Source organism: Leptopilina boulardi, unplaced genomic scaffold (genome assembly GCF_019393585.1).
Source record: "Leptopilina boulardi isolate dan_hultmark-lab unplaced genomic scaffold, ZJU_Lbou_2.1 LbouV2_64, whole genome shotgun sequence".
NCBI classification, from domain to species: Eukaryota; Metazoa; Arthropoda; class Insecta; order Hymenoptera; family Figitidae; genus Leptopilina; species Leptopilina boulardi.
This window is the reverse complement of record NW_026138010.1, coordinates 506708-560146: the sequence shown is the minus strand read 5'-3', so window position 1 is coordinate 560146 and position 53439 is coordinate 506708. Positions and strand designations below refer to the sequence as shown.

The following is a 53439-nucleotide window of genomic DNA, read 5'->3' as shown; positions in this document are numbered from 1 at the left end:
GGCGTCGAGAGGTGAGTAGAAAACAAATCGTAAAGATGTTTGTTGTGCCGCCGCCTCGTAAAGCTTCCATTTCGCTTGCACGGGTCGCGCTTTCTCGCAACGGAAATGAAAATTTATTAGAGAATAAGCCGGAGCGCGAAGAAATAATAATGAAACATATTATGAAGAGGGTAGAAGACGAAAAATATAGTTTTTAAAGAGCGTCCGAGTGAGAGGTATATAAGAGTCAAGAGAGCGAGGCAGTGAAATAAAAATATCAAGAGACAAAGCGTTGGAGTAAAAAATAAAGAGAGACAGGAAATTCTAATAAAAAAATAAAAAGAGATAGAAAAGACTAATAAAAAATGAAGAGACATAGGATCTAAATAAAAAATAAAAAGAAAAGTTATGTTCCATAGAGCACTTTTTACCTCTGACACTTTACGAGCGCCATTATGAAATCGCGTCGCATTATTCGGAGCGTTGCTCACATTGTCGGAAGCATTGTTGCCCTTTGGTTTACGAGGCAGGTTCGATTCGTTCCCGGCGGATCGTCGATTACTTCCGGATGCCTGATCGCATTTAACGTTTGTTTCTACTGTGCAGAACATTTCGTATAGTCTACAGCCAATTTCTCCCTAAACTCCTCGGGGGGGGGGTTTCGTATCGGAATCGTGAGCACGTCAGGTACCCTGGAGGAAAGTTTTCAATGCCCCCCTTTTTTATTTTATGATTTAATTTATTATAATTATTTATATATTTATTATAAATAATGTAAACTCTTGCTCATTCTATTCCTATACCCTAATCAATGTAGACGTCATACGTCTACAGTCATCAGCGCAATTTTCACAAGTTTCGAAAAGTTTAACTGCTTGAGTAAATCAGATATATGCACGGACGGATTCAAAAATTAAAATAATGAATTAAGACTGCACTTTTGAATGATAAGAGAGTTCACTAAGAAAAGTTTCTACTTTTGCAATAGAATAATTTAATTATTTTTCGACATTTAGATTGTGGTAAGAAAATTGTATAGCGCGAAAGTTTAATTACTGTTTCCCTCGATAGTTTGAACGTCAAGGAAGAAGGGTGTTGCTTCAGTTTTATTGAGTGACGTGTTAACAGACAACCTAGAATTATCTCACTCAACTCTCACTAATTACACACCGCGGCTTCATTTTGTCAGAAATTCAAAAGAATCATTCAGGAAACTCAGCCATGTTGATAATTCGCTACCTGTTCAACGTAACCGTAAAAATGACTTCGTATTCCTTGTATGTTTTATTTAACAAGTTACAATAGTGACATACGAAATATTTGCATCCGTTTTTTAATCTAGTTTCATTTTCTCCCACTTTCCATCGTATTAATAAGGTTGAGTCACAAATTTACAAAAACCACCTCGAAAACGTGACTGCCTTATTAATTAATAAGATTCTATATTTCTTCACAGCTTTCAAAATGTTGTATTTCAATGAGTTTGGATTATCCAAATATTTTACGCAGGTATAGAGATAAAATAAAACTTGGGAATTACACAACCAGGTGATAAAATAAATTAGAATTGTATAAATGTGAACTCTGTTCCTGAAGTCATCACATATTAAAAGAGGAATTATACAAGTTTCTCTAAAGATTCATTAAAATTAAAAGGTAAAAAAGTGAAAAGATGTTTTAATTAAAAAGGACAACATATTTGAATCATTATGGAAACTCGTGCTCCTTCAATTGGACTCAGTCTTGTCATTAATATCAACATTTGTCACGCACGTGGGTGGTCAGATTCGATTGTCTTCATCACTTTTTTATGCCTTTTTGATATATTAATGTTTCCTTGACGCAGATTAGTCGCCAACAGGTTTCATAAAGAACTTTACGAGGAATTAAATATCCATTTATTATCTCTCAGTACTATAATGAAATCAAGTCATTTCAAATACAAAAATCATCTAATTTACTGTCTAACTTTCTAAAAATGTCCAAACTAATTTTTCTATCTTTTGGGAAAAAAATCATCATAGGTATATTCAAAGTTCTCAACGCTATATAATATTCATATCTATTATATATTGAAGCAGAAAGCTAAATTTTAAAATATTTCAGTAAAATAGAAACAGAAATTTTCAAATGATTCCAAGAAGGAAGGTTATACATAAAGAAAATGAGTTGAACCTTTTTTAAGAAAAAGGATAAAGTTTTGATTTCGATGTGACAATGAAAAAAAAAATTTACTTGGTCTCAATCATAAATTAATTGAGGCGATGAAGCCGAGGACGTAAATTCGGGAAATGTGTTTAAGGTGTACGTTTGATACCTGACGTCTCTAAGAGGATTAGATATTTAGCCTTTATCCAAAGCAAAAAACAAAATGGTTCGCCTCTCGAGCCTAAAACTTAAGAAGATTAAATGTTAACCCTGTCCGTTCTTGGTCGAAGGGCCAAAGTAGATTAGTGGCAGGAATGGTATAACATTACCCAGAGACACGCTGATCCTGTTACATCTTGCCCGGAATTAAAAATATTGTCATCCCGAGAGATTATGCACGCGGATAATATCTCCGCGCCTGTCAAACACAAAAAAATTCGAGTTTCGACGAATATTCTCTATTGCACATTTAGCGGCATTATAAGTCTTTGTGTGCGTTTCTAGTTCTTTATAAGAATTTTTCTCCTAAATATCTTAAAAAGAAATATATAACATTAACCTGCGCTATAGCTATACCGCTAATACATACAAAAGCTTTTTTCTATGTATTTAAAATATACATGATTTTAATTAGGGGAGGCCGGAGAGTGACGGAACACTAGTTCAATTTATTTAAAAGTGTGTTAATTAATTACATTTAAATAATTAAAATAATATTATTAATTGTACTTTCTGAAAGATTAGATATAAATTGTCAAGAAAACAATTTAAAACCTGCAAAATTTATTTGTTTACACAATTGGCATTGTATAAAATTTGTTTGTTATATCACCGTACTTCTACAGAATTTTGTAGAAATGATTCGATTTCAATGTACCTAATATGGATTATTTTCTTTAGGGAATTCTCTACAATTTCACCGTGGGGATTTTCAAACAAGCAAGCCGTTTGGAAAATATTCAAATTGTATAAACAAATAAATTTTGAAGGTTTTAAATTTTTTTCTTGAAAATTGATATCTCATCTTTCAGAAAGTACAATTAATAATAATATATGTTTTGTGCTATTTGGGTTAGTAGAAACTATGTAGTAAGTAATGTAATAGAAATCCATTATGTTAAATTTTGAAATAAAATGTCTTTCGCAGTGTATGTATGAAAAAATGGATTTTACATAAAGAATTTAGATTAAGACTGACGTACAAATAATTTTATAGAGAGAAGGCAATTTTCTAAAATAGTTATATCTATTGAGTTGGAATAAAAAAAATCACCTAGTCACGACCCGATACTTAATTAATAAGCATCAAGCTGATTCAACATGTCCTGGGTACTCATTACCATGCCACTGATCAAGAGACAGAATAATTGTTTTGATTTGTAAAGGTTTTCATTGTGAGACGAAATAATCAATCCTTCTGTCCGGTCATCCTCTACCTAAGTTAATCACAACCTGACTCATGTACTTTACTTTCTTCTCTTCTGTTACTTTATTCTATTTATAATCAATTTTTTTATTTAAAAAAATGCAAACTCTGATGCAGCAGTATTTATGAATTCAACATATATAATAAGGATGTCATATTATATTATTACCAATCATATAGCTTTTAGTAGAGATTTAATAGACTTTCTGTTGTATGATACTCTTATCTGTACAGCATATTTTGTTATCATTATATCTGCATAAAAATATATATGTGACGCGCTCTGAAGAAAAGGGACCTAAGCAAAAAATTATAAATTATATTTTGAAAGTTTGGCGTGAAAATACACAAAGAGGATCAACTCTGAATACAAACCACTGATGTTTAAGTCTATACATTACATCAAAAATATTCAATAAAACTGATTTTGATTTGACATAAGTCAAAAGGAACTTTTAATCAAGGTAAAACTATTGAACTTTCTAAATTTGAATTAGTGAAAATTGGTTCACTAATTTAAATTAGTAAACGAATTTCACTATTATATATGTTTGATTTTTTTCTGTTTCAAAAATGCGATTATAACACATGGACTAATTTTAAGTTATAGGCAAATGATTCTGATACTGAGATACTCGCGTAAACAATTTGGAATTTAAACTATCACCACGAAACACAAAATTTGCACATTACTATAAAAACTTAGATATTTTATTCTTTTTTCATAATATATTTTTTCTAACAAGATGCTCTTCAGTTTTCCATCATTTTCCATTGTTTTGCCGAAATACAAACCACCTCTTTTTTATAATTACTGCTAACTAATACTACTATATTAAACTTTAACTATACCGAATCAACACATAAGCTTGTGGAAAGTAACATAATGTCCTGTTGCTGCAAATTTTAATCAATCAACTTGCTGCAAACTTAGCGCGTAAGCTTGAAAAACCTTAAAACGCTGCGCAGTCGAATTCTATAGGACATACGGTTTATTGTGTAGTACATTTTTTTACCTCCCAGCTATAATGCTCAGCATATATTGAATAATATGTCGTATCTCAAACCAGAAAATTAAATTTGATCTTATTGAAAATTTTACTTATGCAGCTATAGGTTGCAACAAACTTACTGCGTTTCAAGCTTTATGTGACGCTCTCTGCGACCAATAAGGTATCTAAGCTTTTTTTAGGTTATATACTTAGTGATAGTTTTACCTCAATAAAAAGTTCTACTATAATTAGGCAAAATCAAAAATAGATTTTATTGAATATTTTAGATGTAATAAATACTTAAACATCAACAGTTTGTATAAAGAGTTGACCCTCTTTATGTATATTTTCACTTCAAAAATCAAAAATATAACCTAAAAAATTTGGGAGCTTATACGTATACCATTTGCCGCAGAGCGTTACATTTTAAAAAATATACATATAATATATGCTTTACCTTATTTCCCGGTTCAAAACTTGATAATAACTTTCAACAAACAATTCTTCCAAGGCGTCATGATTTATCATGTAAAAAAATAAAAATACTTTTCATTCAAACGAGAAATACAATGACGACTAATTATTTTTAATTGAAACACAAAGATATTACTATATTTTTTGACTTTTATTATTTAGTATGATTTTGCTGGAATTAAATATACCAGTATCAATAACGTCATTCAAAAAAATTATCTTCCTTTCGTTAAGATCCGAATTCCGAACCGCATGAGATCGATGGAGACATCTGTATATAAAAAGTTGATCCAATTCGTCAAAGCAATTTAACTCACCCTTGGTGTTCCAGACAAAATGACATATAATCTCCATGATCCTAGAAAATGTTTCTGTTGTTTTCAGCTCCCAGGGGCATATTTGGACTTGAGGATATACATAGCTAAAATCAGGATTAACGATCCATCAACTCAATGAAGAAGACATTGACTCCAGAAGACAGCTGTAAGGGTGTCTAAAATCTTAGCATCGAATGGGTTATTCCCAAGAAGGTAACGAAACTTTAGGATTGTCACACCTCCGATTCGCGAGTGCATTCACTTCCGCAATCCGCCCACGGTGCTCATGCCAAAACATCATTCAGCCAATGTCACGGAGAACAATTGGATGATGATCGATGGACTACCCCTATATTCGGACACGTGAGTTTCTCGTTAGGGGGAAGAACGTGTAAAAGGGATTCTGCAACTGTTATGAGATCCTAACGCATCACTGTTTCATTTTCTTTAGGAGATAATCCTCTAAGAGTAAACAAATAGTATTTATTCTGCCCTCACGCCCTTATCTCGTCGAACTAAAATTCTTTAAATAACTCCTCGAAAGTATGTAAACATATAAAATCGAAAAATTATTACTACTGTTAAATTATAATTAAAATAACGTAATAGTGTAATTAGTAAACTAATGGAAGGATTATAGTAAAGAAAATAAATGTACGAAGGAATAAATCGATTATAAATTTAATAGAAATAATCGTATAAGGCGCGAAAGAATTCTTAGATCGAAGCTGGTGGAAGCGAATGTAAACCACAAGTCAATAAATCGTGGTATCCCTAAAAAAATGGTCGCTTTATACTTAACAGAACCTTCGACTTTAATTTATAACCAGTAGGAGGCTCCAAGAAGTCAGAAAAGGAAGGGGATCATTGATGTTGCCTTTTTTTCTTACTCCTAGTCTCGATACATCACAATCGAGTAAAGGGCCACAGCGAATTTGCACGGGGAGTCTGTTAGACCGCGTGTGAAAACGAGAAAGCACTTTAATATTTTCCTGACGATAAATCTGAAGGCATTAAGGCGCATTGGCGAGGGGCGTTGCTTAAGATTAACACACCTTGCCTTCTTACGCAAAGAAGGTAACTAGCATCGCGCCAACAACACGAATCATAAATACGTGTGTGCCGTGAAATATTTACGACACGGCAGCAAATAACGTTTCACCATTTCATCGTCTCCACCTTTTTCCTCATAATTTAATTATTCACGTCCAACAATTTACAAAGTTGCAATCTATGAATGTATGTCACCAAATAAGTCTTCACTCATTTTCTTAGAGAAATTCAGAAAATAAAAGACCTTTTCGAGTACATCAGAGATAAAGAAGAATATTCTGCGACGATGGATGTGGCCCATGGGAACATTTGGTGTTTGCCAAGATCAGACAATTGATAGTCACTCTTCAGACGCGTCTGAAAAAGTTGCTAGAAATTCTCCAAGAATTGGAAATTTTCGAATTGTAGAAAATACTGGAACATTGCCAATTGACAATCGACCGTTTAGAAAGTGAATAAGAAGAGATATATTATAGAGACATGTAAGCGCGTGTCCTTATGAGGAATCGATACATCACGTTCAATCACTGCCACAAAAATTCTTCCTCTAAACAACGTTTTCACGCGAAAATTTTCCTACAATGAAAATCAGAGACTCTAAGCAAAATCCCAAGGGCCTGTCAACTTTACAACGATATATAAAAGTTTTAATTCCGAGCGCGGATTCAAACTGGGAATCTATAATTTTCCAATTAACAAACTGTAATTGACTAATTAGAAATTAAATTGTTTTGAACTTGATAACACTCCCATAAGGGAATTATTATTGAAACAAACTATCAAATTAATTTGATAGTTCCTTTATCCAGTTTCTACCGGTAAAAAATGTTTCAAACTCAGGTAGATTTGATCGACGAGCCATAACTTCCCTGTGAAGTTATTACAGACCAATAATAGCTCAACCCAAATATCAATCGGTTACAAAATCAGGGTTAAAAGCAGCTCATATTCTCGTGAAAAAAAGTTTTAATTTACCGGGAAACTTGACAAAAAATCCAGCTGCTTTACCGAAGGGGTCTCTGTTAAATACAAATAAAATGTAATGTAGAAGTGTCTAAAAGAGCAATTCGAGAATTTAACCGGTTACCCGCTTGATTACGCGTAATGATCGATTTGATTTAAGGTATCGTGTTACCACAATTTCATCGGTGAAATAAAAATCCGCTCTTGGAAAAGTTCCTGATTTGTTGGGATTTTTTACCTGAATTACCTGCATTTTTAAAAAATTTTAAGAGATTCTTAAATTGGGCAAAATTTTTCATAAAATATATAAAATACAGTTCAGGCAAAAAGAAAACCGTTACTTTTAGATTTTTGATTTATTAACAATATGTAATAACAAAGTTATTCGCAATACAAACTGCGCATATTTATATTAAACATCTAATATTACACTACTTATATGTTACAGATATATTTGTCTACCTATAAAATGTGTTATATTAATATTCATCGACCGGAAACATTCTCATTGAATATAATATAAGCGCTATAGTCTGATAGGATAGAGGCTGTGAAGTGAACAGAAAAAGTTGACCGACATTTTTGAAAATTCAGGAGCACCCCTGGATCTAACAATAAGGAACAATAACTGTTCTGATGATGACAAACGTCTTGTAACTCGATACGCACCCATATGCTTCCAAGCGACCCTCTAACGTGGCTACTGTAATACATACACAGTAGCGTAGTTGTATATTCGAACAACCTTGCAACCAATAACGAAGCGAAACAACATCATCAGACAACAAAAGAGGCCATGACCCGAACCCATGGCCTCTCTGATATAAACCTACAGATATGCACGGTTGAAGTTACAAACTGACATTGAAAGAAGACACTCTATATAGAAATATATAGAGCACCAAAGGAGAAGAGTACAAAATATTAGTCAAAAATAACCTCCTTCAAATATTTTACAACTTTCGGTATATATAAAATCTTATATATGTATACATACAAACAATTTTCAAAATTAAATATAAAAACCGAATTATCAGAACACCCTTTTTAGAAGATTTCTGACTTAACGTAAAAAATATAGAAACTAAAATTATTTCCTGAAAGTTATGAAGGTGGTTTTAAAAAATTACAGCTATAGAGCTGTGTTCAAGACAAATCTAAATTTGTTACGTGTTTTTCTTAATTCTTAAATTTCTTCCAAGATAATTGACGTTTTTTAACGTTTTTAAACTTTAACAGAAAAATTAATATAATTTTCGTTTATATTTATATTTTCAGGAAATAAAAGGAAAATAATTTTAGTTATCAACAGTTAATTTTTAGGACGTTTAAGAAAAATAGGTCGGCATGACGTTAGAGTTTTTAAAATTTGGGACTATATTGGAAGCTGACAGTTGATAAACAGATGTGGTCAATTTTGTGGAACGTGTGTCATTATCCAATCGCTACAGACACCTTGCTGACAAATGAATTAAATAACGAATTTGATAATTGATATATTTTTCCGGACGTTAAAAAAAAACATTTGTTTTAACTTGAATTTCATAACTTTAAATATCAATAATATTAAATTTAATATCATATATTATTTGTTCAAGAACACATTTTTGTTTACTATTTGAATACATAAAGAATAAATTATTCAATCTAATAAAGAAGCATTTAAAAATAATAGTGATAATGTATTCTCCATGATTCAAGTAAAAGCTTATAGTTTCTATTAAAATGAAGGTAAAGGGTATTTTTTCAACAGATGTTGAATTTTCCGTGAAATGCGGCACGTGAACAAACAGCTTGACCATCTTCAAAAATAGTGGAAAACCGATCATCTGCTTTGGATACAAAAACAAAAGCATCACTGAAAGCCAATTTCTCCACTTCGAAACCCTAAATCAACCACTCATATACGCATAACAGAGAGATGAGTTTTGTTCGAAAACAGAAGGTCAGTGATTCCATTTGGATTTTGAGATATTCTACTGCTTGAAAAACTCTCCACCCTTTATGGAGCTGTTTGAAACACAATATTTTACTATTAACTTGACTTAAAAAATAATATTTTAAATTTAATAATATCTTCTTGGGGCATATTTAAAAATATTTTCCATGTATTTTATTCTTTTATAGTTAGAATATAATATTCTTATTCTTAATATGTAAGAAACACTTTTTAAATTAAGAAATATTCTATAGTGTTTCTTATTTTAAGAATATCATATTCTAACTAAGAATCAAATGCATGGGAAATATTCTTAAATTGGCGCCAAGAAGATATTTTAAATTTAGAATATAATTTTTTCAGTGATATTAACATAAATAATTGGTATAAGAACAAAGAGCCTTTTTTCAGTACAATTTAATGCTCTTTAAGAAGGGAAAATTTTTTAATACGCGACTAATGAATATAGTTTGTAATAAAATGTACATGATTTACATTCCAGCTTTTCCTCAATAATATCTTGTAGAGTCAACAGCGGCAGCATTCGTCAGGATTAGTCCTTTTAGTCACGGTAACCATCCATTACACAAGTCAGACTTAATATATATATATATATATATATTAATGTTCCCAGTCTCACTATCACTAATAATATTATATTGAAAGACATTGATTAAACGCAATATTAGTGTATTCATTACTTATAGATAAAAGGTTACTCAAAACATCATTATATCAATTAAATACAAATAATAATTTGCCTTATCAGGTGAAAAATTGAGATTTGCAAATTTTGAATACTTAATTTCACCGAATGATATAACATGATTCTATTGTTACACCTGCCTGAGAATTTTTCTCTCTTAGTTTTCTTCAAGCGGAAAGAAACAAGCTCGCAGCGTGGCCTTTAAACTCGTTGGATGCGATGCCCGAAGGACTCAACTACCGTTTGCCGCTATTAAAATAAATAGTCCATTATCCGTAACGTCTGGCCTAATGTGTTGTACTTAGGATACAAAGACCTCGCGGATAATCCTGAACAACAACAACGGGGATGCATCATTGTTTGGTGATGCCGCGGGCTGTGCGCCAACTATATAAACAGAAAACCGCCACTGCTATCGTCCGTGCCACGACGATGAACCGCAATAATGACGCTTTGCATCAATTATCCTCAGGATCAAGACCAGAAACATAAGGTATTAGGACAATAAACTTATGTATATATGTTTGCAGTGCCATTTTCGTCATCTTATTCCATCTCATTACAATATAAAAAGTACAAAAATATTAGGAATAAATTCTGTAAGCGATTTATACATTTTTATTAATCGTGCGTTAAATTCGAATTCGGTTTGGTTAATTCGATGACTTGGATATTTTGAAATGTTTGGTTTATCTTTGGTCTGAAAGCATCTTCACTTTCATTCGAAATACTACGTGTGTAATCAGTCGGTAAATTGGAAAAAAACAAAATCAAAACGGAGGTGTTATTTTAGGTTCAGCTACAAAATGGTGTAACCAAGTGAATGAAAATGGATAAAGGACGCGGTGCGATACAAACAAAACTCCCTGAACAACGAAAAACGCCACTCATGGGTCTTGGAAATATGTCGACTGATTCGGAATCAATTTTTGGGCTTATGATATTTTTTTCACTACCTTGCGAATCCTCCTGGGTACGATGCGGATGATTTTTAAAGAAAACAGTAGTGGAATTGAATTCATCATCAAAGAAAAGTTTAACATTTCCCGACAAGAACAAATTTTCAGAATCTACAATTCATAATCTTCGTATTCATTCATTCTTTCTGTTCGTACTGAAGATTTTTCTTCAATTTTCATTGAAATAAGCATTTCAATAACTTATCTAATGTGTATATAAAAACATTTAAAAACTTTTTTTATCGTTTATTCGTGCGATATTATTATAATTATAATATTATATAATAAACATTTGTGACGTAAAACTAAAAACTTGAAAATTCACATTAGTGGATCTAATAATTTGTCGAATTGATAATTTTAAATATTTGATTTGTGAAAGCCGCTTAGTTTATAAATATATATATATATATATATATATGATCTCTCATCAGTTGTATGTAAGTGGATTTGAAGAAATGAATAATTTCAGAGTAATATGACACTCAAACTTTACTTACGCTTATTGTACATGTCAATTCACTCGCGACCTATTGTGTCCTCCATGTTTGCAACATCTCGCTACAAAAAGACGCCCTTCATTATGGAATTATGTAACTGTAAATTGAGCAAATACAACAAGAACCAGAAGCCAGGTTTATATTTTTCTTTCTATTCTTATACTGGCAAAAGGATATCAGATTTCGCAGAGAAACTATATATTATCTTCAACAAGACATCTATATCTAAAAAGAAAAAATGATCTGAATTGAATTCACATATTGATGAAAATTTAAAGCTGAAAAGAGATATAGCTACAAAGTTAAAAAACAAGGAATGGGAAAAAAACTAATGGAATATATGGGCTATTCAATCAAAAATGTTATATCTATATATATTTTTACCATTTTCTCATATATCCATATTTTAGAATAATAATTTTATTCAAAATTTTTATTTTTCATATTAATAAGTTTTGACCAATTATAGAAATTGAAAATTATAAAGTTGGTTTAATTCTACTTTTAGAGTATGACGAAAAGTGAATAGTGTATACATATATCATTTAAATGTATATATATATATATATGTATATTGAGGTTGTTTTCATGAATTAAATAAGTTCTGACACATTCGCGATTTGATTCACACAATTGCACAGGGGTGATTTTGATTACAAAAGGGAGGTTCGGCCAGACAGTATTAGATGCTAAATGGAGCATTCTCAATTGAAATTTGCACCGTTGCGCCATTCATTGTAGATTATCTCCATCCAGGATTACCGCGGTCGAGTGACTGAGGTGTCAGGATACTCTCGAGCTAATTCTCAGGACCTCTTGAATACAGTTTCGATTTTATAGAATCACAAAAGATACATTAGAAAAGTAATAGATGTATTCGTATCGTCTTTGGACACCTATGATGGTGGGCGCGTCGACTCAAATTACCTGCACTCGAGACTCAACAATGTATATATACATTTTAATTCCATTTTATTTCTCACGCAACGCGCGACAGTTATACATCCAAAGGAGGATCATGTCATCAAAACAGTAAATGGTTGTTAAAATACTTTTTCGTTTTCAACTTAACGAAAATTGAAATATTTCATTCTTACTATTTCGATTATTTCATTTTTTCAAAGTCGCACTATTTTAGTTTTATCTGATTTGAAGAAAAAAATTCAATTTTGATCCATGTTATTCGGAGATATTGAATTGTACTTTCGCGAGAGGTTTCTTCATAATAGAAGTGATGTTTCCCGAGTTTTTTAGGGAAAGCCACAAACAAGCAAACAATAAAGACATGCATCTCGATTTTCGTGTCACAATAAGCACAATGGGAGCAACAATGTATCCATCAATGTCGTCATCCAATGCTACAAGATAGAGTAGGCCTGGTAAATTAGTCCTGCAGGATCTCATGACGTATCCTGTAGGATGTCGTTCGCAGTTAGGAGTACAATAGCGTCACGTGATACCTCAATGTCGTTGGATACCATTGCCACCTTTTTTGAATAAACCTTGACGCCGTCGTCGTTCTAAGTAATCTAATACTTCCAACGCCCTAGTTATAAAACTAATCTTGTTTCAAAAGAGAAATATAAATTATAAATAAATATATAAAATTAGGAAAAATAAAACGATCTATGCCAAAACTATTTACGAACGAGATAACATCGCATCGGGCAGAAATAAATGAAAAAGAAATTGAAGAGGGTTGGCTTGCAAGGTATGTAAATATGAATACAAATTGATAACAGATTTGCTCTGAACGCACTTGTGCTTGCGCCTTGTTCAGGATCGGTAATAAAATGCGAACGCACGCCAACCGAAAGGAAGAAAGAGAAGGGAGATCTAGATTCTGCGATCTGATGGAGACATCTCGCGGAGTCAGCATCTGATTCGGTATACAGCTGCATAATGGCGTCTCGTTCTCGCCATCGAGGGAGGGAAAAACCGTATGGAGACAACAGGAAGAAACCGGCTTCGCCGACAATAGAATCGCATGGACTGCGCGTCACCCTGTTGTGTGTAAACTCGCAGGGCGCAGCGCGCGACAATTGGTGACAACACGTCGACAAAGCAATGTAATGGAACGAGCCGAGAAAGCGTTCTCTATTGGCGATGGCTTCAAACCTCGGAAGAACAAGTTACAAATCGAACAAGTGTCGTTCTATTGCGATGGTAACAAATGCAAGGGAAAAGTCATAACTGCCTTTGCATTACTAATAATCAGGCGTCAATTTTGTAAACTGTCTTTTTTAAAAATGATAACGGTTGCGAAAGAGAAAGCATGCGTTTATTTTGAACTAACTTTTAGGTGGCTCAAATCTTTTCCTAGCTGGACCAATTCGTGAACGAGTCATTAATCATGTGTCGGTCTCTATATGTCTCCATAGGTTTCAGTTGGTAATAAAGCCATATCCGTGCGGTCACAGCTAATAGTAATAATGTAGAACCTATCTGTGTATAAGAGGACACACCTATACACAGAGTTCTAACGAAAAGCGTGGTCCTGCGGCCATTGGGCACTGACAGATCACAGGGGATATTTGACCGTGCCGACGCGCCTCGCATTTGTCATTTGGGATGCGGCACTGACTCAAACACACACCATTTCGACTTTTACCGGACTCGAGAATAATAACTCTCTACTGATACTCATTCGCTCCTCCATTCGTTTGCTCGTCAGCTTCTTTTATCCCTTTTTATATGTATTTACTCTGAAAGGACGAACCAACACCGCGCGTGCTCAATGACAAACGTCTCACTCACATTCCACTGCATTTTATATGTCTGTGACAACACAATTTTTATAGACTGGATTAGAAAAATGATCAGCTGCTGTATTTTCCCGGTACATACTTATAGTGTAAAGTATAATTCCATATTTGGAGGACAAAACTCCTTTTACACGATTCTTTAAAAAATAATTCAGTTCCAAAATAAGTTACAGAAGATGAACACCTTGATAATTGAATATCTCTGATGAAATACATATGCAAAGATTAGTAGCCATTCAATTATATAACGAGAAACCAAAACTTGAACCGACAAATAAAGTTTGGTGCTCCGCACGCATCATACAATACAATAGATCGAGCGTAAGGGATGAGAGGTGGATCAGTGTCTCCCCTTCGTCGTTGCTCGGTCCGTTCTTCTATCAGATATATAGTGTGTGGTAAACACGTTGTGTTGGCGAAAATAATGATGGCCCATCGTTCCATTGATTTGTGGCTCCATTAGTTTTGGGCTCGTCGAATTCACACCTGGTCCCCACACACAAACGCTGGCGCTGCGATCAACTCGATAAATCCAAATTACTTCTCCTCGAGAAATCGTTTTGCGCACCAGATCCGACATTTTCATAGCCGAAAAAGGGATCAACTATATGTCAACTCACAAGGAACGATTCTTTACGCATGAAAACACGATCGAGATGCAAAATTTATGCCAATTACCCTATTGCAGCTTAATAAAATTTATGCTAAATCTTTCCCAAAAACTCTATCTATTTGTTTCACCTGTCCTAAAATTCGTAAGGAAAATGTATTAGAAAAAAGCTCGAAGAACGGAATAAGAAATTCGCTTCAGAGAAAGAGTGTCTTTTCTCTACATTATAAATAATGATATTTATTTATACACAATATATAGTCATAATAGATGATTTCTGGGAATGTTTAGAAAACAGGCCGTTAAGAAAGGGATTTTGAAATGGCATTAGAATAATCTTTGACTTTCAGCTAAACAGAGTCGTTCCAATTTATTATAAATGAAGTAGAGATGAAAGCAGAACATCCCACAGAGGAAAGCAGTGGGAGGACCCTGAGAACCAATCTTATAAGTTCAACGTATATGTATAAGGACAGTCGGCTTAGCAAAGATGCCGATAGAGATGAAAAGTGCCGACATATAGGCCCACCATGTGAGTACACTAAAAAAGGACCTGCTAGCTAGACAGCGAGACCCAGTCGACCAACAGCCACTGGGTAAACATGATATCTTTTGCCTAACAAGTTGATAATGAGAAGAGCTTAGATTTCTTAGACATCTATAATTTCGAGGGGGGAAATATAGAATCTAAAGTGGCACCACTTCACTACAATCTATATTTCTTTGACAAATCAAATGGATTATATATATATATATATATATATATATGCTCTTAAGATTATGTATCGTAAGAAAACCGTTCTGCCAGTAGTATAGCCCATGAATAAGAATTAGAGTACGTGCCTAAAAAAATGAAACTTCAAAATTTTTGTAACACATCTCAAAATATTATTATAAGATTATAGAAAAAAGACATTCTATTTGTCTTTTTTAACCGCACTTTTAGTCTTTTTTTAAAGGTCGCGCTAGTTCATTTTTTATGGAAAAATGTTTAAATATTCTTACGTATGAAGAATAAAGATTGACGGTGAAACTTGAGACATTAAATACTATATATATATATATATATATATATATATATATATATATATATATATATATATGTAAAACAAAAGTTTATAACTAAAGGAAAAAAAATTTGTATAATAAATTTGTAACACACTCTTGTGACCCCTGCGTAAAATATTTTAAAAAACTATTTCGCAACCGGAACTATTGTAGAAATCTAATGCGCACCAAAAGTAAAGATGCAAATTGCACTAAAAGTTTCCGTAAAGTTTAGCGTCAAACTTTTCCTCTCGTACAGCCATTTAAACAACTATACACAAACTTTTCTGAATGTTGCAACTAAATTTTCCCAACCTTAATGGACCACCAAGGTGTAATTCTTAAAAAAAATTATGTTAAGGTAATAAATATTATAAAATTTTAAAAAAGTGACAAATGATTTTTTTAGAATTAATCAGATTAGCATAGTGAATCGGCTATTTTTCAATTTAATAAATTTATGTCATATAATGAACCCGTAAAAAAGTGAGTGCGGCAAATTTTAATCGAATCATATTTCATTCTTTAAAAATCTTTCGCCATTTAGAATTGTAGAAAACTAAAATCGGATTCATAGCCACCTCAAAGAACATACAATAAATGGTATTTCCTATAATTTTATTGTTTACAAAAACATAAATCAGAAGTATTGCAAGTGCAGAATAACGTCTCCTTTATAGTCATCAGGTTTCTTCCGTATAAAGGCGAATAAGTTATTTATACTTAATCTTCAAATTTTCACCTTCTTCCTAGTTGTAATACACCAAGTGTCATAAACTTGCGGTAATGTACGTTTTACTCTTTTTAAATACATATTTTCATTAAAATAATCCAAACAAGCGCAGAAATTTCATAAAACCACATCCATGACACATTCGATTTGAAATTATTGTAAAATTTCAGATTTGACTTGAATTAGTATATTTGTGTCATGTGTTTGCTGCTTCTACATAATTCCTGAATTCAACCATAAAAATATTGAGCCAACAGAATGCTAGTGGTTATGAGATGATGGCGCGACGCCTTTTCCGGGTTTATTATTGAGTTTCTTTAGGTGAAAAAGAGAGCAGGTACGACTTTTCACGAGCGTTTTCCGAGCAATGAAATAAATTTGGTGGCATAACATAGGAAGCGTGAATGTGCTGTATGACGAGTTTTGTCGGCATTCGCGTCTGTAGTTGGATCGTGGGCGGAGCGTCGCGGTGCGCGGCGTCGTGTGTGAAGCAAATTGTCAATGCTGGCATTGTGTCTACACAGAGGCAATAATAAATGGCCATACCAGCCGTACCGCGGCAACTTTGGGGCGCGTTCGACACCACCCTCCTTTTTCTCCTTGCGTTAATGTCTAAATACCTCATGGTTCTTACGCACCCACCCTCTGACACCTCAAAGTGAGTGCGCACTATACATGCGTTTGAAACGAGCTTAAGAAAAAGATTTCCGGAAAGAAAATGAGATGATGGGATCTGCGATCCACCGAATTCAACCCTTCTTTTAGTGCATTCAACCTCGAAAGGAGATTGAGGGGATCGAGTGACACTGGTGCCTTTCACACCTGAAGATATTTGCTTTCAATTTTATAGGTTCAATCGGTGCCAATCAACGATTACGTTTCAATATTGATCTATCAATAGAATAAATGAATAACTATTGTTTTCAATTTTTTGTATGAAATTTAATGCTTTCAAATTTATTGTTTGTACGTCACAAGATCCACTTTTTTAAAAATGTAATATTCTCTCTGAACAAAATAATATAATACTTTCCAAGAAGCATCGATTTCTGATTGACAGTAACGAAACATGTCACAAAACTTAATTGCCTTACAAAAAATTTCCCACATCTTGCCGATTTCCAGATTTTTGAAGCATATGGAATATACATATGATGTATTCCACGCCAAAGCATAAGTCCATCTGCAATTGCATCTCCGATTTTTTTGAGATTTTTTTTTCTTTTAGTACTAATTGAGACTAGCTTCCATGAATTTTTTCAAATTTTTTTAGCAAGCCGTTTTCGAGTTCTGGAACTTTGAAAATTATAATTGGAGAATTTTCATGACTTTTCATTTTCAATTGCACATAACTTTCTTAAAAATGCATCAATTTTAAAAGTCTTTTTTTCAAAATGTGTGTTTTTAAACGTACTTTTCAACAAAAAAATCGACATTTTTTTTTAAACGATATTACTATCAAATTTTTTAGTTTTAATGATAGAAAGTCATTTTTCTCATTTGACATATACTGATCGGTTTTTTTCAAAAAATTTTCAAAAAAACTACTTTCTTTGTACGAAACTTTTAAGCCTAGCCCGATAACGGGCAAACGATTTTTACAATATTTTCGGAATTTTTTAAAAAAATTTTATTTTTTAAAAATATATATTTTTTTTTATACGTACTTTTATGTATTTTGATGCGCTTAATAAGATCTATAACTTTTGTTTTAAAGTTTTTTTTTAATTTTACATATTTTACCCAATAAACGAAAAAAACCATAAATTTTGGGACTTTTATATGGTTTTCAAAATAAAAATCAAATTTTTGAGTATTGCCACTTATATTTTTGAAAGTTGTGAATGAATTGACTCGAAAATTTCCAAAAAACTTCTTTATATATTAATAAACAAATGTCTCACTGGAAGTTCTTTCAACTGGAAAGTTCCTCACAGACTATACGGAGAGAAGAGATTTAGTCTATTCTACTAAACACGTTTAGTCTAGATTCTACTAAACAGCGTAGTCAGAGTCGGTAAATTTTTTTCTATCGATAATCGTATAAATTTTTTTACTAAACAGTATCGTTCATTTAACTGAATGTTTAGTCCATCCAAAATGAACGATACTGTTTAGTAGATTTAACTGAGATAGTAGTAAGATCTACTACGCCTTTCTCTCCGTGCGGCGAAGGTAAGAAATCGTGATTATCGACACGTCATTAATAATAATAATAATAATTTATTGAATAATTAATGATTATAAATTTTTTTATTAATTTATCGTTATCTCTAGACCCAAATGCGTTTGTATACCAAATTTTAATCGATTTCATAAATATTTGTGGAAGTTAGGATGATTTATGTTTAAAAATATAATGGAAATAGTGACAAAAAAATTTTCAGTTTTTTGGATTTATTAAATGAAATTTTCGTCCTATAAAAAAATCTCAAAGGAAAAAAAGATGCGTCTCTTCATTTCCTGCATGGTAGTATTTTTTTAAAATCAAAATTTTCATTTTCTTTTTTTTTACTTTTTGACCCGTCTGACTGGCTTTAACGCGTTCAGCCGAACGCTCGACCGATTATTGCATCGAGACGCTCAATTGATGCATTTTTAAGGAAGTTATGAGCATTCAAAAATGAAAAGTCATGAAAATTCTCCAATTTTCAAAATTCCGTAACTCGAAAACGGCTTGCTAAAAAAATTTGAAAAAATTCATGGAAGCTAGTCTCAATTAGTACTACAAGAAAAAAAAATCTCAAAAAAATCGGAGATGCAATTGCAGTTGGACTTAAGCTTTGGCGTGGAATACATCATATATAAGAGCGATTACTTCTATAATTATATGTATACGAAAATAATGTTTTTTACGATTTATCCTCTTACGTATTTTTTAAACAACTGTAAGGTGAACATTTGAAAAAAGGCTGTATAAATATGTGATTTTTTAAAAACACATTTTTTTACAAATAATATTTCAATAAACTATATTTTTAAACTCTCCGCACAATTTCATCTGATCACCTATCAAGTATTTTAAGAGAAATAAATCTATATGAAATCAAGTTACCTTACAGTTTAGTGCCCTTAATATAAATCATTTGCCAATTAAAAAGGTTTTCATTTACGGAACAAATAGCTAATTTAAGAGGACAAGAAATGTGTATTATAGGTAAACGCCCACAATTTAAAAAAAAATGATTTTCTGTTGAAAACGAAAAAGGCATCGAGGAATGTAAAACGAAATCAATTTTGAAAACGAGCGGGTATGAGTTTTTAGAAAAAGTTAACGATAGATTTTCTTCATCTGGGAGGTCGTCGCCGAATTAGATCCGGTATCCTAAATTGACAATAGGTCGACAATAAGGACTTTTTCGAGTGAGATCGTCTCATGATCAGACATTAGTGTTTTACAACGTGACATTATCGAATCGTTACGCGTGTCACTCAATCGTGACTCGGATTCTAGATACTCTGTTACTGGTCTTTTTTGGGAAATCGGTCACCCACGAGGTAGTGCGCTATTGTTCCTATTAAGCTTCGGAAAACTTGTGCCACTACATTTCCAGGGACTAGAAATGTGCCCTGCATCTAACCGTGACGCAATGAAGATCACAAATTTACAACCGACTTGCTTTTCACCATTTTCGGCACCTTTTGCTAACTCGCAATGGGTGATCATTGACATTACTGGCTATTCTTTTCCAAAAATTGATGATCTACAGAAAAATGCTCCACATTATACATACATAGAATTACCATTTGTCACAATTGTATGTGGTGGTTTATTGCAGTGCAAAAAATTTCTTTTCAAATGACATTTCACAAGCCTATTTATGTACTGACTAAATTTGACAAAATATCACATATTTAAAATAAAAAAGTTATACATATTTTCGTGAATATATTTATTTATGAGATTTAACACACCGTTAAGTATTATGAACTTAAGTGGATAAGATATTCTTATTAAGAATAAGAATTGAAAAGTTTTCTAAGAAATTTTTTCTAAATATATGATATTTATACATACAGCATCTGCTTACGAGAGCATAAAAATGCAACGACAAACAAAAGATCTCACAAATAAGCGGCTCCGCCCCGTTGTCGGTCGAGGGTCGACAATATTTAGCCATCATGACTTTTCGTCGGAGCTTTTGGATGAAATCTCCGCGTCGAATTGGAAACTAGATAATTCAATTAGAAGACAGCTGACGTTACAGCTCGGCAGGTAGAGGTATAAACTTTTTGAAGATTAGAGAAGGATGAGAGTATGTGCGAAAGAAGAGGAGAAGATAGACTGCTCTCGTCATGGATGTGTTCATTTCCACCTTTGAGGTATTCCTCTTTTGGGTGGCCTTCTCTTTATTAATATAACGCTTCTAACATAGTTGGCCAACTTGAATGATAAAAATTCTAAAAACATGACACTAATAAGCAACGGAATATCCAGTAGTTTATATTTAAGAGTCAGAATTCTCAATAATCGACAAGATTGAGTGAAAGGATAGTAAACACGAATTAAAATGAACCCACTTAGTTAAAAGAACATATAATGATAAATTCATCTTTTTATGTTTTTCTTAACGAACTGCTTTAATGCCAGTTAGTAGCAGCACCATAGCATATATATATACATTAACATATACTAATTCCATGTACATATATTAATATGCCCGATAACAAATTAACGTTATTTAAAAAAATGTTTGTTTATTCATCAAAATTACGCAACAGTAGTATTTTATCACCGAAAATATGAAAAAAAAATTTCATTTTCATATATATATATTTACTAATTACCAAAAACTGACAGTTTTTGTGACTTCTGAGAGAAATAAGTTTTAGTAACGGAATAAGGAAAGAAAAGTTTTCTTCCTCGGTGGTAATGTCATCATGAGGATGACATTTGTGAAAATCTTGTATGCTATTATCTCTGACCACACAGTTGTTATGCCATTTTAAGAGTTTCTCCATCTCATGGTGTCGGCATGTTTCTTAGCACCAGTCGTCGAATCATTAAGGACTCAAGTACAAAAAGCCGAACCGCCCTCGACGTGTTTTGTAAATAGATTCTCTTGCAATCTTGGCGGAATATTGGTCCCGAGGGAATCGGCAACTCGTACATTACTATATTCTTACACATTGTTTCCTGTGGCTTAAAGTGCATTAATCTCGAATCGTTTGCAAGCAAGAAACATAATACTGACAATGGCGACCCACCACGCCTATCGTGACGACCAATCACACAAGGAATCAGAGGATGAGAATAAGCCTCTTCACGCAGTATACCGCAAGAAGAATGCAAATTACCGTCACCGGGGAATATTTTCAGCGAAATATGAAAAGTCACAAGAATAACAAATCTAATAATGTGTGGCAAGGTGTATCTGCAGAATGTGACGCAAGTGCAATAATGCGAATTTCTTGACTAATTAAAAACTCACAGAAAATTAAAAGGCATTAAAATAAGCTGCAACGCTTCTTATTTTAATCCAATTTTGCTTATTTTAATACCAAAATGTATTAAAATAAGCAAAATTGGATTAAAATAATAAGCGTTGCAGCTTATTTTAATGCCTTTTAATTTTCTGTGCTACGAATCTTTATGTTTACTGTTTCTACGTGTTTAATCTATAGATTAAGCTGAAATTTTGAAGAGAATGATCAAAAATAGATATTCTTTAGAATCTCTCGCATGGGTTTTAAAATTTTTAAAAAAGAAAGAGCGCATTATTATCCCATAAAAAACATAATTTAGAATTTTTATTTTAATTCTTTCTTGATAATTATTCTGATTGGTCAATTTCAGGGATCACAGTACCTTTTGTCATCAAAAAAGGTGAAAAGGTACAATTTTTTCAAAAATAGGTGACAAAAAAGTTATTGTTAAAGATTAATAAACATGTAATTTAAGGTTTATTAACAATTTATTTGTCACTTGTAAATGGTTCAATCGCGCAATTTACTGGCTGAGATTGGTATTATTCTCCAATTCAAAGCAAAAGCGCGATATTTAAATACAAAAAAATAATTACTAAAAAAAATTCCTTCAGTAACTGAAAAAAGGTAAAAAGGTGACAAATCATCGAAATAGGTAAAATAAATACCAAATTTCAAAATAGGTGAAAAAAGGTGAATAGGTGATACTCTGTGATCTCTGCAATTTCTAAAATCGTGCCGAAATCTTTCCGTTGCTTGTATATTCGGTTTTTGAAATTTCAGACAAATAAAAATTCGTCATTTTAAGAATTATATCAAATAAAAACTCTTGTAAATAAAAATTCAAACAAGTGAAGATTCGGCGAATGAAAAATTTTTACATTTAAAAATTCGTATCACTTAAAATTCTGTTGAATGAGAATTATGCGAAATTAAAATTCGGTTAAATTAAAATTCTCTTGAATAAAAAGTTGGGTAAAAAGAAATTCTGTGAAAAAAAATTCGGTACCTAAAAATTTGGTTAAATAAAAATTCGTTTAAAAAGAAATTCTATTAAATGTTAATTCGAAAAATGAAAATTCGTCAAAAAAAGTAATTATATCTAATAAAATTCTTTAATTAAAAAATCCTAACCAATTATTTTTATGGAATAATCATATGCGTCCCAAAAATAAAAATTCTTAAATGGTCAAAAATTAAGGTGACCAAAATGATGAAATAAAAAAAAAATTATTTTGTGTAACACCTCTTGTACTTTGTAACAAGAGACTCTTTTTTCTGCAAAGTGTAGTATACACTGTAAGCTTTGCAATTAGGCAATGGTACGAGAAAACGTACGAAGAATATTTAAATCACAACAGTCGGATGTCCTTAATCAAATGTTTATGGCAAATATCACGATAGCACTTCTTTCCATGTGACTCACTTTTTCCGATATTTTCATTGTCCAATAACACAAGGGCGAATCAAATAAATGCTTTCATACTTCGGGAATTGTTTTGCACTATTATTCGATGAAAGCGCTTTCTTTGAAAATGCGGGTGAGTGCGCGGATTGCAAAGATTCATATATTAGAATGGAGTCGTCAAAAACGATTATGCACGCAATAAATAGATTATCGGCTAGGGCACCCCCACAGAGAGTGACGAATTCCTTGAATGCCGAAATTCAAGCTAAAATTTGCCATGGCTTACATTTGAAGTTACCCAATGGGAAAAGGCAATGCCTTCTTTTAAGCGGCTCGTCACGGCAAATCAGCGAAATTAGCGGCATCTGGCCACCTTCCAGTATGTATACGACGCGTATATATATATGTATGTATACTTGTACAATTCTACAAATCAACATCAATACCGACTATTTTCATAAAGACGTTCGATATAGCGTTTTCAGGAAAATCTGACAGAGCGTGGACAGGGCGGGGCGAACGAAATGTTTTTCTCAAAAAAGAGCCAATATGCCCCATCATTCGATGAATTGAAATGTTCCCAAGACGAGTTTACAAATATTTGTTGGGGCCGACCCAGAAATCGAATAAGTCTGTGATTCTCACATCACAAAATGTGACTTGCGGAGTAAACATATGTTGAACAATAAGTTGTTATGTCAATTAAAGCTGTAATTTATTTTTTTATTTGTTATTGAATATTTGTGACACTTCCGATTTTCGGATTCCCTTTGTTGGCTGGTATTTTTTTATTTCTCTACAATTGATTTGTCAACTTAGGTCTCTTTTGGTATATGTTGCAGACATAATTTTTCAACTCTCATAAATTATGGTATCCTAGGAAAACGTATAAAATGTTATCTAATTGCGATAAAAGGACATAAACATGTTTATTATGTACTTGACATGTAATTTGGCGCAAACATATATACCCAACCAAAAATTTCAGTATTATACCAGAATTAACTACTGGCGCAGTACTGGTTCAGTATTGGCTACCGAGGCTGGGCAGTCTGTACTGAACCAGTACTGGTATTTTCATTGTATGAGCCAGTACTGGCACAAATAGATTTTCTTTTTGATTAATACTAGTTTACAAAAAGTTCTAGAGTGAACCTGATGAATCTTTTTGTTTAAATATTTTGTTTATAAAAATTTTTTCACTTTGATTTTATTTTTGAAAATTAAAACGTATTTTATTTTGCTTTTTTGTGGGTAAAATTATTTAAACAAAAAGTTTCCTGAGACTAATTCCAAAAAATTTTGCAAGTTTTTTTATTGTTTTCAGATATGCAATAAACCAATAAAAATTTTAAACGATGAAACTAAAAATAAATAAAATTTTTTATAAAAAAATTAATAATTTTTAAAATAAAAATTTAAAAAAATTTTCTTGACAACACTTGTTAAAAATTTTTCTTAAAAAAGTTTTTCAAAAATTTATTTTGATGCAAATAATTAAAATGAATAATAAAATAATTAAATAGCTAAATGTATACTTATATACATTATAATTATTTTATAAACATTTTTATTTTTACTGAACTGTTTTTATATATTATAAAAACTTTGGTTTTATAATAATAGTATATTATGTGGCAAGCACGTAAAGTAGTACTTTTTAGGTGAGGATGTAATTTTCAGTACGAGCTGTCGTTAGTGCGACGTAGGTGAGACGAAGGCGAGCTGTAGGTGAGATGAAGACGAGCCGAAGGCGAGTCGAGTCGAGCCGAAAGCGAGCCGAGTCGAACCGAAGTCGCACAGACAGCGAGTATTGAAATCATCCGAACCTAAAAATTACTACGTGCGAGCCACATACGCTATTTTTTTCGCCATTGTTATGAAAAAGTGAAACAATTTTAAAGAAAAAAAATAATAAAAATTGATAAATAAAATAAAAGCAAAAAAAAAAATTATGCAAAAATTAACAACTGCCTAAAAAAGACTTTATAGGGCAGTTTACTGCCTAAAAAAGACTTTATACGGCAGTTTGCTGCCTAAAAAAGTCTTTTTTAGGCAGTTGGCCCAAACTGCCTTAAAAAGTGCTACTTTATCTGCCCAAAACAGGCACAAAAAAGACACTTTTTCATGTCAATGGCGAAAAAACATATTTTTATATTTATTTTTTGATTTTTTTAAATAATAATTTGCAATATATATTATACTTAATAAAAAATAAAAACTCTTGGTGTTTTCGATTTTATATATAATAAAATATTAATTAGTTAGTTGACAAATTTAATTAATATTTAATTTGTGTTGGGTTACTAAAAATTTCACACATCCCAAAGTTACGCCAACTCTGGTACCAATACTGGTTGCCAGTACTGCGCCAATACTTGTCAGTACTGCACCAGTACTGCGCCATTAGTAAATTTTTGATACGATGATTTTTTCGATTCTTCTGAAAAAAGATGCGATACATAAAATAAATGTCTGTTGATATTGTACGTTTTACAACTTATTTTACATAGGGGAGACATATGTTTTATTAAACAAAAAATCTGTTTGTAGGGGACCATAAAACAATTACGTTGTATCATGGGGTACTGTTGGGTTGTCGTTGAGAGTTTGGCAGACCACTGCATCTTTCCCTTCGTTTGTGATTTATCTTCATTTAACGGGAATAAGGCAAGGTTCTCTTCCGGATCTTCTTTTCTTTAAAAATCGAAAAAACGTCCAATGTTTGTCCCAACAACACATGTTAAGGACAAATGTGTCCTTCCTCAATAATATCTTTCTATTATTGCAACCTTTTTTCCTGGTGGGGTTTCTCCATAAATGACGTCATGGAGCAAATGTCAATTCTAGCACGTTTGACGTCACACAAACTTGTAAGCATAAAATTCATTAGTAATTAATATGCAATTTGCCGATAATAAATGCGTTTAATTCCAAATGTTTTGAAAACAAGTACTTTTTCATAAAAATCAAAGTTTAACGCTCATGGAAATCCGACACTACACCGAAATGGTCTAAATTTTTCTGGATACAATAAAAGAAGAAAACGACTTTCCGGTGTTGGAATGCGTTCGGATAATGACTCAAATTAGGACAGATAAAGTGCAGAATGTGAATTCTGAAGGAAGTTACAGAACGATGAGTGGGTTTTTGGGTGCAAAATGGTTATGAGGCTTCTCGGCAGGAGTTTTTCGAAAACGCGTAACATTGCCACTTAGTAGTCACTGGCCTAAGCATTGTTTGGCAAATAGTGTCAGGTTGACTGCAGGATGCGTCCTTGGAATTTCAGAGATTTCAGAAAAAATCCTTCTCCGGAAACGACAGGACGTCCTGAGGTGCGGGTGTTACACGCCCGAATTTCGTAACTGTTTCATGGAAAACGGTCTTTGTCATGCGTATTGTGCAATTCTTAAAGTTATGTTTCAACCACGGCAAATGGAATTTAGTCTAAATTCTTTCCCGATTACTCTTATTGTGTATAACCAACATTTTTTCTTGAAAGCGTACTCTCTAAATATGAATCATAGAAAAAGTCAAATCAGTCGCTAAATTCCAATTCTTTGAATTAGCGAATGTTTATTAGTAAAGAATTAAATAGTTGAAATTCAGCAAATTTAGAAAGTCAGAGGCATACATATTTATCTGAAAGATTCGAGAAGGGCACAAAATATTCTGATTATTATATGTTAATGTAGAAAGAACAAAACTTTAGAAATTAATTTGCTCCAATTTCTTTGAAAATATTTAACAAATACACTCCTTTTAGTCGAATTTCATGCAAAAGTTGCAACAACAATGCTGTCATAAGTCGTCCAAATGCATGAAATTGCAGTAAACAGTCTGAAGGACAAACCCTTTGAAATTGCTAATTTGACCTTTTGAAAAGTTTGCAACATGAATATCGACGAGTTAAGTTTTCTTTGAGAGATTTTGGAAAAAAGCCAACAGTTACAAATTATAGGGGTCGCGTGGTTGTTTATTGCGTCCATGCGACAGGAAATCTATTCTTGGCTATAAACTAATAAACGCATTAACTGCATTGAACAATGAATTTCGTCAACAAGTCATAACGGATGACAATGAGCGAGGGCATCGAGGGAAAAGTCAGAGCAATTTTGGACGCGCATATTCAGTCAACACTGGTGCCCACTATGGTTGACTATAGTGCCTATGAACGTTTGATTTACAACAGAGGACCAACGAATCGACTTTAGTTATTATCTCGAAAGGAAGACAGTGTTCAAGATTCGTAACGAAGATTCTTCGAGGGCAATACGACCCGCTGGCACGCGAGGACACGCGAGAAGAAGAAATATCCATATTTTCCTCGCATATAATCGCAAAGACCTCGAGCCCTTGTTGAAATATAAGGGAGCATTATTGAAACATGGTGTCACCGAATTATCAACAGTATTCGTCAATGGATGACTTCTCAAGGCCAAGTATCCTTGGTCTTATATACTAAACGTACATACAATCAAAACCATTTTATCAAGAAACAAAACTGTTTCTATTTATAAGACAATTTTAATAAAAGGTATGATGGTACCTCAATTTTTTTATAATACCTATTACCGATATTTTCATGTTAAATACTTGACTTTTTTTCACTAAAAATTATCACTAAAGATTAACTTTTTTTAGAAATTCTAGAAGAAACTAAGAAAAAATTGAAACTTAATTTAATTAAAGTATTTAACATGAAAATATCGATAATATCATATATATATATATATATATATATATATATATATATAATAACGACTTGGAAAATTCTTGATTATTGACAAATAATCAAGAATTAAAAATCAATTAAAAGTTGTTTTCAATTTTTAGGATATTGCTTGCAAACATTCTAATTAACTTTACATACATGTAAATAGTTTTGTGAAATTTCCAACTAACAACATACTTTTAGTACAAGTTTTCTCTCTTATCATGGGCCGTTATGTCAGCAAATGCTTTCATTTAACGAACAAATATTAAATTACAAGAACATTTCCAGAAATGAAGCATTTCCACAAAATATTTACAAGTTACAAAAGTCGTTCACAGTAAATTTTTACGAAACACTGAACCGTTATATTTAAAATATTCTATTAGTATACTTATTTCTTTATCGAACGACAAACAATTTTTTAAACAGACATCATAATCATTAGCGACCCGATGTTGAAATAAAGTTTTTTAAAAAGTTTCTGATTCAAAACTTTACAAATTATTGTAAGTTTTCAAGATTTATGTATGTACATATGTTCAAATAAGGTCATTACGTGAACAAGATTTAAATTATTTACAAAAAACAATTTTCGAAGTCAAAAATTTATTCTCAACTTTATATCACGTTTTAGAAGCATTTGCATTAAAACAAGTTAAGGCAATAATATTAAATAATTCCAATATAACAAAATTATAATTTCAAATGATGTATTTAATTCAGTGTTTTAATAATAAATAAAAAAAATTTAGTTATTAATTAGCATCACTAAATCTAATTATTACATTTATTTATTAATGAAATGTACAGTTTTCTCAATGAATAGCATGCTATTTTTAACGTTTTAAATGCTCTCTTTGCGTTTATATAATCATTAAACTAATGTAAATACCTTCTGCACTCTTCATTTTTCAATTTATCAATTGGTTGTCAAATATATAATGGGGAGAAAAGAAAAATCCATCATGTCATTCTTTGATCAAAATATGCTACGTCAGTTAGCAGATATATGAGAAGGTCGACTGTTTTTTTATATGTATAAAAAAGTGTACGTCATTAATGTTTGTCTCATTTCTAATAGAAGAAAACATTATCAATTTGATTTATTTTTCAAAAAAATCAAGTGCGCAGAGGGTGTCACGCTTTCCATAATTTCATTCAAAATCGGAGATTAAAGATAAATTTATATTTATTTTGTAAATTATTTAAATATTGACTTTAATTATTTCACAATAAAATTTTGAATTTCAAGAAAGAGAAAATAAGTTATTAGTTGGGAATGTTGAGAACTTGAGGAATACGCATTTTCTGAAATATTTCTAAAATCTAATAACAGTAGCGCTTATTCAAAAACTTCAAGTTCATAAAATTTTATAACTTTAAAAATATTCGATTTTCAAAGCAAATGAGAAAACTTTAAAAACCACGAAATACATAAAGTAACAAAAACTCAAGAATTGTTTGTCTACATAAAAAGTGTGGCATCAAAAGAAATCTATGTATACAATAACCCCATCATTTTTACATTCCGACATTTTATGACTATTTTAAAAATGAAAAACTACTGTATTTTTTAATATTGATTCCCTTTATTTACAAATTTACTTATATGGCGAATCACGAAAAAAATAGAAAATTCTTTTTAACTAAGAAAATAAAAGATGACCGCACATATACGAATGTATAGTCTCAAAGAAGCACGTGCTATAAAGAGCAGGTATGGAATTCAAAGATTGAACCAAGAAGCCTGGTCTATGGCATTTTTCCCCTTCAATTCTCTAATAGATACACGGATGCTGTGAAGATTTCTCTTGCCATAAATGTGTAGTTACGACTTATAAGTTTCGAGGAATCTTTTTTAACGGGTTCTACTTTTAGCTTACAAAACGCGCATCGAAGGTAATTTCAGACAAGTCAAACACACCAGGGGAAGTAGCTTAAATTCTTTTCATAAAATATATAGTCTCAACAGCATTGACCAAAATATGAGCAAAAATAATAAAATGAAAAACACGTCTTGTCAGTAGGTCAGTGGAAGTTTGTTCGTTTACGTAAAAAAATTTTATGGACCTTTAAAGAAAACATTAAGAATCGTATATTACATAAGCAGACTAATTCAAAAATTTTACGATGGAAATTTTTACAACCCTATACTTTCAAATATTTTGTGAACAAAACGTTATGAGGGTAGAAATATTTGGAAACTGATGATTAAGCGCCGTGCAAGTATTATTTCAAAATAGAATATGGTTGTTGAGATGAATTTTCGAAAGTTTTCTCAAAGATCTTATAAAGATTTTTCTCGTATACCGAAAATATTGAAATATTAAAATAGTTATTTGGAGGGAGATTGAATAATAATTACATTCCATTCAGAAAAGTATCTATATCACAGAGTTACAACATCTGACGAGTTAGTTGCGCTGTCCAAGAAATATAACCCATTTCATTAATGAATCGCATTTTAGAGTCCAAAGAATTGTTTGTATTATCCAACCCTTTTTCTCTGTGCACAAATTTTAAGAACCCTAAAATTTTTCTAAATTCGTGTAAATAATATTTTTAAAAATATCTTTTTCTGGAAAATTCTTCTTAAAAATAATTTTTCAAACCCTATTTACACCCAGAGAAAAGATTTCTTTGACTTGTTTTCTTTCATTCAAAATAAAATTATCTTTGACACAAAAAAAACTTCTTAGTTTCAAAGAAAATTTCTGTGATTCAAAAAAATTTTCTTTGAATGAAAGAAATTTGTGCATTAAATCGAAGACATTCTCTAACATTGATATAGGGTCAAAGAAACATTTATTTGAATTAAATAACAAATTTCTTTGAAACGAAGATAATTTTTTTAAAACAAATAAATTTTCTTTGTATCAAATAAAAATTTGTCAAACAAATTGATTTATTTGAAACAAAGAAATCTTTCTTCTCGGTGTAAGGCTGTTTAAAAGAAAGAAAAGTTTTGAAAATATTTAAGTTTCAAAATGAATTATAGTTCTTTGAGAGCTTTTAATTCAACCTAAATTAGTGCACAAGTATACCTACATCCAGAAAAAAGATTTCTTTGACAAATTTTTCTTTGATACAAAGAAAATTTATTTGTTTCAAACAAATTATATTTGATTCAAAAACATATTATCTTCTTTTCAAATAAATTTTTTACTTAATTCAAATAAATGTTTCTTTGACCCTATATCAATGTTAGAAGCTTTTTTGGGTTTAAATAAAATTTTATTTTGAATAAAAGAAAACAAGTCAAAGAAATTGATTTCTTTAAATCAAAGAAATCTTTTCCCTTTGGTGATAATTATTGAAGAAATATGTTCTTTCAACTTTGAATCAATCCTTGGGTCTAAATATATACCATTTACAATAGATATATCAATATTTGACAAAAAATGTAACATATTGTTAAAAAATCCATTGTTATTATACTTATTTAAACTTAAAGTTCACATGTAAGCTTGCAGTGAGATCTTACATTATGAACTTGCAGTGTGTCAATATGAAATTAAAGAGTTAATAATAGAATATTATACGCAACAGGTCTACCCCGCATGTAATCAACGCACGCTACTAATTACATACCAAAGTATACATAGTTCCTAGATTTTTAATTTAAATATATGTATTTTTATTTTTATTTGACCCACAAAAAAATCCAACATTTTTGAAAACTAGGACCCAAGAAAAAATACCCGTGTCTGGCCCTTTTGCTATAGATCAAGTTGTTTGTGGTTTTTAGATATGTAAAAGCAACCCCTAAATGAAAAGTGACAAGATATATCTTTTAAAAATTATTAATATTTTATAAAACTTGTTATCTGGGGGTTTTCGGGGTCGCTCATTATTAATCTGATGTCAGATTTTTAAAATTCAAAATGGCGGATCAAATATGGCGGTCAAAAATTTAAAAAGTTATCCATTTTTAGGGTTCCGTTCGCGCAATGAACCAAAACGGAACCCTTATGGTTTCACTCATGTCCGTCCAAAAAATCCTGCACCCCCCCCCCCCCTTTAAAATCTAGCCATTTTAACCGATTGGGCTCAAATTTGGAATACATACGTATTTTTGCGAGTAGATTAAAGGAAAATTATAGCGAACTCGATTGGAATTGAATTGAATATTGTTATATGTATTCCAAAAACTCGAAATTTCGGAAAAAACGTATCCTTCCGCGCTTTAACTTTTACAGTTTTGGAGCTAAGAAGCTGCAACTTGGTACACGTATTTAATTTCATGTAGAGATTTCACATAAAATATAGCCAACCCCTTTAAAATATTATATTTAAATATTTAAATTTAAATCATCGTGAACGGAACCCTATGGTAAGCGAGTGTAACTCGTACTTGAATTTTTTATTTTATATCCGCCATTTTAAAAATTTTGAAAATCTGACATCAGATTCGTCATCAGCGACCCTAAAAATTCCAAGTTTCATAAAAAATTAATAACTTTTTAAAAATTTGATCGACATTTTTAATTTTAAAAATCTGACATCAGATTAATAATCAGCGACCCCGAAAACCCCCAGATAACAAGTTTTATAAAATATTAATAATTTTTAAAAGATATCTTGTCACTTTTCATTTAGGGGTTGTTTTCACCCCTAAAACCCGCAAACGACTTGATCTAGCAAAACGGCCAGACACGGGTATTTTTTTTGGGTCCTAGTTTCCGAAAATGTTGGATTTTTTTGTGGGTCAAAAATTGTGTCGGACGGGGAAATTGGAGAGTTAGGTTTTTCGGAAGATTATAACCTAAAATTTAATATATTTTATAAATATAATCGCATTGTTTAAGGCCAGGTGCAACTCGTCAAATGTAAACAAACATGAAAATGTACGTAATTATTGACAAATTTGCGACAGCCTTTTTTTAAATAGAAAATAAAAATTGTTCTTTTTCTATGTGGAAATGGAAAATTCATATATAAAACTACAGCCTGACACCGTATTTGACTAATAATATGAATAATATTAATAATTATAATAAAATGAAAATGAAATTGAATTAGACATTTTCTCAAGGTTACGAAAAAAACCATTTGAGTATATCTAAGGCACGGACGTTGTGAACCTAGGTGGGAGAAAGAGTTGAGCGATTGGACGATCACATCTTGGAAACGGTAAAATTCTGAAATTATACCCCCACCAGAGGACAGAGACTAGGTCTTTTACCCCTTTCCACACTATTTCTCCCACCTAGGTTCTCAACGTCTGTGCCTCAGATATACTCAAATGGTTATTTTTTCGTAAGCTTGAGAAAATTGTTGTTTCAGTGTAATTTTCATTTTATTATAATTATTAATATTATTCATATTATTAGTCAAATACGGTGTCAGGCTGTAGTTTTATATATGAATTTTCCATTTTCACATTGAGAAAGACCATTTTTTATTTTATATTAAAAAAAGGCAGACGCAAATTTGTCAATAATTACGTACATTTTCATATTTGTTTACATTTGACGAGTTGCACCTGGCCTTAAAAGTACTTACTTAAGGTTACCTGATGTTCCTCTCGCATAGAAAAAGTTTATTGTGGCGCGCAGCTAATTATTTGCTGACACATCAAATTACGTTTTGTTAGATTCGACCAGCAAACATCAGTTATAGCATATAAGCAATTCCTTTTTTCCGTCCTGCTCTCGATGCATTATTTCTGTTCTATATTTTAATTTCTCCTTTTCCTAAAAACTTGTACATTTTCTGAAAAAATTTCATGTGAAAAGATAGTTTAATAATTAAATTATGAAAAATAATTATTTTCATCAAATACAAAAAAATATGTTATTAAATAAACAACATTACTGCAAAAGAATGAAAATTATCGATAAATATAAAAGCATGCTGAATAACATCCTTATTAATGTATGTAATAATAACTAAATAAATTAAAAAACCAAGAAATTTAAATAAAAGTTGCTTTAGATCGATTATAATATATTTTTTGCGATCTTTTTGACCTCGACATAGGGGAGGTTTTGATTTGACTTTATAAAAATTTGAAGAAGCACGAATTCGAGTGGGGGTGAGAGAAATCACGGTTGTAGTGAAGAGTCCTCGCGTTTCGCTCGTGCCCCGGACAATGGTAGCATATTGTGAAAATATTGATTACAATTCGCCAACAATGGAGACAATGGAGTTGACGTCGTCGTCGACTTCGCTGTCGTGGCGGCACTCACAAAAGCGCACTCCTCGAGGACACACTCCCTTCGTGGTTTCACTCCATCATCTGGTCGAGCTTTTTAGTAAAAAAAAGAAGCGCTTGAAACAAAGTATGATTTCACAGTTCGCTCTTATTTTTCTGAAAGTGACTCGCCTCAGAAGCAAAAAAAAGAGTTAAAAGGGATGAGTGAGAATGAGAAAAAGTGGGACAACTTTTGTGTTTGAGAATCGAGCTTTTTAGACAAATATATTGGACATTTCTTTCAAGTTATAAGATGTCATGTGGCCTTGTTTCTAAAGTGCTGTCGAATACAGAAAGAGGACTTAAAATATTTATCAACAAGAGCGACAAACAAATTTTAGATACCGAAATTCTAAAGACCAAAGTTATAAGCTTGAAATGTTTTTATAGTAGTCAATTACTTGAAAGTTAAAATGAAATTGAACATTAATGAATTTAAGAAAGAAAAACGTCTGAAAATGAAAATAAGGTTTCGGAAACCATTTCCGCTCATTTTCTGAATCAAGGACTACCCTTTTGAGTCCTAAAAGTCAAATTAGAACCTGTTGTTTTTGGGAGAAATTGACCGACACCGAACGTGTAGATATTTAGTGGAAAAATTGAAATAACAAAGGGGAAGGTGACATATGTTCCAGTGTATGTTACTAATAAGTCGGTGTCGCGTGTCAAAGGCTCGTCACATGTGACTGTCACCCTCATTTCTCGGGATCATATACGCAATTAGTCGGACTAAACGACGGCACACTTTACGTAATCGCTTACGTATTCATATTTCCTGGCAAAAAAAATTCTATCGCTAATGACACCCACATATGGTGCTTCTCGAATGGTGTGTGTATAATGTCGTTTGTAACGGAATTCGTATTCTATAAAAATTTTACAAATTAAGGACACATTTATACCCAGACCTCCAGAAAAATATTTATTTCACCTTTAAAAAATTAAAATACTATTATATTAATAATATCCGCTGGAAGAATATAGATACCAATTTTCAAGAAAAAAATGTAAAACTTACAAACATTATTTATTTAAATATTTTGCATTTGATCCATATCGCTTCCTCAAAATTTTTTAAAAATGGTCCGATTTAAATTAATGATGGCTTATTTTCTTCAGAAAATTATTTTTAACCTCGTATCTGTTCTTCCAGCGGATATTATTAATAATAATATTTTAATTTTTTAAACGTCAATTAAATATTTTTTTCTTGAGGTCTACTTTTCTGGATAGAAAAACTATACTATCAGCTAAAAATCCTGAAATTACAATCTGAATAACACATATTAGAGATTGTGATTTTTCGATTATTAGAAGTGAGAAATAAAACACCAAATCACTTGTTCTCACTTCCAGTAATCGAAAAAATCTCAATTTCTAATATCAAAATAATGGAAGGAAAAAATATTTAATATTAACTGAATAACGCATGTTTATATTTTTAAACATAATGTTTTTGTCAATATTGTCTATACTATAATAAAAATATATTTATAAAGATATATTAGTTACCAAAATTGAAAAATTCATTCAAAAAATTGGAGACTCCTGTTTGAGAACTTTTCCAGAGTACACGCGCAATACGGGTTGCGTCTTCAGGGATACCATGAGCTAAAGAGTATCTGCTACTGTTTATTAATTAAATGAAAACTAAATCAATCAATAATAATATAATTACAAATTTTGGAAATTAGAAAATAATTTATTTTTTTAGTATTATTATTAATATCAAGGATCAGAAACTCATTTGGATACTCCAACTATTAATTTACTTTACTGTATAGTATAAAAACATATCAGACGCAATGATATAGAAAACCGATTCTTTTTCTTTAAACACGAACATGATTTTCACTTGATACTCAGTTAAGAATGGTCACGAATACTTATAAATTATTCATACGTTTCTCAGCCGTTTCATATGACACGTATATATTTTTATAACTGTATACGTCAGATAGATTAAGAATCGTTTTATGCAATAATGAAAACAAGTTTTGATAGATGTAATTAATTTCCATATTTTGACAAACAAGTTGTATTGATAATGCTATTTATTTATCCTTGAGCTATTTTTAAAAATAAGAATTAGAGTATTTAGTTTGATGTGTGTGACGAGAAAATTTATTGAAACATGAAGAAGAAAATAAAACGAAAAAAGAATGCTTGGAAATGATGATACATACTATATGTAAAAAATTCAATTATGTTTATAATTAAAGTAAGTAAATAAAAATATAAATAACCGTAACGAGAACTACTGTATTAGTAATGCCATATGGGCCAATGTGAAAAATTGATCGTTACATTATCAGTTTCTGTTCTCATAGATCGCACCCCGTGGCTGCGTTTCATTATAAATTTTTTTCGAATCACCGAGCCATTACGGAAACGGCCAACCTTCTCCCCGCCTCAGTGGCAAAAACAAAACGCCTACGGATCGCAAAATGCCTCTCAATCGAATTCGTATATTTAAACTGCACCCATGAGAGGGTACACCCGGTTGTGCGTAATCGTCGACCCTGTTGTTTGTGGTCACTCTTCAAGTTTCTTAACAATGAAAGTACCCTGGTGCCAATATCGAACATTTTTCTCTTGGCTGGTGCTCCTTTTATGTACAATCTTTTTTCTCTCGTTTTCAAAACGGGGGTCCATTGTTTCTCCCTTATTCCTCTCCTTCCCAACATACATATATGTATATCCAAGGATTTGTACTTTGAGATGAAATTGACTTTTGGTTTCCAGGTTATTCACAATTTTGGGGGTTGCGTCGCGCCATTCAAAATAAAATGTCAATATTAGTTCTTTCTGTGTATTAATGGGAATCGTTTATGCTTTCTAAAGCTCAATGTGATAAAAAGTGCAAGATATTTTTTTATTTATTTTTGCATTCATACTTCGTCGTGTTATCAAATTCGCGATATTCTTTAATAAGTTTATAAAAACATAAATAACAAAAAATGACACATTTATTTATATTCTTTTGAAATATGCAAAAAAGATTTTCATCTTCATCTCAACGAGAGTTTAAAATAAATTAATCACAATTTTCAGTAAAATCTATCGTTATAATTAATAACTGAAAGTGTTTCTTACAGATATAATAAATTAATATTTTAAATAATTTGGAATATTAATACACCTCAGATTCACACATACACACAGGATAGACTTTAATTGAAAAGTTATGCTTTATTGAAATGTTATGATAATTAGTATCGCTTGAAATAAACCTTTTTTAAAATAAAAATTAATCACATTTACGAGATTAATGTGATTTTTATTTCTATCTTATCAATGACTCAAGTTCGACGGTCAGGAGGACTTTGATTAGTGCAACAGTATTATATGCATATGTAGTATCATTAACCTAACGATTAAATGGTAGGTTAGTTTGTTTTCATCACCAATTTTATTACCGTTAAATTATTTATTTATTTACTTACTTTATTAAAAAGAAAAGTAAAAAAAGTTAAAGAATTTTTTTCAATTTTTCAACATTTTTTATTTATTTATTTAACATGTAAACGAGCTTCCACTCTTTTATTATTCTTTTTTTTAAATTTGAAATGAATAAAATAAATTATCTTTTTCCTTATTTAAATATTTGACTTGCCGTCAGGTATTTTATAATAAAATACGAATTTAAAGGAATAATAAAGTAAAAAAGGTTTCATTTTCTTTGTAGTAAATTTTTGAATTTCATCAACATAATAAGTAAATTGTGAATATTAAGTGAAATAAAAATGAGTGCGAGTGATATTTGGCTGCGCGATATATCTACAAAATATGGGTTTGTCATTGCGACCATCCTTTTTTTATCACTTTGGATAAATTATAAATGGTCAAAACTTCGAAATAATATCTACACGTCTTATCTGTTGGGGTTTGAAGCTGAATGTGCAGAACTTGCTGCATCTTACAAACGACGACTGTTTCGATCTTTGGAACAAATTGTTTCCCACGATGAGACTCTTAGGTTCATGGGACAAATTCGAATTCTCGAAATTGGGGTTAAAACAGGTAAGTTTTTCACTATCAACTTAAGTACATATTTATCAATTATTAAAATATAGAAAATAATAAATAAAATTTTTTTTTTTAAATTAGCATATTTTCAATGACGATTTTATCTTTTATTATTAACAAATATTAAGTATTTATTGTGCCCTACAAAGGAAAAAACATACGTGACATTTTGATGAAAAATGAGTTTTTGCTAGAACATCAATAAGACAAAACTGCTTTAATTATTGAAGATTGTTTAAATAATTAATTTTTAATTCCAAAATTAGAAAAACTACATTATATTACCCAGTAGGGTTATTTTTAATAATAAAAAATGATATCTATAGACAAAATTTTTAATGCAATGTTTTTCCGTTGTAGTGCAGTATTCTATTTTAATGAACACCAAAGCTTTCAGTTTTTAATATAAACTAAATTTTTTACTTTTTAATGATAAAAAGTCATTTTTCTCATTTGACGTACTGATCGGTTTTTCTCAAAATTTTTTTCAAAAAAACTACTTCTTTTTACAAAACTTTTAAGCCTAGCCCGATAATGAGCAAACGATTTTTACAAAAAATGTTAATATAAGTAAAAATTTTAAACACTTATTCAAATGTAGCGCGGGAGTTGATACTTTGTCATAGGTGGCGGTATCGAATGTTTACAGAATCAAATCAGAAGATGGTTCTTTAGTAATTGGCCGAATTTTAGCTTTTAGCTACCTTACCGGAATAAGTAAAAAAAGCGAGTACAGTAAGATATCTGCTCCTGTAATTACACCGAAAGAAAATGCACGAGGCTTAGGTAGTTTGTGTTCGTGGTCTAAGATAGCAAAAAACCAAATATTAAACGTTATAAACATGGATGCTTACGGGTATTATAATATAGAAAATTATATTTGTTCAGTTCCTCGTCCAAAAATAAAAACAAATAAGTTATATTTATCGTGTTCTTTAATGTCAAAATAACTTTGAAATAGAAAATTCGATATTTCTATTGTATAAACTCAATTTAAGACTTATTAAACTAAAAGGTTATGTTATTTAGATGTTAAAAAAAATTGTTAACTTTATAAAAATCGATTATTTAAACAAATATGAGAAATTAATACTAATACCGTAATTTTCTATTGCGGCACGTTTGTATCAGTTTCGGTGTATCAATTTCGGTGACCAAAATTACGTGTATTTTGAAAATACTTTGCCCGCCGAAATTGGAGCCAATGGAAATATATATAGTTTGTTCAAACTTTCATTAATATTCATTAATTATTGTGGAGTATAGATTAAAATAACTGATTTTGGCACTCCAAAGTAATTTTTTAACCTCTTCATTTATTTGTGATATCTCTTTAAAAAATTAATTTTAGAAGAGCTCAAATATTAAGTTTTGAGCTCTATACATTTGTTATTAAGAAACAAAAAAAATTTTGATTTATGGGCATATCTCTAGAACCTTTAACTTTAATGTCCCTCGCATATATTTTGGTAATTTTAATAAATTTTTCGTTGGTTTTTGTTGGAAATATTAATGCTTGATACAATCAATCATTTCCAAAAGATTCCACTTTAATTTATTAAATACATAAATAATTATTTCAATTTTAATACGCGATTTTTAACAATGTCTACTTGTCCTTAACCATACTTTCTGATGCTTTAAACGATATAGTTTTAGATTTAATAAAAATTACTAATTCTGAAATATGGTTTTTCAATGTTAATTAATCGGTGAACACATTTTCGCAGGGAAATTAATATTTTATTAATTGTGAAAAAATTTATAAGCTTTTAAAAGTTGTCCCTCACTTTTACCCTTTTCGACCGTAATCATCGTATTTATGATTTTTCTTTTATAAGACAAGCGGCACGTTAAAATAACTTATGGGAAATCAAAGATCAAGTTACTATAATTATTTTGAGACATAATAAATTGATGTGCTTCATGTCTTCAAAAAACTATTATAAGTTAAGTAAACGAAAACACGCGTGGACAAAATTTGACAACAACCGTCATACGAGTGATACTTCATGAAAATCATATAAACCCGAGGCGAAATTTGAATCCTCTTTAGCTTCCCTTAGAACCTAAATAGGCCCTCTTTACGATCTTGTAGACTCCCGTAGGCCCTCCTTTGAATCCAAACGTGGAAGAAAGGTAAATTTGCGACTGGTTGAGGAAGCTAAAGAGGGTCTAGTTCGATTAAAAAAGTACAAAAAAAATGCACAAAAAAAACTCTTTTAATTATTTTGATTAAAGCAAAATGAATTTTTTCTTCACACAATATTTCTTTAATTACCCTTTAAAAACTGGAATTAACATATTTTGAAGCGTTTTCAAAAAATTAATAGAATTAGAGCAATTTCAAAATTTTCAATATTTTAATCAATTTTTAGACCCTACTTTAAATCCAAACGTGGAAGAAAGGGAAATTTGCGACTAGTTGAGGAAGCTAAAGAGAGTCTGTTTAACTCTACTTTACTCCTTGTAAATTAGGGCTTAAATTTCGCTTCGGGAAAGTATTCGAAAAGTACTTGTATATATTTTCACATGTGCCATTTAACATCCCGTGAATGTGCTTCGAGAAAAAATACTTTATTGCAAAGATAATGTAAAAATATTCATCAATTACGGTCGACCGTAATCGACCGAAATTTTTTAGAAAGAAATTATTATGTACGAAGTTGCCGATTATAATTTTTTTTATAGAAACTGTCATTAATTATTAAAACCTGAAGGTTAAGTTTTAATGTTTATTTCGAGACACAAAAATGGATCCAAAAAAATTCATTCTGAAAAAAGATAAGATGCGAGAGAAAAGAAAAATAGAAATAGAAAAGGAAAAAAGAGAAAAGAAATTTGAATAGAAAAAAGTCTATGAAAATCGTATGGTAAATTTTAAAAATTACAATTTTACATTTTTAAAACAATTCACTATAATAAAAATCTATTTTAAAATGTAATTTAAATATTCAAATAAAAAATTTATATATCTAGTTAATTTTTGACACATGCTTTTATACCCAGTGCATTATTTCAGTATTTTATTATTCATATAAATATTGAAAATATTAAACGAATTTTATTGCTTTTTAAAATTATAACCCCTTAGAAAATTCCCTTCAACTGTTTTTTATCCTAAAAAGCAAACACCTGTTGAATATTTTTTTGTTACAGGTTAAAAATAATTTTTAATTTTAAATATTTATAACTTTTTGAAGACAACTTGTTTTATATGTCCACTTGTATAATTGGAAAGCTTAGTTCTTGAAGTTTATGTAGACAAAGTTTCAATACTGTGCTCAAAAAAAAAAAAAAAATTTTTCTTATTGAAAAGTTAAAGGTTTCAAAAATATGCCCTTATATTAACAGTTTTTATACACTGAAAAAAATAATATAATTAATAAATAATATAATAATAATAATATAATATAATTTTCACTAGTCAATTCCCCCTCGATTAAAATACATTTTTTGCAACACTAACCTCTAAAGTTAAATTTTACACACCGAAAAGTGTGTGTAAAGAAGCTCTTTTTCAAACGGTCTGTAAAGTGATTCAATTTACGCACTGAAATTTTTCTCACATAATATAAGGATTGTTTTAAACCATACAAAACCACAAAATTAAAAAAAGAACACTGAGAAAAATGTTTAGTCAGAGCAACCAAAATTTTGTTGGTATTTAAGCAACCAAACTATTTGTTTGAGTCAATCAAAAAATTTGGTTAAGAATTTTTTGTTGGCATACCAAAAATTTTTGGTTGATCAAACAAACAGTTTTTTTTGGTTCAATTAAAAATTTTATTCTACCTTATTTCTTTTCTTTTTATCTTTTTTATTTATTTCATTATTATTTATTTATTATTCAATTTAACGTTTAATTTATATTTATCTAATTGAAATATTTGTGGACTTTGAAAAATCTCATCTCCGCCTGGGATCGAACCTCTGTTTTAAAACTGAAGATCGAGAGCTCTGACCACTGGACTCCATCCTTGTGAGAGATTTAAACTAACTCTTCTCTTAAGCTATGAGCTGAGAGCGAATCAAATTATTTAGTTGTCGCAACCAAATTTTGGGTAGGACAACAAACGATCATTAGGTTTTTTAGACCAAACTATTTCGTTGTGTTAACCAAATTATTTTGTTGTCGTAACCAAATTTTGGTTGGAATTTAAAAATGTTCAACCAAATAATTTTGTTGGCATAACCAAATGTTTGGTTGAGATAACTCTACGACTTTGTTTCAGCCAACCAAAATTTGGTTACAAGAACCAAAATTGTCTAACCAAACAATTTTGTTGCAAACACTAAATTTTTTTTCTCAGTGAACTTTACTTTTAAATTTATACACTCCTGCTTAATAATATTTTTCCTGATCTTCGATTGATTTATTTAATTCTATACAATCGAAATTATTCTAATATAGAGAGTTGGAATTCTTCATAATATTAACTTTAGAGGTGGGTGTTGCAAAAAATGTTGTATGATACACACATATATAAAATTTTATATATAACTAAAATATTATTAATATGAAGGAGAGAGTAAAATATAAGAAAAAATCCAACTCACCTATAATATATGTACCACTTTACAGGTGAAAATATCCAGTATTATCCTGATGGCAGTCAATTAATTATTGTCGATTGGAACAGAAAACTAGAAAATTATCTCATTTGTGGGAAAAAATCATGGCAATTTTCCCATGTTGATTTTGAACGACAAATTTTCGGGGATGGAAGTTCATTAGAAAAAATTCCCAATGGCTCTGTTGATGCTGTTGTTACAACAAGATCTCTTTGCAGTACTATATCTGTGGCAGACACAATTCACGAAATTCATCGCGTACTTGCACCGGTAATAAGTATTAATATTTTAGATAAATTGTCACAATAAAATATCGAAATCGAACATAAAAAGGGATACCACATCGTTGTCATCTAAAGGAAATAGTGGACAGTGAATCCACAACTATGCCCATCTGTCAATACTCACCTGGACACACTAATGATGCCTAAACTATAAAGCAATTGGGAAAAACTTTTATTATTAAACAAAAACGATTTTAAATCACGCAAAATTAACAAAGAACAAAGGTTGACAAAGGCGTGACGCCATGATGAAACACATATTATATTGCATTCGCCGGTTGCTTGCTATTTGAAATTTCAGACGTCTCGGACGCACTGCTGCCAACACTAATTCCAGCGGGAAGTTTAAATTTATAATTTTAATATAAGTACAAAAGTTATTCTCTTATTAATTAATTATTAATTTTAATACTTCTATTAATAAACAGTAAATCATTATTTACAGTAGTTAAAGATATACATATATATAATATACTTTTTTAAACAAATATTATTATCAGTGAGTTCAGCGTGAAAAAATGAACTTTTCATCTTATACCGTCAATTTTAAAATTAAATAAATTTTAACTTCAAAATACATACATATCTCAATAGGCAAGTGAAGAGCTCCACGGAATAACGATCTATGGCACAATTAAAAAGCTTGGTTATGAGCTTTCAAAAAATATAAAAATTTTATAAATTAATAACAGCTGTAAGCGAATTATTGTAACTAATAAATAAATTGTAACTAATATTGTAATAAATAACAATTTACATATACATACTTATTACAAATTTCATGAAAATTTACGTTTTTAAAAAGCTCATAACCAAACTTTTCAATTGTGCCATAGATCGTTATTCCGTGGAGCTCTTCAAGTATAGGTAGAACGAATTAGCGTACACTCTCACCTCTTGGCTGACTGCCTGCCTGCCTGCAGGAGTTGTCATGGCAACATGTAGGAGTAATAGAGATAGTAAATTCAAATTTTAATTTTCTCTCTCTCTTACTCTTGCACGTTGCCATGACAACTCCTGTAGGGAGGCAAGCAGCCAAGAAGATTTGAGTGTGCCCTTAAAAAATTTCAAAAATTTTTTAAAAAATAAAAAAATTTTGAAAAAATTGTTTTCTCACAACCTAACTAGGCCTACAATTTTTGTAAAGGGAAGTAGTTTTTTGAAAATTAAAAAAAATCGAAGGATACAAACAGTTTGGAAAACAAGATTTTAACCTTTAAATTACAAAAAATATAGTAAATTTTATAATTTTTTACATGAAATTTTTGAAAAGTTCAGTTAAAAGCCACACATTTAAAAAAAACTTTTAAAATTGATGCATTTTTAAGGAAGTTATGAGCACTCAAAAATAAGAAATCGTTTAAATTCTGAAATTTAAAAAAAATTCATATCTCGTAAACGCCTTGATGAAAAAATTTGAAAAAAATCATGAAGCTCTTTTTTGAAGGGTACAAAATGGTAAAAAAATTGGAGCCAAATCAAAGAGGTCAAAGTCAACGATATGTCAATTTGGCATGGAATCCCTCATATTTATTTTGTTAAATTATTAATTGAATTTATTTTCAATAAAATTTTACCGTTTGCATGTTTTATAAAAACTTTTATAAAACATTGTAATTGTTAGATGAAAAATATGAAATAATTGTTTTTTTACGGGATAAAATTTTTCAGGGAGGAAAGTATTTCTTTATGGAGCACATTGCCGAAAACGAAGGAACATTCACTAGATGGATTCAAACAATGTTAACGAGATCGACTCTATGGCCATCATTATACGGTGATTGCCAATTAGATTTTAATCCAATCAAAGAAATAGAAAAAATTGGATTTAAAAAAGTCCAATGGAAAACAGTTACTCTCCAAGGATACGTTTCTCATCCAATTCACTTATATTTATCTCGACGTCATTTAATTGGAACTGCTATTCGATAATAAAAAATATTTATGAAAATAATCAAATTAATTTTTAAAAAAGTTATAAATTATAAAAATTTTAGAGTACTGAATTTATCAAATGATTTTCATGTTTCTTTTTTAAAAAGTTTCAAAGAAATTTCAAGTACATTCACATTTTTTAGGGTTCCATACACGGTTTGGAACCAATTGATCTGGAGGGCTGAAATTTGGTATAAAATGTGCACCGTCAACCAGGGCTTTAAGCTAGTTTTTAATTTGTAAAATATTCATTTCAAGATTTTGAAATTTGACAATTAGCTGTAATTATAGTGTGACATTTTGGCAACAAAGAAAGTGTAATATTATTAGAAATTTATCAAATACAGCGAGTCCGAATGATATCTATATATACATTCACAGATTAAGTCTTCGCGTTTGCAACGTTTCCACTAAGTCGTTACATTTGGAATCCATTTTTGTCATAATCTTCATCTTATAAAAAATATCCAATAATTCAATTAAATCGTCAAGATTTCAATTTAATCGATAGTTCCAAAAACCCTATAACTCAGATTATAGATGACTATAATTAATCCAAGTATTCATGAAAATGTTATATACACATGCACACATAATGCATGACGTTTTCTAAAAATGTGCTTTTTGTGTTCCTAATGTCAAAAAAAACATATATAAATTTGTAAAAAGGATAATATATTTGATTGTTCGTGGTTTTTGAATTTTTATAAAATGCAATTATGTTAACGAAAATTGGGATGGTGGAATATTTTCAGAAGCCCAGATAATTTTTTTAAAAGAAAAAAATTGAGTCTTATCTATTTAAATAAACTCTTCTCGATTTTATTGCAATCTTTACATTAGCAAATTCCACACCAAGTATGCGAAAAAAATTACAAACACAATGTTCTGTTTACATAATTTGCATTATTGACTTTGCCGTTTTGTAGTGCTCCGTACACTGGTCTCAACTGGTCCGTACAGAACGGCTACCATTTATGTCGTCATATTTTGTGCAAAAAAAAATCGAGATCTCTCAAACCATTGTCTATAACTAAAAAATATCTTTCCTAATTAATAATATTCTAGTAGTAATACAAAATTAATTAATTAAATTTATTCGTTATCTAAAGGATATTAATTCCCATTTTCATATAATTCTTACCCACACAGCACTTAAACTTGCAGTAATATTTGCAACATTACCTCAATATTCTAAAATGGCATTATTGAAGCAATGTTGTCAATATGTATTGTTAAAATTTTAAGTGCTGTGTGGGTAAATTAGATTTTAAATCATCAATCATGACGATTTTTAATCAGAGTATTTTTAAACAAAAATTTGGTTTTACCTAGAAAAAATTAATTTGTAATTAGGCGATTCTATGTGAAACATATGACATTTTGGGTATACCGAGGTAGACATAATTTCAATGATATCTAACTCTAAAAGTATTGAATTTTGAAATTTTTGACAAGAAAAAAAAAATTTTCAGACTTTCATCGACTTTTGAAATATGCTAACGAAAAATATTTTTTCAATTTTCCAGGTGTATAAAAATAAAAAAAAGTAAAATAAATCGGGTCAAAAGTTAAAAAAATTAATTTGTTTATAAGAAATCGTTATTTTTTAATATAAAAATTCAAAGGAATTTTTTTTGTTGGCATTTTTCAAAAGTCAATGAAAATCTGAAATTTTTTTTTCTCCTGGCAAAAATTCCTAAATTCAATAATGTTTAGATTTAAGTGTCATTGAAATTAGGTCTACCTCGAAAAACTCAGATTTTAAAAAATTGATAACCGTTACCCTTTGAATTAAGGTGTCTTTTCATATAGATAGTATAGTACTTTTAGCACTTCTGGCGAGAAGTTTAAAATATTATGAAAATAAAAGTGAGTTGAACAATATTTTCAAATTAAGCCTAAAGTTACATAAATCCCACATTTTTAAAACCATTATAAAATATTTTTTATTAAATTTTCCTAGTTCACAAATTAAAATACATAGTTATAAAAATATATTCTACAATATTGTAATATACAAAATGAATATGATGAAATATATATGAGCTTATTTTTTCAACAATTTTATACAAATATTTATTTCTTCCTTCATCCAGAATCTTTACAAAATGATGATGTTTTTTTTAATTATTGAAAAAATATTATTTTGAACACTCCAACTCTTGTTAAAGTCATTTCCTAACATTCATTGCATATATCAATTAGTTCCTCGATATCTAAGATTTTTGTTTCTTTGTTAAAAAACAATTTTGCATGTTATTATAATATATGATTATTAATAAGAATATTTTTATTGTAATTTATTAATAGAATTATAGGGGAGACTGGGGCAAACCGGCCAGGTGTTAGTTTTTCAGAATTGGTCAAACTTTAAAATATGTCAATTATAAATTCGAAAAGACTATATTAAGAATAACTTTTTTTTTAGTTTGACATTTTTTAATTGTGTTTATGCAATTTTATAAACAAAAGTTTGTTTTTTCGCTTCCGCTAGAAATTTTTACGGATCTGTTCATAAGCAATTTGTGAGAAAATCGTGTAATATTTATTAAAATTGTTTTTTAGGTTGAAAAGGTGTATGCCTCAGTTAAATTTATCGGTATATTATTTAATGATTTAAAGTTCACCGACAGACGTTTCTTCGTGAACGACAACAATTAGTTGAAAATATTTGTTTTATAATAAGTAAGATGTTTGTTTAATTGAAATTTAATCCTATCTTATTATTTTCCTTATTAGGAAGATTGTTTATTGATCTGTTATATTTAGTGACGTTTTCCTTACAATTAATTCTCTAAACAAACAAACAAAAAATAAACTGGCCGGTTTACCTCAGGGGTGGGGCAAACCGGCCAGCTTGCAAATTTTTTTAAAATTGATGCAGCAGCTAAACAATACATTTTAAGGTACATGTGTCTGTAGGAAAAAGTTGCGCAATTAGATGACTTTTCCAACAAGCTATTATAAAAGGTTTTTCATTAGTTTCTTTAGTTACTAGAGCCTTACAACTGTTAACATGGCCGGTTTGCCCCAGTCTCCCCTAATAAATATTTTCTTACTTAAAAAAATACAATTAATTTACAAATAGTTAACAAAATTAATATAAATATGGTTTCATGTAATTGCGAAAGATCATTAATACACTTATTACAATAAATAATAAATATTTCGTAATTTGTAAAATGCGAGTTTTTGTAAACAATTGTATTTTACCAAATTCAATTGAATTGGTATTAAATTATGTTTACTATGACCTTAATCTTCATTACTAAAGTTAGTCACTATGACATAAAATTGATTCCAATTGCTAAAAATATTTATCATTGTTTCCTATTGAAAAAGTTATTATAAAAAAATTCAAGATAAAGTAAATTAAATTAAATGTAACAATTCCTTTTTATTTTCATTAATCCTAGAAGGAATAACTGGGGTATAAATATACCCCTTTTTTTAGAAAAAAAAATGATCAATTTTCTAATGTTTCCGATTTTTCTTTTTACAAGTTTTTTATAATTTTTTTTACATATCAAAAAATAAAATTTGTTTTACGTGAAATATAAACCTTTTTACACAAGTTTCAAGTTACTATTTCTTTATCAACATTTTTTTATTTTTTCGCATAAATCGATTTTTGTATTTTGTTAAGTTTTTCTCTTCTGAAACACCACAAATCTTAATTTCACTGTCATTACACTTATCGTCAGTTTTAGTAAAATTTTTTTTTGTACTAAAATTTAAAATATTCTCATCATCATTATCCGAAATAAGATTCGAATCATTAACTTTTTCTTGAATTTTTGATTTTTTTAAAATATCTTTTTTTGAATTTAAAGAAATCATTTTTTTCCTACTCTTATCTTTTTCAACAACTTTCATTTTATTTTCGTTCTGTCTAAAATCAAACATATCTTCATTATCACTATCCGAAGTTAACTTCGAAAAATTTACTTTCTCTTCAATTTTCGTTTTTTTAAAGATATCCTCTCGATAATTTAAAGAAATCTCTTCTTCTCTATTCTTAATAATTTTTACTTTATTTTTTTTTTTGTCTGAAATCGAAAATATCTTCTTCATCACTATCCGAAACAAGTTCTGAATCATGGAAGCTTTCTAAAATTTTATTCTTTTCTTGTTTCAAAATCTTCTTTTCTTTTTCTTTTCGTTCAATTTTAGTGTGACTTTTTTTTGTAATTAAGTCGAAAATATCTTTATCATTTCTATTTGAATTAAGTTTCAAATCATTGAAACTTTCTTTAATTTTTGTATTTTTAGATGTTTCTTCATCTGATGAAGAGAAATCTAAATTTTTAAAAAAATGTTTGTCGTCTTTCATCGATTTATGTCTTACGATATATTTGCTTTCTTCCTTATCGGTAATAAATTTTTGTTGTTTTAAATTTTCTTCTTTTCTCGTCTGCTTGCAATTTATTTGTTTTCTCATTTGTTTAGCGTTTTCTTTTTTCAATGATTGTTTTATATTTTCTTCTTTTAAATTAAAACAAACATTGTATTTTTCCTTCTCGTCAATGTCTACTTGTTTTTTTTTCTCAAGAAATTCGAAAATATTTTCAAATTCACTTTCTTTAATATTTAGAGTATGAAGACAAGATTTTCCAGCCATTTCTGTATTTTTATGAAATTGAGTATTTAATTTAAATTGTTCGTCTATCACTGGAACTTTTAAGCTGGATTTCATTTCTTTTTTCGTAAGTTTGGAGATTTTTGTTTTTGTATTTGTCAAGTGTTTGTCATTGGACAAAATATCCTTTTCTTTTTCGTCAATTTCCTGTTTATTTTTTTTTGACGATAAATGAAAAACATCTTTAAATTTACTTTCTTCATTATCTAAAGCATGAAGACATGGTTCTTTTGATACTTGGATACTATTTTCATCAAATTGAGTATTTAATTTAAATTGTTCGTCATCCACTGGAACTTTCAAGCTGGAACTTTCTTCTTTTGTCGAGTTTTCTCCCATTTTTGGTTGTTTAGAGTTTTCTCTATTCTTTCGTTTTCTTCTTGGAATTTTCTCCTTTTGTGAAAGTTCGTCTTCAGAAGAAGATGGCACGACGATAAGTCTTGTCCATCTTCTAGAATTTGATCCATGTAATTGAATATTTAAAATCGAGTTTCTGCTGTTTTCATTTTCTTCGCTTGTATAGTGAGACAATTCCATGAGTAACGGATTGTTCTCTAGAACGTTTTCGTTGAAATGTTTTAAGTTTCTAATTTTATTTTCTTTATTTACTTCCTTCAATCCGACGATATTTCTAGATTTATGAAAAATACTCGTCATGTCGGATTCTTCATCGGACTCGATTGAGAAAATGCTTGTAAAAAGTTTCCTATTTCCTTTGGCGTCACCATTATATTTCGTCGAAATATTTTCGTTTTTCGACTCTTCAGTATCATCACTGTCTGATCGTCCGAAGGAAAAAGTTTTTTCCATTTTACAAATCGAGGGATTTGACAAATGTTTCAATTCCGATGAGTCAGATACTTTTTGCAGTTTTTTAAAATCCTTTTCTAATTTACTCGTTCGGATGTCTCTCTTCTTTTCTGTAAATTTCGAAATATTTTGTGTTGAAATTCGGACTGAATTTCTGATACTTGTGGCATTTTTTTTTCTTTCCGAATTCATTTTGTCTTGCTCTTTTTCATTTTCATTGCTGACAAACTTATCTAAACTTCTTGTTTTTTTATCTTCAGGTTGATCGGAAATTCCTTTCTCAATTGAAAAGCGATTGAGAGGTATCAAAATAATCGAGCAATGTTTAAGTTTTGGATGTTCCGATAAACTTGCCAATTTCGAATCAAACATTTCACTTTGTTGCAATTGATTTTCTTTCATCAATTGTGAATTTTTCTTGGTATCTGATATATCTGACTTTATCGTCATTTTTTTCGTAGATTTCGACTCTTTGGAAAATTTTATTTTCTTACATTCTAATGTGTCGGGTGTATCATCTCCATTTTCGCAAACTGATTTTCGTTTCTTTTGAACATTTGATAGCCTTAGGGGATTTAGAATTACTGAGCATTTTTTTAATTTCTCTTCATTAAAGGAGAATTTTTCTGATGGAATAGTTTTATTTTTCTCTTTATTGGATAGTAAACTGTTTTTGTAAAACGATTTTTTTCTCCAGATTTGCAATTGTTTTTTAGGATCCGAGTAATCGAACGCGGGATGTAAAACAGAATTGTTACTCAAAGACGATGACTTTCTGGATATTTGTTTGGGATTTGAGAACTCGGAGAATTCTACGGGCGAGCTTGGGTTTGTGAATAATTTTCTCCGATGATTTTTGTCGATTATCGTCTGCTCATTGATGGTCTTGGTCACGAATAGATCTTGCAATTCTTGAGATGTCGACTTATCCGATGACGCCACACATTCGTAAATCTCGGGACTGTCACGAATTTGCCTTAAACTCGGAATTACATCTTCAATTTTCAAGCTTCCTGTTGGTACTAGTAATAGTGTAGTAGATTGCGAATTTTTCAAAACATCATTATTAGAACCATAGATGACCGTAGATTGTGAATTTATGGACTTTTCCTCTTTGTTGTGATGAATAGTTTTTGGCAATTCGTCTGTACCGCAAACGTCAACGTAAACGTCCACCTCCTCAATATTATTGTTACTCACAGCAATATCGGTTAATTTCATGTTCTTCTTGGCGAGATTTGAGGATAAAATGTAATCCCGAGTATTGACGGAATCGCTAGAAACGATGGAAGAAGAAAGTTTAGTTGGCTCACTTGGAATGATTGCTGGCTGCGGTGGATGTGGTGAATTGTGCTCGAATGGAGAAACTGCGGCTGGATGAAACGCTGAAATTTCCGCCTCCGAGAGTGATGTTTCTTCAGGTGAATTGTAATTTTCATCGACAACTGACAGACAAGGCGGTTTTCCAGTGTTCACCCAGTATTGAACACTTGAAATTGGATTTCTCATTGGTAAACGTTGTTCACAGACATTATCATCTTTTTCATCAATCACCAGCTGTAATGTCTCCAAATTCAATTCCGCATCGTCGTTTGTCTGTCGAATTCAATAATACAATTAACAATAAATAAATCGATCAATTGTAAATGAATTAAAAAATTTTTCAACTAAGTTTTATTCTGTATTTACAATATTAAAATAAATTCCATTCAATTATTTACTGTATTTAATTTTAAAATCAAGATATACTCACTTTCTTTGAGTATTTTTTAAAAAATTTATCCCACGTCTGTTTATGAGATTCCAATCTTTTTTTTGCCACATTTATATTTATTGGTAATTTATATTCTGATCTATAATTAATAAAAATAATTGATTATTTTGTAAAATAAATATTTTTTGAAAAAATTATTGCTTAATAATGTTAGTATATTAAAAAATATGAAACTGAGTTTTAAACAATATTTTGATAGTTTAATAATTTCTTTCAGTAAAACAAACAACATATGTTAAGTAATGTTTTTATGTACTCAATGTAAAAAATTTACTAAAGTACATACATTTATTTTTAAATAATAATTTTTTGTTTTTTAGCGATCAAAAAAAGCATAATGAATATTAAAATAGAGAAGAATTAATTAAACCATTACCAACTTACAGTTATTTGCCACATAATGCATTTCTAATATACATAACCTTAAATTATTTTTTAATTAACAACTCTCATAGTTATCATAATAACAATTATTCAAATTAGTTGTAGAGTGAACTGCATGTACCTATTAGTGCTATCCATTCCATTTAGTTTGAAAAATTATAACAACTATAGACTATTTACTATTTTTCATCTCTAATCTTTAATCTTTTTCTTTTCAAATAAAAAAACATATACAATAGGTGGGAGTTTTTGTTGTCAAATTTAAACTCAATACACAAGTTCGAAATTCTATACCATAGAAGGACCTTCGAAATATGAAACATCAAACATGGGGTGTTTTCGAGAGTTGCTGTGAGTATACTGTCAGTATGTTGTGATTGGCTGATCCATCAGCATGTTTATTCTGATTGGGTAATTTTTTACTGTCAGCAACTCCCGAAAACACCCTTGGCGATGGCGGAGCTTTAAGGTGCTTTTTACGGAAGCCTGTACGGCTCACGAGCGTCCCGGACGCAAGTGGTGATGTTTCATACCACAAATGGCACGAAGTCCGTCCAACTTGTGGCAAGTTCGTTAGTTCGTGCCACTTGTGGAAAGTGGATATTTTGAAGGGTCATTCACAAATATGACAATTCCGTTGGATCCTG

General features: G+C 30.3%; 2 protein-coding genes and 2 long non-coding RNA genes across 8 annotated transcripts; 2 read left to right on the top strand and 2 right to left on the bottom strand.

Moving 5' to 3' along the window:
- Positions 1-9807: 9807 nt before the first annotated feature.
- Positions 9808-10878, top strand: LOC127290417 (uncharacterized). The gene is made up of 3 exons (XR_007844338.1): positions 9808-9862; positions 10159-10490; positions 10791-10878. It is a non-coding gene; the product is annotated as an uncharacterized LOC127290417 (long non-coding RNA).
- A 664-nt stretch (positions 10879-11542) lies between these two features.
- Positions 11543-43093, bottom strand: LOC127290416 (uncharacterized). The gene is made up of 3 exons (XR_007844337.1): positions 42949-43093; positions 33669-33878; positions 11543-11681 (listed from the first exon to the last, which is right to left on the bottom strand). It is a non-coding gene; the product is annotated as an uncharacterized LOC127290416 (long non-coding RNA).
- Positions 34413-47247, top strand: LOC127290415 (putative methyltransferase-like protein 7A). Of its 4 annotated transcripts, none has more exons than XM_051318956.1 (4): positions 34413-35188; positions 38048-38382; positions 42974-43233; positions 44919-47247. In XM_051318956.1, the coding sequence occupies exons 2-4, from the start codon at positions 38106-38108 to the stop codon at positions 45177-45179; spliced, it is 798 nt and encodes a 265-aa protein (XP_051174913.1). In that variant the 5' UTR covers positions 34413-35188; positions 38048-38105; the 3' UTR covers positions 45180-47247. The 4 variants fall into 4 exon arrangements, with proteins under 4 accessions (XP_051174913.1, XP_051174912.1, XP_051174914.1 ...); XM_051318955.1 differs by lacking the exon at positions 34413-35188 and adding an exon at positions 37554-37743; XM_051318957.1 differs by lacking the exon at positions 34413-35188 and having other exon boundaries at positions 37837-38382; positions 44919-45024; positions 45326-47247.
- A 471-nt stretch (positions 47248-47718) lies between these two features.
- LOC127290410 (uncharacterized) lies at positions 47719-53063 on the bottom strand. 2 transcript variants are annotated; one of them, XM_051318948.1, is made up of 3 exons: positions 52914-53063; positions 52388-52487; positions 47719-52230 (listed from the first exon to the last, which is right to left on the bottom strand). In XM_051318948.1, the coding sequence occupies exons 1-3, from the start codon at positions 52928-52930 to the stop codon at positions 49219-49221; spliced, it is 3129 nt and encodes a 1042-aa protein (XP_051174905.1). In that variant the 5' UTR covers positions 52931-53063; the 3' UTR covers positions 47719-49218. The 2 variants fall into 2 exon arrangements, with proteins under 2 accessions (XP_051174905.1, XP_051174906.1); XM_051318949.1 differs by having other exon boundaries at positions 52793-53055.
- Between the last annotated feature and the right edge of the window lie 376 nt (positions 53064-53439).

Excerpts from the sequence above, each read along its gene's own strand:
- LOC127290415 (XM_051318956.1), top strand. The coding sequence starts at position 38,106 with ATGAGTGCGAGTGATATTTGGCTGCGCGATATATCTACAAAATATGGG. Across the intron at positions 38,383-42,973 it reads CGAAATTGGGGTTAAAACAG|GTGAAAATATCCAGTATTAT; the intron begins GTAAGTTTTTCA and ends ACCACTTTACAG. Across the intron at positions 43,234-44,918 it reads TTCATCGCGTACTTGCACCG|GGAGGAAAGTATTTCTTTAT; the intron begins GTAATAAGTATT and ends AAAATTTTTCAG.
- LOC127290410 (XM_051318948.1), bottom strand. Across the intron at positions 52,231-52,387 it reads TTAAAAAATACTCAAAGAAA|ACAAACGACGATGCGGAATT; the intron begins GTGAGTATATCT and ends TGAATTCGACAG.